The following is a 72089-nucleotide window of genomic DNA, read 5'->3' as shown; positions in this document are numbered from 1 at the left end:
AAAACATACTAAGAGTCAAACACGTGTCTTGGAGTACTCCACGTGTTTTGGAATAGTTCGTTCTTACTATGTTTACTATACTGGACTTTCTTCAAAAACATACTAAGAATCAAACTGTATTATGGTTTGCCTCAAAAGTGTAACAAAATATCACATTAAGTGTTGGAAAAAATGCGGTCATGGCTTATGACATGAAATTGTCTTCTTTCGCTTGTTTTTCTTACCTCGTCGGCAGCACCCCAGCACGTGTGTGCATAATTTGACTTAAAACATGTACGGAGTCAGATCATCCGTCTTAATCGTAACTATTATTCTATACAAAAAAAATCGAAGACACGTTGTCCAATTAAATTAGTGTTTTTAAAATTATCAAAAGTGGCAACCATACAAAATTAAGGCCGACTCAATATAATTGGCCTTATGAAAAAAATATAAAAATGGCCTTTTAATATCTAATACTACCTTAGTCTCTTTTTAATGGTCCATTCTTGATTTTATAACTTTTTAAGGGGATATGCAATTAATGCATTGTCCCTTTTTAAAATTATCAAATCGTCCTTTTTAATTTAAATATATATAATTATAAAGTTTGAAATTTTTTAAAAAGATAAAGAACAATGATGGAAATATAAAGAAAAGATGATTTGACTTTTTAAAGAGGACAACTAATTTGGGACATGTAAAAAGAGAAAAATGGACTACTAATAAGGAACGGAGAGAGTACATATATTCAATCTAATTAATATTTTTTGTCACATAATTAATTCTAGAGTCATACAATTAATACTAAATGAGGAAAAATATGTCAGAAATAAGAAAGAAAAAAAAAATAAAGAAGATAAAAAGTTAAAATAAGAATATGAAAAGTTTTACAAATTCTAGAGAAAAAAGAAACATGAATGAGGAGCTAAGAGAGAAAAAAAGATATAAGATAAAGATAAAAAAATTTTGGCCCCTATTAAATCTCTATTGGTTAGGGTTTAATAATCGATACAAATAAAATTTTTAAGGAAGTTATAATATAAGGAAATAAAAAAAAATTAGGGACCTTTTATTGGGCAAAGTTTAATAATAAGAAGGAAATAACATTTTTAGGAAGGTTATAATATAAACAAATAATTTTTTTGAAAGTTATAATATAAGGAAATACAAATTTTGAGACATTTATATTGGCCGAAGTGATAATAGAAAGAAAATAAAAATTTTAGGTAGAATATAATATAAAGAAATAAAAAAAAAATTGGGGCATTCTTATTGGTTGGGCTTAGGCAATCGCCTAGGTTGCCTAAGGCTATGTTTGGTACAGTAGGAAAGAAAAGAAAGGATAACATTAGTTATGAAGGAAAAGAAAAGAAAGAGAAGGGAATAATTATTTTAACCCTCTATCGTATTTGGTTGATTAATAAAGAAAAAGAAATGAAAAGATAATAATGAAGTCTGGAAAAAGAAAAGAGAAGAAAGGAAATGAAACTATTTTAATAAAATTATTATTATACCTTTTTATATTTTAAAAGATAAATTTATAGACTTAACTATGTAATTTATACGGCCACCAGAAAAATAATAATAATAATAATTTTTAGGGCAAATCATTTCACCCTTTCGAATCGCCGCCTCCATCTCTATTCTCGTTCTCACTGAACCAACCCCCCTCCCCCCTTCTCTCTACAACTGCAAACTACAAAATTTACAGGAATCAGAAGTTCAAAACCCATATATTTCAGTTTATCTATAAGTTCAAAACCTATTACTTATATTATATAATTTCGGATTGTTCAAAAAATCAAAATCCATATCTTTTAGTTTCCATCGCCCATTGTTCCAGTTCAGGTGCGCCGTTCGCAAGCTTCAGCCGCTGTCTCTCAACTCTCAAGCTTGCCCCCCTCTCCCTCTCTCTCTGTGCAACTGATAACTTGTATGTATGGGTTTTATTTTAAATTTTTTTCTAAATCAACTATTCAAGGTCTGTAATTCTTGTTTTGCAAACTAAAATAAAGTGTAATATTAATTTTGTGGAAGGGTAAATTTGACATCAGAAATAATACGTCAAGCCTCTCCTTTCCTTTTCTTCCATTTTCTTCCATTTTTGGGAGGATAAAGAAGCTACTTTTTAAGCCTATTGATAACCTTCCAAAACCATCATTTTCTTTTCCTTCCAATCATTTATGCCAAACACAAATTTTTAATCACCCTCCATCACCTTTCCTTTTCTTTCCATCCTTTTCCATTGCACCAAACTTACCATAAGGGTCTAGGCGCCCTGATAAAACCCAAAAGGCAAAGATGGGGATATTCCTAGAAAACTGTTAATTCCAAAATCATCACTTTCTTTTCCTTCTAACCATTTATGCCAAACACAAATTTTTAATCACCCTCCATCACCTTTCCTTTTTCTTTTCCTCATTTTCCATTGCACCAAACTGACCCTAAGGGTCCAGCCGCCCCGATAAAACCTAAAAGGAAAAGATGGGGATATTCTTAGAAAACTGTCAATTTCATGAATTGACTATTCCTAGTTAGTACATTAATTGGTCAAAGCTGTTAGTTTCAATAGCTTGAAAATTACTCACTTTTAAACCATGTAAAGTAGGAAGTCCAGTCATCTTGCAGCATAAAGATGTTTTGGATTGATTTTGAAGTGTTCATTTTTGACAGGAGAGTTTTTTTTTTTTTGGAAATGGTTCAACGATTAAAGACTCATCGCTAAGTCATAATGTAACTCATATTTTTTGTAAAATAACATCATTTAGGGCCTTAAAACGGGATTTTATGTCCTATAGAAAGCCTGCTGAATATTTCGAGATTTTTGTTCGTTATATAAACGAATTCGGATTGCACTCATATTTTATATTTAATATTTTATTTGATTAGGTTTCTTTCTCTATTTTTTCAAATTTTTTAAAGAAATTTTATTTTTAGACTTATTTTCGAGTATTAGTATCCTTTCGAGATTAGATTTCTTATATTATAAGGATATTCGTGTTTGCAGTTAGTTTCAGTATGAATTATGGTTTTCTTTTATTATAAAAATATGTAATGTAGAGATCAGAATCATTCATTCAATTAATATAGTTATCAGATTTATCTGAATTTATCTCTTATTTTGTGAATTCAAAATAAGTAGTTCTTTGTGAACAAATTTATGACTTCCGCTTACGTCACTACTTTGCTTCGTAGGAATGGAGCCCAGATGGATTCGAGGCTATGCATACTCTGTTTTTTAAAAATTAATCTTGAATAAATTTATGATAAAATTTTAGAAAAATCAAGTATAAACAAATACTTAACAATTTTAGTTAAGAATTATATTTTAAACTATCATGAAAAATAATTAACCATGCAAACTCATTTTTGAATAAAACATCAAGAAGAGAGTGTGCAAAGTAGATAATATCTACATGAATTGAGACAGATGGTGACAAATATAGATAATATCATAAATAAGAATATACAAAGTAGATGATCTTTATACGAGTTAAACGAATTATGTATATGTAAAGCGAAGAATATTAACATGAATTGAAATATGTGGTTATGCCAAACATGTATAAAGATGAGGCATGGAAGTCAAATAAATTATCAATGGCATTGAATATCAAAAAGTGTGTTCGGATGACTTAGATGGCATGGAAGACGACTATCGAATAAGAAAATTAATTCCCTGTAGATTGAGAAAAGAAGCATACTTGATTTCAAAGCAACTGAAATTCAAATTATAGCTCACTTCTGATGCATTGGTTAAAGTTGTCACTCTTTTCTTTATCTGATCGTCAGTACTTTGAACTTATAGTTGTAAGGTAAATTTTGAATATATGCAATTAATCACAAATTATACAAATTATTTAAACTTGGATATTTTTGTGCCGGGTGAGAGTCTAGCTCTGGACGTCAAAGCTTACGTCTATGCCATTATTGAACCCCTTAGCACTGAGCCACCCATGTAGGTTAAAACTGTTAATTTTAATAACTTGAAACTATTAGAGTTACACTGCACAATCAACCGGATTTGATACCAGTTGTTGTGGCGGAAACACAAAATAAACAACATTGTTCAAGAAATAAACAAGCAATCACGAAGAAAAAAAAAATTACACACAAGAACATAAGATATACATGGTTCACCCAAATCTTATGGCTACGTCCATAGAGCACACCGAATAAATTCACTATAAAGAAGATGAAGAATTACAATGGAAAATTTTCTCTTAATCTCTCTCAATTGCTCTTTCTTGTATTGGCACAAATTTATCTCTAACTTTTTACACTCTCTAAAATCTTATTAGAGTTGATATTTATAGAGTCCTAAACTTGTCTTACAAGAACTTGCCTTTTGTAAAATCCAAAACCAATAAGGAAGTTAAATCAGATTAGGAAATTGAATTTTCCATAAACCAATAAAGAAGTTAAATCAGATCAGGAAACTGAATTTTTCCTAAAATTCAGCAGTGTTGGAGTTTCCATATAATTAAACATTCCTAAAAAATAATCAGACTCCACAAACCACAACAATCTCCCACTTAGAGATTGGAACACTTGTAAACCCATTTCATCTTTTTCTCATGCATGTCCCATGCATGTCGGTGTGCTTCTTTTTGTCTTCAAGCTAGAAGACCGACTGAAGTTGCGCACAACTTCAGTTTCTCCATAGTCACTATCTTGGTCAACATGTCAGCCGGATTTCGTGGTGCCAAGTATTTTCTCAAGTGTTAATACCCTATCTTCTAACAAAGATCTGATGAAGTGACACCGAAGTCCTATATGCTTGGTCCTTGAATGAAATGCTGAATTCGTTGCCATATGTATCGCACTATGACTATCACTATGCAAAACATTCTTCACCTGTTTCGAATTCCAACTATGTCAACAAACCTTGTAACCAAATCATCTCTTTACTGGCCTCTATCATCGCCACATACTCTGCCTCTGTAGTAAATAACGCTATAATCCTCTGTATTTGCGGAACCCAACTAACTACAGTTGTACCCACCATGAACACATACCCGGTAGTACTTCTTTTGTGGTCCATCTCACCAGCAAAGTCTAAATCTACATAACCATGTAGCTTCACTTCACCCCTTTTGAAACATAGGCATTTGTCTGTGGTACCCCGTAGATATCTTAATATCCACTTCACTGCTTCCTAGTGTAGTTTGCCCGGATCCTTTATGAACCTATTTACTGCTCCCACTGCATATGCAATGTTTGGTCTTATGCATACCATGGCATACATCAAACTTCCAATGGCTGAGGCATATAGAATTTTAGTCATGAAGTTTTTCTCATCCTCTGTCTTCGGACACTGATCTTGAGATAATCGGAAGTGATTAGCTAAAGGAGTACTCACCGCCTTAGCATTATTCATGTTGAACCTTTTCAGAACCCGTTCAATGTACTCAGCCTGAGACAACTGCAAAGTACCTTTCTGTTTGTCTCTGCTAATCCTCATCCTAAGAATTTGCTTCGGTGCACTAAGATCCTTCATCTTGAATTCACTAGACAACTGCTTCTTCAATTTACTGATTTCTTCAAAATCAGAACGTGCCACTAACATGTCATCAACATAAAGTAGAATGATAATAAAACTTGACTTAAATCTCTTGAAGTAGTAGCAATGGTCAGCGTTGCACTTATTGTAGCCATGTCGCTTCATAAAACCATTAAACTTTTTATACCACTGCCTCGGGGCTTTCTTTAAACCGTATAAGCTTTTCTTCAACTTGTATACTAGTTTCTCTTTCCCTTTGACTGCGAACCCTTCGGTTGTTGCATGTAAATTTCCTCATCAAGGTTACTATGGAGGAAAACAGTTTTGACATCTAACTGCTCAAGGTGCAACCCCTTTATTGCAACAATGCTAAGAGCTGAGCGAATGGTACTCAGTTTCGCAAACGGGGAAAAAATGTCTGTGTAGTCAATGCCTTGCTTTTGCTAAAAGCCTTTGACCACCATTTTTGCCTTATATCTCTTGGAACTATCATGTTCCTCTTTCACCCTGTACACCCATTTGTTGTGAAGAACTTTCTTCCTCATGGGCAACTTGGCTAGTTCCCATGTTTTGTTAGAGATAATGGACTTCATCTCATCTTCCATTACAAGCTCCCACTTGCTAGCATCTTCAACCTGACATGCTTCATCATAGCATTCAGGCTCACCATCATCTGTGAGCAACATATAATCCAAATATATCTTATTCGGTACATGAGGTCGTGTAGACCTTTTGGGTGCAGGCATAGGAGTTAGAATCTACGGTGAACTATGCTCCTGTGAGTTCTCTCCAAGAACCCTCATTTGTCTGCTCTGCGTCAATGCTCTCTGGATCATCATCCAACTCAACAAACTCATGCTTATTCTATACAGGACTAGTTAAATGTGTTGCATCTCTATCCATGTATATTACCTTCTCATTGAAAATTACATATCTACTTCTGATAATTTTTTTGTTCTGATATCCCAGAGTCGATAACCAAACTCATCTCTGCCATACCCAATGAAGATGCATTTTAGTGACATGGGGTCTAACTTTCCCTTAGCATGGTCACTAATATGCGCATATGCAATACAACTAACAACTTCAACCATGAAAGATTTACCTCTTTGCCACTCTATACCTTTTCTGGTATTCGATGCTCCAAAGGCACCGATGGTCCATGATTAATTAGGTAGGATGCTGTATTGACTGCTTCTGCCCAAAACTGTTTGGGTAGACCCGAATGTATGCACATACTTCTGGCTCTCTCTGTCAATGTTCTGTTCATCCGTTTTGCCACCCCATTCTGCTGTGGGGTTCCTTGCACAGTCCTCTCTAATCTGATCCCATTATCAAAACAGAACTTTTTGAATCTGATGTCTTTATATTCACCACCATTGTCTGACCTTAACCTCTTGATCTTCAAACCTGTCTCATTCTCTACCATGCCTTCCACTTCTTGAACACATCAAATACTTCATATTTATGCTTCAAAAAATAAAACCATACCTTTCTTGTGTGATCATCAATGAAAGTCACGAAGTAGGATTTTCTGCCAATGGATGAGACAGTGGCTGGCCCCCAAATGTCTGTGTGAACTAGCTTAAGTTTCTCCTTTCTGAGATCTCTGCCACTCTTCTTGAAACTGACCCTCTTCTGCTTGCCCATCAGGCAACTCTCACAGAAGACAATTTCAATTGCCCGTATACCTAGTAGTTTTCCCTTTGAGTGCATAATCTTGAGCCCCCTTTCACTCATGTGACCTAATCTTTGGTGCCAAAGGTTACGATCTTCTCTGTTTTCTGCAACTGCTATAGACCCACAAGCATTGGTAGTTGTGTATAGAGTGCCAGATTTCTTACCACGTTCAATGGTCATAACGTATCTGGAAACTTGCCACGAGTCTCCAGTGAATGTTATAACAAAACCTTCATATGACAATTGTCTCACCGAAATCAGATTCTTCTTCAAGTCAGGGATGTGTCTCACATCTTTTAACTTCCAAGTTAATCCATTCAACTTGATTTGCATTTCACCTTTGCCAACGACGTTGCAAAGCTGATCATCACCAAGATACACCTTACCAAGGTTACTCGGTTCATAACTATTAAATAGTTCTTTGCTTGAGGTGCCATGAAATGTTACGCCGGAATCTAAAGCCCATGACTCCGCCTTGCTCTCCAAAGAGCATATCAATGCATCATCTGATTCTTCTGAGACAATGTTTGCTTCAGTTTTTCTTTCAGTTCCTTTCTTTAGAAGTCTGCAATCAACACGATAATGTCCTTTCTTTCCATAATTCCAACACTCAACGTCACTGAGATTTGTGGAATTCCTAAAATTTTGAGGCTGTGTCCTTCCATTCCTTAACTTGGATCAGTCTCTATTTCTATTACTGTTGCCCTTCTTCTTGTTTGAACCCCTGCCTCTGCTTTTAACATTTAACGCCAAACCACTGGTGGAAACCCCTGCTGTTTGCCTTCTAATTTCTTCAGTTAGAATCATACTCACAACTTCATCAAACTTCAAATTGGTCTTCCCTGCAGAGCTACTGATCGCTGTAACTGTGCCACTCCAACTCTCAGGTAACTGCCCTAGAATTAGCAGTGCTTGGACCTCGTCTTTGAAGTCGATATCAATAGACTCTAATTGCCTAACTATCTTGTTAAACGCATTTAGATATTCGTTGAACTTACCACCTTCGACCATTTTCATGTTGAACAACTTCTTGATTAAGTGTACCTTATTCACTGTAGAAGGCTGTTCATGTATACTAGAAAGGGCTACCATGAGAGACATCATCGTCTTCTCGTTCTTGATGTTGAAGGCGATTGACTTTGACAACGTCAATCTGACAGTGCCAAGAGCCTTCCTATCAAGTAATTCCCATTCAGCATCCTTTGTATCCTCTGGTTTCTCTCCCAAAGGTTGATACAGATTTTTCTAAAACAAGAGGTCTTCAATTTGCATATTCCAGAAACTAAAGTTTGTGCCATCGAACTTTTCGATCATGAATATGGATATCTTATCTTCTATGATACCCTCGGATCCGAGACACGGGTTGATCAGGCCCAGGCCCAAACCCGAGGGAATATCAAACAATTAAAGTATTTTATAACGAACACAGAATAATAAAGAATTAAGAATTAAATAATGAAACCGAAAGAATTTAAAAATTATCCTCCAAGAATACAACTCGGGAATCCATCTAGTGGACCCCTAAATAAAATCCCAACTAAACTTTTAAAATAACTGGCATAAAACCAAAACTAAAACATGGAATGAAATCCTACATTATCGGTAGAGTGAATAATAGTCTCTGCTCAGCACGATTAAACCAAAGACTGGTAATGTCCGATACCTGAAAAATGTAAGAGTGGGTCAGGCCCATGAACAAATTCTAATCTAACTGTAATCCATACAGTGACCAGATACGCAGATACACCGTAGATACCTCACAATATCCACCTAGTCTATACATATATATATATTTACACTAAGGGACATTCACTGGACTACAGTAGGGGTCTCAACCTGAATAGAAGGCAACATGCAAAAACGCACCCAAGGGTGGGCATGAGTACCTAGACCTAACAGGGTACACCTCAACCTATTATAGCCAGCTACGTATCCACTGCATATACGCACCCTAACCAACGAGTCTGAGACTTAAGCTCATCTCATGGTACCATAAACATATATTTAAAATCCGTCCAACAGAGTATATCATTTAATAGTTCATTGAGCTAACATACAATACACAAACTAGTTAGTCACTCAACTTATTCAGTTGATATGACTTAACTACAAACCAATTAATCTAGGAAGCCATTCAACTTAGTCGCAGTTGATCTGACTTAGTCACAATTAGGATTCAATATTTTTTAATCCATTGCTTTAATCCATTAGGTTAGGTTTAGGCGTTTTGAGCTAAACCATCCCTAGTATGTCACCGTCCCATACCGGTGTATACAATCCTCCATATCTATGTAAATTACAACATATATATAATCGTTTAGCAATTTACAGTCCAAAACCAATATCCAAATAATTGCAGAAAAATGTTTAAAGGTTCAGCAATTTAAATCAAAGAGTTAAACGATGTATTGTTTAACAGTTCAACAACTAGCATCCAGAGCATGAACAGATCAGTTTTAATAAATTAACAACTCTATCATGCTTATAAATAAGTTTTAAAATCATAATATAGTCCAATAAATTTGTTAAATTAATTTAAGCAATTTAGTTATTTCCATCTGGTAACAGTGTACTAAGTTCTATACTTGTATTCTGTTCTATCTTTTAGCACAGAGCCATACACTATGCCACAAGTCTAATTTGTTAATTAAAAGACTCCACCATGCACCTAAAACTTAATTTAGAATCATGTTATAGTATCTTAAATTGTCGAATTAAAACTAGACAATTAATTTCCTTCTAGTCGTTAACCGTATGCATAGTTGTTAAATAGCGCATTGTTAATTCTATTAACACAAAAGAGGTATTTTATGCAATACAAGACCTTAATTACATCCTAAATTAATTATTGAAAACCCCATTAAAGTTTTAAAACTGTTTAGAAACCCCAAGAGCCTAAACAGTAGCTGAAAACAAGCAGTACGCATCAAAATGGAAATAGCCTGCTCTAAAAAAAAATAGAGCAGGCTCAAATCAACATTGAACTGGCTCTAAAAACTTTTGTAGCAGGCTCAAAGTGCTTGGAGCCACCTCCAAAACACTTTGGAGCCGCCTCCAAAAAGGGGGAGCCCACTGCTCCGCTTCCTTCTCCGTTTCCGATAATCTGCTTCGACCCCGGCCACTTTCTACCCTTCAGTTGGTTTCTAAAACTGATCCTAAGGGTCTTATTAATACCAAATAGCATCCCAATGGTTTAATAACAACAATTGGAATTAAAAACAAAAATTAAATTTGCCACCAAACTAAACATGCTTTAGGAACAAACTGAAACTATTGTAGCAACAACAGTTCCATTCCAACCCCTCTGTTCCTCATAAATACTGAACCTAAAATCTTATATCATCCTATTAACATCCCCATGGTTCATTTATAGAAGATGGAAGCAAGTACAATAACAAAAATCACAGCAGAACTTAACATGCTTTAAAGAACAAAACCGGAAGTAGACATGCACAAATTGTAAGCAGATTTGATTTTAATACAAACATATCATCAATATAGCATATACTAAACACGTAAATCCCGATTACTGATTAATTAAAACCCTAGAGGTTATCTAGGTGCACAGAACATAAGCCAAAGGGAAGGAGAAAGAAAAGAACTTGCCTGCAGTTTTGATCTCAAAACTTTGTCGCCGTCTTCCTAATTTCTGGCAAACACTGACCACCTTCAAGCCTCCTATGGTTTTGGTTTAATCCACCACAACTCTCCCTTAGTCCTCTATGTTCTCCTCCTAAGCCTTGTTCTGTTTTCTCTCGCTCAATTCTCTTATAAGTCTATTTTATCTTTGTATCTTTGGTACGTGAATAGGGGTTGTGTATTCTCAAAACCCTAAGTGTACGTACTGTTCTATATATATAGAGACTTAACTAAACCCTATTCCCTGTATGTGTAGAGACAGAGCCCTAATCCTAATCCTTGTCGGCCCATAACAAAACCGACGTTTTAAAACAGTGACGGCTACACACGTGAATTTATTCTACAGTTAAAACTTTAACCTAATTTAATAAATAAAACATTTAACTCAATCCAACTAAAATAAACATACAAATAAAATAATCAACCAATTTAAATAAAATAATTAATCAATTAAAGCAAAACAAAATCCAATTAAAATAACCATTAAATAAACACACAAACAAATAACCAATTAAATAAAATAAAAATGCAATTAAATAATTAAATAAATACCAGGACTATCCTTTTAAAATTAGGGGTATTACATCTTCTGATACCATTACTCCCACTCGAATGGACAGATCTGATCAAAAGACTTTTCGTCAAATACCTTCTATGCCCTAGGTTCTCAACCAAAGGCTCTGATACCAGTTGTTGGAGTTGCATTTCATAATCAACTGAATTTGATACCAGTTGTTGTAGCGGAAATGCAAAATAAACAACACTATTCAAGGAATAAACAAGCAATTACGAAGAAAAAAAAATCACACACAAGAACACAAGATATACATGGTTTACCCAAATCTTAGGGCTACGTCCATGGAGCACACCGAACAAATTTAATATGAAGAAGATGAATAATTACAATGGAGAATTTTCTCTCAATCTTTCTTAATTGCTCTCTCTTGTATTGACACAAATTTATCTATAACTTTTTACACTCTCTAAAATCTTATTAGAGTTGATATCTATAGAGTCCCAAACTTGTCCTACAAGAACTTGCCTTTTGTAGAATCCAAAACCAATAAGGAAGTTAAATCAAATCAGGAAATTGAATTTTCCTTAAACCAATAAGGAAGTTAAATCAGATCAGGAAACTAAATTTTTCCTAAAATTCAGCCGTGTTGGAGTTTCCATATAATTAAACATTCATAAAAAATAATCAGATTCCACAAACCACAATAGAAACATTATCGTTGAACCTTATAATGTAGGTTTTTTCAGTTTCCATAAAATGCATACCTCAATATTTTTCTTTTGCTAGGTAATGGAACTCAAATCAAGTGCAAACTGTTGATGAAAAGTCGGGGTCTTTTGCATGCTTACAAGACATACTAGTGTTCATGAATAGGTAGGCTCATTTGCATCTTTACTTACCATACTTTTTTAAATATATACAAACTTGCTTCACTTGGTAAGTATGGAGTCCAAATGGATTCAGAAATGGAGGAATCAGAAGTTATAATTGTTGTTGTTGTTATTATTATTATTATTATTATTATGTATGTATGTAAAGGAGATTTCCTTTTTCATATTTGTAAAAGAAAATAGTAATTTTAAAACAAAAGTTTAATGGGTCATTTTTTAAAATCCAACCGTAAAACATCCTGTTTTATAAACAAAAGTCAATTTCTATGTTAAAAAATAATTAAGTTAGTAAAGTTCAGTTATATAAATAATAAGTTATGATGAAAATATAGTCCAGCGATTAGGGCATGTAGACAAAGAAGAAAGGTAGCTCAAGACATTCGGCAGATAAAAAATTGGCCAACAGATGGAGATGGTAGGTGGTGGTGAACACGAATTTGGAAATGTAAATTCGTAACACTTCAGTAGTAAGTTGTATACGTAGTATAATTTTATTACTTTCAAAACATTAATTATTGAACTTGTTAGAAAGTCGCGGTGACATTCTTGTCTTTATTCTATATGAATAGATCTCTTCTCTTAAATTTAGTATTTTTCGACGGTTCTTTATTATTTCATTCCGGTTATATAAGTTTTGGCGGCCCTTTTTTTTTTTAGTTAACCTGAGGTGTCTGGGATGTCACGAACCCTTAGGGCTTTTCAACAACCCGATTAATCCCGAGGATTCAGAAGGGAACCTCCCCACCCGGGCCAGTTAAGTCACTGCAGGGGCAGCGGAGGCTAACCACAAAGAACACCTAGCGGGACTTGAACCCCAGACCTTGGACTTGCAAAGTTCCAAAGTTCAGTGAGTAAACCGCTGGGCCATATCCGAAATGGATTTGGTCAGCCCTTTTGTCACTTCCTTTTTATGCAAACAACTATTTCTCATTTAATCGGTGCATTATCGGGTTTGCATTGAATACAATCATACAACTTAAATCTACTTTCTCTAATTTTATCATTTATAAGTGTTACACCTAAAATTCTCCTCATACATTCATTTTTAATCTTTTCTCTTAGTTCTCTGGTCATCCAAGTGGAGATACGATGTATCACGATATGAAGTAGATGTTTGGAAGATAAGCAGGATAAGGGACATAGTGATTTTTCTCCAAGTCTAATATTTATTAGATAGTAGAGATGGACCATCAGAGACCACCGGATCCTTGCAGCCATTTCTTATACTAAAGTAGAAATGAGAGAGCATTTTACACATTTAGTTGAGGGATTGCTGATTTTACACAAGGGTTAGGATTCTGGATGGGATATTAGTTGACTGCTAAATTAGGTTAGCTTAATTCTTATCTATTTTGAACTGGCAGGACTTCAGTTCATATGAATAGAATGGATTATGAGACGGTTTGGATGGATTACGGTGGTGATTCGCACTTTGCATTAAGTTCTGTCTGGTAGAAGCGAGGTGGAAATGGATGCTCTCAACAAACGATAGAATATTTAAATCTTTCGGTTAGTTGATGAGTTATCAGATAAATTTATAGCATGTGTAATAATAACACTCGATATTACTAAGGTAGTTGAGAAGGTCAACTTTAAATATTGGAGCTGACCCTAGAGCCAATGTTACCTTACTCAGATGAAGTTTAAGGTACTAGAGAATGATTTAGTAGTTTATGTAAATAGTGATATGATGGTCGGGCGACTAAAATGAAAAGTCTATAATTTTTCTCGGTTCACTCAGACGGTCAAAAGGTACATCATGACATCAAATATCAGTTTTGGTGAATAGGTACGGATATGGACATGTATATGATTGCCCTAAGTGTAACACCTACTCGAAAGGTGAAAAGTTGATCATCGGATATCATAGGAATCTTTAGCCACTTCCTATAACAAATATGGAAGTAGAACTAAATAGGAGTGGACGGTTGGTGGGAATTATCGACATTGATTTGGAATTTCAATTTTCCATTTGGAATAAAAGTGGTGGATTGAGAAAGTTCGCTTGAGGACATTAATTGGAGGCAATTTTAGAGCTTCATAGTAGTTCTATAATACAGCGATAGTGGTGTTATAGCATGTTGATGTCCATTATAATGGATGCAAAGTGCAATTTCGAAGGAGCTTTATAAAGATTTTGGAGCAACAGTGACGAGCACTGAAAAGTGCGTATTTAAACCCCTTAAGCTTAGGCATTCTAGTACCTTTATCTATCTTACTTTACCATTTTAGATTGATTTCGTATTATTTCTATTTTCAGGCACTTATCTCGAAAATAAGCTAACTCAGCCAAATAAGAGCTTAATTGAAACAATTCTGGGATTGAACAAAGAAAGGAGCAAAGTGGAGGAAGAAAGAAGCAAAATGAAGCAAAGCAGCAAGTTCGATCGATCGAACATTGATCGATCTTAGCACTTCAAGACAGATCCAAGCCTTGACCCAAAACACTTAAGTCCAAAAGTTCGATCGATCCAACATCATTCTTCGATCGATCGAATACCTTTGTCCTTATCCAAATGATTGATCCTATCCACGGCTGTACCGCCCACCAACCATTTTTGTCCTTTTCCCATAAATATCTCCCATAAATATCTCAGATTTGTATTTTTCCAAAAAGCTCAGCTAGTTGGATCGATCCAGCCTAAGTTCGATCAATCTCGCTTACTTTTGATCGATCTCACTTCCTTTCGATCGATCGAACTTCCTCCAGTGCGAAAAAGTTAAAATTCCAACTCATTGAAAGTTGTCCTTTATCCAATCATTGGGGAATATTGTGTACACGACCCTAGCTCATTTTAGGTGTCATTTTGACCTACCTATATAAGGATAAGGATTTTTTTTTTTCAATAGAGAGCCAACATTACTTTCATATCATCTCTTGGAGAGGAAGTTTAGAGGAGGAGGAGGCTAGAGACACCATTGGAGATCTTCATCAACAAGGAGCAAACCTCTTGCATGGAGTTAGCCCTTGAGGGTTGGAGCATCATCACCATGAGTGGCTAGGCATCCTCTTGGGGCTAGAGTTAGCCCCAAACATGCTTTCTATATCTTAATCTTGTGTATTATTGAGGGATTAGTGTTGTAATTGATGTTTTGACACTTTGATATATATAGATCTTGTTTATTCAATGATTTATGTGGTTTAATGCTTCCAATTGGTCAGTTCATTCTATCCATATGTCTATGTATGCTAGAATAGATGTTCATGTGTTTATCTCTAGATTTTGTGTTATTGATGCATGTCTATGTGTATTGATGATATAGATTTAGAGATTGTCAAAACATTGTGCTTAAAAGAATGCTTTTCTGATTCTCTTGATGGTTCATGCTTACCTCTTGATGGATTGTGCCTCTCCCCTAGTTTATTTTCATGCTAGTAGTGTAGAATAGTTGTTGTGTAGTGTTAAATGGGAGGATAATCTATGCTTGTTATTTGATGATCCAAGCTTGTGAATGCAATTAGCATATGTCTCTATCCTTATGTTGTATTTGGATTGTGAGCTTAATGAAAGGATTAATAACTTGTTTTGATTTATTGTGCCTTTCACATATTGTTTAGACAATATATGCTTCATAACTTAGATATATTGTGCCTTTCACATGATGTTTAGACAATACATACTTAACTAGTCATCCTTGCTTATTGAATCAACCAAATACATACACACCACTATTGCAACCCACTATTTGCCCTCATTAATCACTTGTCAATGATATAGAAATGCATTGCTTGGTGGTGATCTCTAAACCTCAAGATCTCTCTCTCCCTTACTTACTCTCTTTAGCATTGTATTCTTACTTAATTTAATTTAGTTGTTCTCTAGTTTAAACAACCAATCAATCACTTATTTGATTATTCAACCTACTAACCCTAGTTGCGATTCAACATTCAAGTACGAGTCCAATCCCTTGGGACGATCCCTACTCGCCCTAGCTATATTTTTAGTAAAGGTAGTAGTAGCTTTATAAATGTAAAACTTGGCCCTCGCCTAAATTGCACATTCTTAAGCTTATAGTAAATCGACGGCCATCAGTTTTTGGCGCCGTTGCTGGGGATTAGGCAACGTCGTATTTGTGGAATTGATTAGGATTAGTACTCTTTTTATCGTGTTTTTACTTTATTTTTATTTTTCTTTTTGGTTACTTATTGTGTTGTTCTTACTTAACTAGATGCATTATTGGAGAGGAAGCAAGTAAAGGAGCCATTGAGCATTCAATTCAAGCAAGCAAAGAAAGGAAAAATGCTAAAAACTTAAAAAAAAATTACTAAGCTAAGCTTTAAAATTTGGAGTTGAAGTGCTAAAGGACCTTTGTGAGACTTTCTTGACTTAATCTCCTTAGTTAAATCGTGAGCCCGCGTAGAGGCATTTTTCTTGTCATTGCATTATTATTGTTTCAAATATGGGTTAAGTGTTTGTGGAGGGAGTTTCATTACATTGTTGTGAAGGCATAGTGTTTGTCATTCTTTGTGTTTCTTGATTTGCATCTTGAATCTATCGTTAGAAATCCTAGGGGAAGAGGAAGTTCGAATAGAGCCAATCTTTTAATGGATGACCATAATGATGACCATATTGAGGACATTGGTTACATAGACCAACAAGGCATCCTTCATTCAAATGTGCACAATGAAAACATTCAAGTACCATTAGGCATGCCAAGGCCATTCATCCAATCACCACAATAACAAGGCCAAGTTCCGTATGGAATGCCAAGGCCAATGTATGCTCCACAACCTCCCGTCATTAATTAAGGAATTCATAACCAAGGTGTTCATGTTGCACCTCAAGTAGCTAATCCACCTCTTGCTTTAAGAGATCACTATGTGCCTAATGAATACAATGCACCCATATGCATTCAATTGCCACTATTTCGAGCACACCATTATGAAATTAAAGCACAAACCATTCAAATGCTTCTTAACTTTCATGGACTTCCTAGTGAAGAACCTTACAAGCATTTGGATGAGTTTCTTGAAGTTTGTTCTACCGTGAAATACATGGACATGCCGGAAGAAGTCTTAAGGCTTAAACTTTTTCCATTCACCCTTAAAGACAAGGCAAAATATTGGTTTAACAATCTTAGGCCTTTTTCAATCACTTCTTGGGTAGAAATGCAACAAGAGTTTTTGAAGAAGTACTATCCGGTTTCTAAGACCAATGCCATGAGGACCTCAATTCGAGAATTTTCACATGGGGATGGAGAAACATTTCATGAGGCATGGGAACGCTTCAATGAATTGCTAAGGAAGTGTCCACATCATGACATGCCCAAATGGAAATTAGTTCAACCAAGGAACTTTGGTGAGGAAGTGTCCACATCAAGTCGAACATTCAAATGAAATAGCCGCCGAAATGAAGTCTTTGTCTCAAAGGTTTGATCAATTTTTGATTAACCAAAACTCGGCGAACCAAGTAACTTCCTTCCCTAACCATTCTCATCGTGCATCAAATGAAACATGTATGACTTGTTCTAGTGTTCTTTATTCTACTTCTCATTGTCCTCATGGACAAGTGCAAAGTGAACCTAATGAGCAAGTCAATGTAACTTTTGTGAATCAAGGGAACAATCCTTATGGTACTCATTACAATCCAAGTTGGAGAAATCATACGAACTTCTCATAGAAAAACCAAGGGGAAGGCTCAAACCCTCCCCAAGGTAGTTTTTAAGGGAAGTATATTCCACCTCCAATGCAAAACCAAGGATCCCAAGGTTATAGGCCATACCAATTACAAGGGAATCAATTCTCTAATTCTCATTTTCCCAACCAATCATATTCCCAAGGTAATTCTCGAAGTCCCGCTTTTGAAGAGAAAGTTTTAAATGCTTTGGGCACTTTAGAGGCTAACATACAATTGCTTCATTCTCACTCTCAATCTATTGCAAAGCTAGAAACCCAAGTAGGGCAAATAGCTAGCACTCTTAATGTTAGAGAGAAGGGAAAGATGCCTATTAATGCCCCACCTAAGTAACAATGTGTTGTGGAAACCCATTCCTCATCGGAAGGGCATACCATTGAACATGTTAATGCGGTGACTACTTTGCGAAGTGGTAGAGCTATGGACAATCAAGTTGAAATGTCCAATAAAGAGAGTGAACCGGTGCAACCTCAAGTTGTCACCCGTCCCGTTTCACATCACATTCCTCCTTCATTGCATACACATGATCTTGCAAATGAGAAAATTTTGAAAAATGTGTTTGACAAAGAAGTCTTGAAAAATGATGTTGAGAAAGAAGTTTTGTTAAAAAATGATTTGAAGCAAAATGATTCGAAAACTTCTTATGTTGAAGAGAGTTCAAAAGAAAATTTTGAAAAAGTGTTTGAACCAAAGGTTCCATTTCCGGACGCCTTGAAAGGGTCCATTTCAAAAGAAAAGCAAAAAGTCAAGACCAATGAGATTTTGGAAATGTTTAGGCAAGTAAAAGTTAATCTCCCACTTTTGGATGCAATCAAGCAAATGCCGGCTTATGTCAAGTTTTTAAAAGATCTTTACACCCAAAAGCGAAAGAACAAAAGCCAAGCACTAAAAAAAGTGGTTTTGACTGAGCAAGTAAGCTCAATTTTGCAACATAACACTTTTCCAAAGCTTAAGGACCCCGGTTCACCCACTACATCATGCATCATTGGTGAACATATCATTAATCGGGCGCTTCTTGACTTAGGAGCAAGTGTTAACCTTCTTCCTTACTCGGTTTATGTCAAACTAGGCTTAGGTGAATTGAAACCGACGTCGATAGTTTTGTAACTTGCCGACCGATCCATTAAAAAGCCTAGAGGTGTCATTGAAGATGTTTTGATTAAGATTGATAAATTCTTCTTCCCCGTTGATTTCGTTGTCATAGATACGAAATCGGTTTCCAATCCTAAGAGCTAAATTCCCGTTATCCTTGGCCGTCCTTTCTTGGCAACCGCAAATGCCAACATCAATTGTAGGATGGGGATAATGAAGATTTCATTTGGCTACATGAAGGTGAAGTTGAATATCTTTAATCCCACACCCAATTCATTTGACAAATATGAAGGAGAGGTTAATGTTATAGAAAAGTGTCATGATCTCCAATGTCAAGGAAATGAACTTTCTTGTAAAACTAAAACTTCCAAAGGATCATCTTCAACCTTGCATTCTCAAAGTCTTGTTTCAAACTCTTGTTTTGAAAGGACGTGGAAGCCTAAAGGTTGTAATTGCATAGACAAAGGATCAAAAAATTCTTTTGAGTTTGATCCAATAAGTTCTTCCAAGAACAATTTATTGGGTGGGGCTCAAGATATTCATCACCCCAACAAGGAGGGGATGCATTATAAGATCTTTGATCCGGGCTAAAAGAGCCCAATGTCTTGCTAGAGACGTTAAAGACTAGCAAAAGCATTCGTAGGGTGTCAAAACCCTATTCCTCCCCCATTTCTATCTTTCATTTCATTTCTTGCGAAGTCTAGATACTTGTTTTTGGTTCATATGCATTTCAAGGAACTTTGGTGAGAATTGCATAAGCTTTCATGTCATTTTTGAGCATTCTGCATAAGTTCAATCGATCTCATACCTGAGTTCAATCGATTGAACTTCCATCTGAATCCAACACTTAGAAAATTTTCCAGCCTGCATCCAAATAGGCTCTCTGTCCCATCGATCCAAGAAAAATCTGCGATCTTAGTTCTCAGTTGGATCGATCATAGGACCTTCGATCGATCCAACTATCCTATTCGATCGATCTTGAGTGTTGACACTTAGAATATTTTTGAGCCTGCAGAACCTGCATCCAAATCACCTCTCTGTCCCATCATTCGAACTAATTCTCAGATCGATTAAGAGACATTCGATCGATCCAACTTCCGAGTTCAATTGATCTCATGCCTCAACACTTAGAAAAATTTTGAGCCTGCATCCACCTGTATATTTTTAGCTCGCTCTCTGATCGTTCGAAACATTCCAAGATCGATTTGAAAGTTCTTTGATCGATCCAACTTCCTAGTTCGATCGATCTCATGTTCCAACACTTAGCCAAATTTTTGAACCAAAAACCTGCATATTTTTGCTCTCTGTATGATCGATCAAACTCTTGTTTCGATCGATCACAAATCTTCATTTCATTGTTTTAACTTTAGTTTGACTTTTCAACTTTTCAAAAATTCAAAAATATTTTCATTTTTATTTTATTCTATTTTCACTCTCATTTTATTTTGTTTCAATTTTCAACAAGTTTTCAAAAATTCAAAAATATTTTAATTTATTTAGTTTTTAATTAATTATTTAATTTTAAAAAAAAAAAACTTTGAAAGGAGTTCATCAAAGTTCGATCGATCACAACTTATCTTCGATCGATCGAACTAGTCGGGAAATGTTTTTAAAAAAAGATCCAAGGGTCTTGAGATCGATCATTTGGATCGATCTCAACACATCAAACCCTAGCCTCTTATTCCCTTCTACTACAAATCATCTCCCCTAGCTCATATCTTCCATCTCCGGCAAGAACCAAGCTTCTCTCTCTCTCTCTCTCATCTCAGTTTCATCCCTCCCTCTTTGCATCCACATCTCCCTTTGATTTGGGTAAGATCTGAGACCTCACTAGTCGATTTCAAGCTTCAATCTTGTGCATACATGGTTTATATGTTTGATTCATGCTTTATATATGATTGAACCTCCATTGTTGATGCTTGAAATATGTATATATATATATATATGTATATCATTGTATATATTTTTGATATTTTTGTTTGATTTGGGAGTATGGGCCATGTTTGGGTGATGAGAGTTGTTGATTTGATGTGTTGTAGGGCTCACGAACACGTTCGTGTGGACCCCGTTATTCAAAAGTCACAGATCTGTGACTGTTAAGTTTCATCGTCGCACTGTTCGATCGATCGAACAAAGTTATGATCGATCTAATATTTGCGATCGATCCAACTCAACCTTCGATCGATCCAACTTTTGTGATAGATCTCATTTCTTTTTATGATCGATCGAATTTCACAGATCTCATATACACACTCCATTCATCTTATCTTATGTTTATGCTACCATATATATGCCCAATGCTTGTGATATTCCACATTAGATGTATTTCATACTCACATTGTTTGGCATGTTTCATATTCTGCCACTTGCATAGAATCATGCGATATCTTGTTTTGTCTATCTTATCTGATATACATGTTTTTATGTTGTGCCTTATATTCTATATATGCTGGCACTAACTCTTGAAATTCTATTTGCAGACTATGGCTCGCGTCAAGACTGTAGCACGTAGACACCGTCATGGCACCAGACGCCGACTTGACGAAGGGCCGGTCCATCTCATGTCTGGGATCCTAGCCTTGAGCACACACAGAGGAGAGTCCGATAGCGGACAGAGGAGACTGCGCAGCCCTCCCATACAGAGGAGCCATTACACCCTACTCCACCCCAGTTACCAACTTGTCCAGCATTCATTCCATCACCATCTCCACCACATACAAGCGCTGAGCATCCAGCTCAGCCGGCTCCACTTGTTCATCCAGCTCCTTTACAGCGCGACAAACTCGCGCCTCAATATGCACGCATTACTATCGACCACGAGTCAGTATTCGGCACCGCATTCTTCTCCAGATCGGTGCTGACTCGATCTGCCTACCAGGACATCATTCAGCGGGGCCTCTTAGCTATTCTTGCCTCAGTCACAAAGCTGATCTACCCGCGACTAGTACGGTTGTTCTACCAGAACCTCCGACCGTCGCCGCGTACTACAGCCGAGCTCGTCACCTTTATCAATAGCCATGAGATCACCATTACAGTGGATACTCTGGCTCGTTCGACTCGCTGTCCACATTGGTGCCTGCCCGAGCTACAGGAGACATGTCCCAGGCTCCACAGGCCTTCTTACGCCGACATGACGATTTTTCTTACAGGTCACCATGCCGGTGATGAGACTTTGGCCACCCGTACATATCTTCCAGAAGACCTTTGGTTCATCGATTCTGTGCTTTTCCGGAACATATACATGGCCGGACATAAGATTCAGAGGCGGGGTGACTATCTAGAAGCCCTGTACGCCTTCTATACCGGCCACTGGGTGTCTATTCCTGCGCTTATCTGGAGCGTGATGAGGAAGCTCTACGATGAGTACGTCAGCAAGGAGGCACCCGGAAGGTCCAAGTTTCTTCCATTCAGCCATCTCATCACCCAGATTCTCATAGACCAGCGCTATCCTATCCACCCGCAGGAGGACCCCGAGAGAGGTTCCTGTCACTTCCTCAAGAAGGACTGGGACAAGAGCTACAGAGCTATTATCACTCACCTGCAGACCCATACCGTACTGGCTACTGCAGAGCTGGAGTTAGAAGATGAGGCAGCAGCATAGGTAGCCCCGGCACCAGTAGAGCCAGCAGTAGTAGCTCCGGCAGCGGACGATGCACCAGTCGATCCAGCTGCCGAGCATGATGACATTGATATAGACATTGACTTGGAGCACTCAGTCACCTATCCACGAGCAGGAGCAGACCTAGGAGCTGTCTTCTGACTCTTCTATACCATACTTGACCCCCGGCTTCAGAGTGCGTCTGCAGACGCTCGAGGACACTGTTGTTGCCATCAGAGCTGACCTCATGGCCCACAGAGCGGAGTTCGCTACCTTTCGCACGGATGTCGCGACCATGTTCAGAGATTTATCTAGAGACATCCGCAGAGCCAGACCTTTTTCTATCTTATGATCCCTCTTTCCTTTTGATACTTTATTATTGTTACTGTATTATTTTTACAGCCGGTGTGTCGGCTTTGATATTTTTGTTGTACCTGCACTTTTTCTATTTTATATATCTATTTTTGCTATGGATGTCATCTGATTGTATTCTCATATCAGTATGTTTGACTCCATCAGGTGCATCACAGTGACTTCAGTGAGAGAGTGCTACCTAATTTTCAGGACCACCCTTATACCTCTCTCATTTCATTTTCTGTTTATCCCATTTACACTTGCATGTTCACTGTGCACTGATTATCCCATTTTGTTATCTGATAAGTTTATCCAAGTGCCAATTTTCAAACACAGTTCATCCCAAGTTTGGGGGGGCCATGCCACCCACTTCGGATACTTCAGTCCCGATCATTCTTGCTTAGTTGCACTGGTATACTCTTTCCTTTATTCTCTTTGCACATTAAGGACATTGTGCAATTTAAGTTTGGGGGGAATGATACTCTATAGTGATAGTTTAAAATTCAAACTTTTAGCATGACTCGTGTATTTGAGGGATATTTCTATGATTGGTCCATACCTAGCTATGATTTTGATCTTCTGAGGACTATATTGCTTAAAATTTAAAAATTACTAGACTTGAGAGTCCAATACTCCTTGTATGCCTTATGAATGCCATTTAGGAGTAAATTTTTCAAAAGATTGATATCTTGTTTGCACTTGTGGTCCACATCATATTGATTTTGTGATTGTTTTAAGATTCACTCTATTCTTCTACACTAGCACAGGCACACACTAGCATTCATTTGTGGGGTATATGCTTTGTTGATTATTGAATTGGTTATATCCCAATTGAGCTAGTAGTGCATTGAAAGCTTTCATTCTTGATAAAGGTGGATAACAACCCCTTTTTCACTAAGTAGCCGGGATTCTAGCCTCATCAAGTACTGAACTTCTCGCGCCGAAAGGTGGAGGGCCCAAACTCTAGGTTAATAATTGAACTTTATTAAAATAAAATAAAAAAGAAAAAAAAAAAGAAGCAAAAGTAATAAAAAGTGAGGACTTCTTCCAAAGAGGTGAGAAGTAGGAAATGATTAGATGGAGGTTGTCTTGATTTGTAGCCTAGTTGATTTGAGCTTGTAAGTTCGTATGGGTATTTGAATGCCTAATGCCCTAAAGCCGTCTGGTTTGGGAGTCATTGACCTAACGCTCGATCTCATGAATCGCTAGAAAGCTTAATAGATCAATACATTGCACTATGCTTCCATCTTTGATCCTATAAAAATAAATAAATAAAAAAAATAAGTGAAAAGAATAAGCGCACCTAGAACAATAAAGCTTTAATAAAAGGTCCACTTTTTGTCTTGATGATCGGGACTAGATTTGTGTGCTAGTTTGATGGTAAGGATGTAATTAATTCTTTAGTTGGCTAAGATGGTAACACATTGATGCCGGTCCACTCAAAAGAATTCTAGAGTTGTTTTGATTTGCATGATCATTTTCTTGATGTGTGGAGGACCATACTTGCTTGATATTGAAATTTTGAGAGATTGTTTGGAAAGGGTTGAAAAATTACATACTTGAGGTAGTTTTCTCCCAATGCTTGTTTGTAATATTGGTACCTCTTTTGACAAAAATGAGCTTAATGTTTATGGGTACCATTTCTGGAAACCCTCATGAGACTTCACTCGTCCACTAGGGGTAGCCTAGGGGTTTAAAAGGCTTGTCGCATATGCTAAATGCAATCGTGTTCCCTACGAAAGTGGCGTTATCCATTTATTGCTTTTTAGTTATAGTTGTATAGTTGTTCATTTCATTCCTTTACTTCTAGTTCTTTGCTAAGGACTAGCAATATTTAAGTTTGGGGGTGTGATGAGCACTGAAAAGTGCGTATTTAAACCCCTTAAGCTTAGGCATTCTAGTACCTTTATCTATCTTACTTTACCGTTTTAGATTGATTTCGTATTATTTCCATTTTCAGGCACTTATCCCGAAAATAAGCTAACTCAGCCAAATAAGAGCTTAATTGAAGCAATTCTGGGATTGAATAAAGAAATGAGCAAAGTGGAGAAAGAAAGAAGCAAAATGAAGCAAAGCACCAAGTTCGATCGATCCAAGTCCAAGGTTCGATCGATCGAACATTGATCGATCTCAGCACTTCAAGATAGATCCAAGCCTTGACCCAAAGCACTTAAGTCCAAAAGTTCGATCGATCCAACATCATTCTTCGATTGATCGAACACTTTTGTCCTTATCCAAATGTTGATCCTATCCACGGCTGTACCACCTACCAACCACTTTTGTCCTTTTCCCATAAATATCTCCCATAAATATCTCGGATTTGTCTTTTTCCAAAAAGCTCAGCCAGTTGGATCGATCCAGCCTAAGTTCGATCGATCTCACTTACTTTCAATCGATCTCACTTCCTTTCGATCGATCGAACTTCCTCCAGTGTGAAAAAGTTAAAATTCCAACTCATTGAAAGTAGACCTTTATCCAATCATTGGGGAATATTGTGTGCACGACCCTAGCCCATTTTGGGTGTCATTTTGACCTACCTATATAAGGATAAGGATTGCTTTTTCAATAGAGAGCCAACATTACTTTCATATCATCTCTTGGAGAGGAAGTTTAGAGGAGGAGGAGGCTAGAGACACCATTGGAGATCTTTATCAACAAGGAGCAAACCTCTTCCATGGAGTTAGCCCTTGAGGGTTAGAGCATCATCACCATGAGTGGCTAGACATCCTCTTGGGGCTAGAGTTAGCCCCAAACATGCTTTCTATATCTTAATCTTGTGTATTATTGAGGGATTAGTGTTGTAGTTGATGTTTTGACACTTTGATATATATAGATCTTGTTTATTCAATGATTTATGTGGTTTAATGCTACCAATTGGTCATTTCATTCTATCCATATGTCTATGCATGCTAGAATATATTTTCATGTGTTTATCTCTAGATTTTGTGTTATTGATGCATGTCTATGTGTATTGATGCTATAGATTTAGAGATTGTCAAAACATTATGCTTAAAAGAATGCTTTTCTGATTCTTTTGATGGTTCATGCTTACCTCTTAATGGATTGTGCCTCTCCCCTAGTTTATTTTCATGCTAGTAGTGTAGATGTAGTGTAGTTGTAGTGTAGTGTTAAATGGGAGGACAATCTATGCTTGTTGTTTGATGATCCAAGCTTGTAAATGCAATTAGCATATGTCTCTATCCTTGTGTTGTATTTGGATTGTGAGGTTAATTAAAGGATTAATAACTTGTTTTAATTTATTGTGCCTTTCACATGTTTTTTAGACAATATATGTTTCATAACTTAGATATATTGTGTTTTTCACATGATGTTTAGACAATACATGCTTAACTAGTCATCCTTGCTTATTGAATCAACCAAATACATACACACCACTATTGCAACCCACTATTTGCCCTCATTAATCACTTGTCAATGATATAGAAATGCATTACTTGGTGGTGATCTCTAAACCTCAAGATCTCTCTCTCCCTTACTTACTCTCTTTAGCATTGCATTCTTACTTAATTTAATTTAGTTGCTCTCTAGTTTAAACAACCAACCAATCACTTGTTTGATCATTCGACTTACTAACCCTAGTTGCGATTCCACATTCAAGTACCACTCCAATCCCTTAGGACGATCCCTACTCACTCTAGCTATATTTTTTGTAAAGGTAGTAGTGGCTTTATAAATGTAAAACTTGGCCCTCGCCTAAATTGCACATTCTTAAGCTTATGGTAAATCGACGGCCATCAAACAGTTTTGCTTCATATCTCTAGACAAAGGAATTGATAGGGAGATTAAATTAGACCATAAAGGATATGTTGAGGCGTATATCCAAGGTTTTCGTAGATAATTGGAAGTGTTTACTTGCTTTTCAGATTTTTGTCTGTCATATTGTTGGCATAAGGAGGTTAGTGTGACAACGTTTGAGATTTTGTATATTATATCATACAGACCTTTCACTTGTTGGTTTGAAATAGAAGCAAGGGTTATACAATCTGACCTTAACTTCATTTAAGGATATAATACTCTCTTTTGTAATAGTTTGTGCACGGTTTGGAGGCGACAACAAATTTACGTAAATAGTCAAACTCGTATACTAGAGTTTTCTATCAGGAAGAAGTTTGCTTGTGATATCTTCCATATAGGAAACAAGGCGATTTTTGGAGGGAGGTCAATTTTACTTATTACATTGACTTTTAGGGGATTGTGTTTATAAATTGAAACAGTCACCTATGATAACCCGATTTTTTTTAGATTTTAATTTATTATTATTATTATTATTTGTGTTAAGGGAGGTGTAATTATCATTTATATTATATATATATATATATATATATATATATATATATATATATATATCATTTGATGGAATGAAAGGTTGGCAGCAAGGCACATGAGTCAAAAATTGAAAAGAAAGAAAAGTTGGTGAGTTTTGATATTTGTCACATGTTTATATATATATGTATTATATATATATATATATATTTAGTGTAGCAAGGAGTGGTCTGCCATAAAGAAGAAATTATGGCCAAGGATACTTTTTGCTTGGGCATGCACGTGGCTGAGGTACGATAGAGTCTTGTTATTAAGTGATGTATAGGATGTAAAGTAAAGATAAGGAAAAGATAATAATGGCGGGGTCCACCTGTAATGGTATTTGAAAAATTGATGATTCGCAGGGCCCACTGAGTGACTTGTTAGACCAAATTTCTTTGTGTTTTGATTTCCTTCATGTGGGCTGGAATGGGCTGATGTTGTATTTGTTGGGTGATGTATATAGAATGATAAGAAAGGAAAGTAATGGTTCACGTGGGTAGGTTGGTGCATTTGCCTATAAATTGAGTGTGTTGTGTGCATTGCTAAGTAAGAAAGACGAGGCAGAGAAGAGAAATTAAAGAAGTTTGAGAGAAAAAAATAGAGTGAAGTCAGACAGAGAGTTTGAGGAAAGACAGAAGAGCCGAGAGTTGCAGAGGAGGTCGGAGCTTGAGGTTTTGATGATTCAGTGAAGAAAATCTCTTTTCAGTGTAGGGTTCTCTATATCTTGAATGGCTTGGAGTGGTTTTGTTTCAAATTGTTTTATTAAATGTTTTTAATTAAATGCATATTTTGTTTATATATTCACCTGACTATGTATATTTTGTGAAGTTGTTTTGTTAAACCTCCATGAAATTCTTGTTATGGTTTTCCCTACTGGGACTTTTTGTCTCACCACCCTCCAGTTTCAGGTATCAAAGATGAACGGGGATTGCTAGATACGGGCTTATGATGAAAAGTCGGCGTTGCAGGATTTATTTTATTCATTTGGAGAATTTTTGTATATATTTGAGGAAATTGATTTTTGTGTAAAAGAGGGCATTTTGTTTGATCCTGGGTGTATTTTGATGTATTTGGATTTGTATAAATTGAGGATTTTATTAGAAAATTTGGGGGCGTGACAAATCTTTAGCGCTGGGTACATAAGAGTTTTGTGTGTATATTCTATGGACCTTCGAGGAATATAGCTCATTACCTTGTCAAATTGGGAGGATTACATTGTTGTTCGATATAACATATGAATTGTATGATTATTGTGTTTCTTAAATATAGGAACCATGTATACTACTTGGTATATTGGAGTTAAGTGGAGCCATCATAGTGAAGTTGCGTCTACTTGGGAATAGGAGGACGTTATTCACTCACAGTTTCCAGAAATAATGGAAGAAAGTATGGGCGAATTCCGAGGATGGAATTCCTTTTGTTAGGGGGGAAGAATGTAATACCCCTAATTTTAAAAGGATAGTCTCGGTATTTATTTATTTGTTTTAATTACAATTTTAATTATTTAATTGATTATTTGACTAATTGCTTATGTGTTTGATTGAATTAAGTATTACTTGATTAATTGGTTATTTGTCTATGTATTATTTGTATTATTTGTTTAATTTGATTATGTGCTTAAATGATGTATTTGATTAAATGTTTTATTTTATTTTATTGTATTTTATTTTATGATTATGGTTAGTAGTAATGGGCCAACCCACCCAACGCTCAACATCTTATGGTATACTGGCCTAATAATTCTATAGAATTTTCTAATCAATTTATTTAGTATTCAATTATACTATTGATCCTAGGTAACAAAAACAACTATTTTGAATATTTAGCCCTAAATTGTAATATTTATAATTTGATTGCTTGTTACTCTATTAAATATACTTTCCATATATTATGTCTTAGTTTTACTTAATTTTTAAGTTTCTTGCCTCTAGTATGTTTCTCTTAAAGGCTTCCTCAAATCACATATCTTGTCACATTTCACATATCTTGTAATTATATATTTTTACTAAATCAATGAATACTAATATTAGATCTAAGAATGAAAAAAATAAATATTTATATCATGTATAACATGTTAGAAGAAAAAAAATACTTTAAAAAAAAATACAAGTGAAAGGAACCATTTTCGTGGTTTTAACATTCCAAACAAAATTTTTTATTTTTATTTTTATTTTTTTACCTTAAAAAAAAACAAAAAAAAAAAAGAAATTTATAAACAAATTAATATTATTAATGTGAATTATGCGCAATTGAATAGAGGGTGTACTAGGTTGGATTGGCAATGCAAGAGCTTGTTTTTGATGTTTTGCCTTTAAAGCATCTTTTCTGCTTGAGCCCAATGGACCAACTATAATTTAAAAGTAAAAGTAATAATTGAACAGCTCATAATGTGGGAATTAGGGGGCACCTATGCAATATATATATATATATATATATATAATATGAAAAATATAAAATATAAAAAAATGAAGAAAAAGAAGAAAATTATTCGAATATGCATGTAGAAGAATTTTAATAAGTAGAAGCAGAAGTAGAAATAGAAAAAGAAAAAGGAAAGAAAAATAAAAGAAAAAAGAATGAAAATTGAGAGAACTTTAAAAGGAAAAAAATTAAGAGTTTTAATTGAAGAAGGAAAATGTAACAACCCGAACCCGAGGGTCCGAACCGCTAACTGGGTCCTTAGCTGAACCCGAGGTCAACTAAGAACACTACCGTCCTTTCCTATGTCTATACATAATATACATGTCATCCCAGGGTTTATAAATATATAAAAATAATAATAATAATAATAAAATGGGATCATAGCTACAAAATATGTCAAAACAGTCCACTAACTCGTTAAAACCTGTGGAGGAGCGTCGGCCGCCACTTCCTTTCCGCATCATGAAAAAAATGTTAAAATGATGGGGTGAGCAAAACGCTCAGTGGGAAGTGTCTAAGACACACTTCTTATGACCCCGTGAATCTATTCAAAGAATTGGGGAAAATGTAAACAGGATTAAACTATACGGGATACACATCAATAACCACAACAAGTATATAATAATGTCATCAAAAGACAAATACACCAAATATGCTAATGAGGTGCAATGCCATGCCAATGTCGCTCCCTATTTTTCCAAAATAATTCATTTTTGTCGTTACAAACCGTTAATGCAATCTGGCCCATAACACCTCTATAGCGCCACGAGGGAAGGATTGACTAGCTTTCCCCGACGACATGGCACCTCCATGGCGTCGTTTGGGCCTAGGTAGCTCAACCCCACTAGAGTATCTTTCTAGCTCCCTATAGATCACATTAACACCACGGACCACTAGGCACCTCCTAGGCACCTCCTAGGCGTCCGGGTTTTCGCAAACCCTTTTCCAAAATCATTTCCCAAAAACAAGTTTCCATTTTCTTTCAAATCATTATACCCATTTCTTGCCCAATGCCATACATGAATGCTCCATGCCTTTCAATGCCAACACAATTTACAATTTCTATATATACAACATCAATTACATTTGCATGCTTTGAGGTAATTGATACAATATTCCCACATACAACAATTTATCATTTATGGCAATTTAGACAAACAAGGCATGCTTTGGAAGAAAGTTTACACATTTAAATTCCAATTAGTCAACCTCACATTCATGACACATAAACACTTTAAGCACAAAACAATTGAAATCTAACATGTTCTTTCACATAATTTAAATTAATATATAGATAAATTCAATCTTTATTTAATATACAATTATCACACTAAATACACAAAACCCTCATAACCATAAACAAATTTATTCAATTTAGGCATGCTATGACCAAATTTAGAGAAATTAATTCACTAAAATCAAAGAATATGTGTATTAGAAACCCCTACCTCAAAGGATGCAAAAAGCCCCAATTCCATGCCCCAAATTTGAAATCCTTAGGAAACCAAATCAGGAATTGCCTCCAATCAAAGCGAAGAGCTCAACGAGCTCTCCAACAATGCCTAAAACGATGCTAGCAAAATCCCAAAGGTGAGAGAAAGATCAAAGCTTAAAGCTTTGAAATGGAAAAGAAAAATAAAAACAGAAGAGAGGAAGAGAGGTCTGCCGAGAGAATAAGGGAAGCGAGAGAAACTGATGGCCAACTAATGGCCATAACGCCATTTGTAATGAAAAAGGTGGTGGTAGGTCCTGCGGCAAAAAATAATATTATTTTGTATAATTATATACAATTGTACATACACTAAACTCACAATAATACATGTACAAGCACATAACCACATATAATATATCAAATAATAATGTGTGAAATGCAATGGACCCAAAAATAAAATTCCCGTACACAACAGTCCCCGTAACGAGTCCTACCTGAAACCTTCCGGTCCGAAAACTGGAAATTGCCAAAATTGCAACCATTGCATTTTCAAGAGTTCTGAACTTAATGGAATACCCCAACCAACTCTTAGACACAACTAGCATACCCCATGGTATCCGACGCGTAAAACGAGAAAAAACGAAAATACCCTCAAAAAATCAGAAAATTTTAGAAAATGGAAAATGGTGAAAATCGGAAACATTACAGAAAATTTAACTTTTTCTTTTAAACTTCGTTTGGTTAGATAGAATCAACGAGAAAAAAAATGAAAGAGAAAATTTTGAAACTTTTTAGTAGTTTGGTTAGATAGAAAATGAAAATTAAGATTGTCGTAACCTTCTATTTTTCTCAATATGTTTCCTGCATAAAACACGGGGAAATTTTATTACCTTTTTATTTTGTATTCCTATTTTAACCAATAACTTCATTACATTATTTTACATAACAACTTTATCTTATTTTATTTATTTATTAAATTTCAAAGAATTGCAGTCCAACAATAACTTGATCATTGATAGGGTTTTAATTAACTTTACTTTCATTTTTAATTGCTTTCCATCATATACGAATTAAATAAATAGTAGTTTACAAGGTTTAAATTAATTAAAAACTCCATTATTTTTTTTTTATATACATATTACCAATTAATTTTTTGTTATTTTACCATTTTTATAAAATAAGGACAATTTAGGTATCTAAACTATAACATGATATTTTCCTTCAATTTTCTTGGATAATTTTTCATCTTAACCAAATACATACTAGAAAATTAATTTTTTAGTTATTCACTTCACTTTTCTTTTCATTTTCCATTTTCTTTCTTTTCTTACTATTTGCGGTGAGCAGAACTGGGTAGACAAAGTAAACCATATCATACACGTTAATACGTGTCGGTTGATAAATAGTTTGCTCATTTGCAGTTATACCTATTACTTTCTCCAACCGAACTCGCAACTCTCTCGTTATGGTCGGACTATCTTGCCTACCTAAGACGGGATGCTTGAATACCTCCAGGCACGTTGCAGTAAGGCCACCTTGTCTACTTGGGGCGGACAAACCTAAACACCTCATAGGCTGGATGCTTGGCGCGTGACGTCGAATCAATGATAGAGTTAAGCTATTAAGTAGTGCGAACTACCAACCCATATATACCCAATTACTTTTCCATTCGGATTGGACAACAAGACCCCTCTAATAGTACTTTAAATGATCCACCAAGCAGTAACAGCTATCCTAGCAGGAATTGCTGACTTTAAACATGCATGCATCCTCTATATATACTCAGTGAAATTAAGGTAATGCATAACAATACAATTACACTGCAAAAAGCTAGTTCTTGTTAGTATTGCAAGTTATGGCTGAAACTATTGCAAGTGAAGCAACCTCTCTCTTCTTTCCTATAGTACTCCTCTTACCCATCATCTTTCTCATCCTAAAGCATTTCAAATCTTATTTCCTATCAAAAACTACTCTACCACTTCCACCAGGACCAAGTCCATGGCCAATATTAGGCAATATTCTCGAAATGGGAAAAAAGCTTCACATGTTGATAAGCGCCGAATATTGCATATTCAAGCGCCCTTAGTTGCTAGTTAAGTCCATTATTTGATTATTTTATGTAGATTAACTTCATTTGTATTTTTTTATATATTTTCAGGTTCATTGGCCAAAAAGGAGCAAAAATGACATTTTGTTGATTCTTTGAATATCAATGTGCTCAAGATTGAAGTTCTGGCAACAGTGGAGTTTGACCTTGCTCGCCATTTTTGACCTACCAAACTTGAGAACTAGACTTCCATTAAAACATGGCATACTTAGAGCTTTGAATTAGCTTTCCAAATCTTCAAACGGTTCGTCATTTGGAGTTCGGAGCAGAAAGTTATGGCCATTGTACCAAAGTAGTGCAAAGCAGGTCAAAAGAAAGGAGCATTCTGATGGAACTTCGAGCGCTCAAAGGGCTTACTTCGAGCGCTCGAACTTTGGGTAGAATGCTCTTCGAAATTCCATCACTTCAGCCTACTTGCTCCTTGATTCCCTCATTTCTGATTTCCATATTTATGGGTTGGTTGGAGATGTCTTTTGGTGGGAGTTGAGCCTTGTTTGGTAGGGTTTGGTGGAAAGGATGTCTAGAAGGTGAGGGGAACCACACATAATATATCATATCTCAATCTTGCAAGATTTCTAGAGAGAGAAGGAGGAGGAAAAGATTGAGTTCTTGAAGCTACAACAAAGGAGCTAGAAAATGGAGGGATCTTCCAAGCTTCTTCCTTCTTCTAAGGCTCCCATGGGTAACTAAACCTCCATCTAGGGAGGTGATGAGGCCCCTCCCTTGTAAGCATTTTCTAATTTAGGCTATATTTTGGGGATTGCAATGTATATTCTATGGTCTTTTCATAAACAAGAGCGCTTCATTTGTTGTAATGAATGTTGATATTTGTATAGATGATTTCTGTAAGCTGATTATCTTGTCTTAGATGATGTCTTATATTAATCATATTGCTTTAGTTTTCATGGTGAGAATGGAGACAAGGTTATGAAATGGTTTAATGGCATGTTGATAAGTTCTTTGATAGATCATTGCTTAGGTGAAGCCTTTGATGGTTTATGCTTATTTCTTACCTTCATGTGCTTCATCATTTTATCTAGGGCTTGATAATCTCTCATTCAAGTAAATGTGGTTAAGCTACACCTTAGTTAAGTAGTCTAAACATGTTCACCTTTGATGGATCATGCTTGCTTAAGATTTAATGAACTTCTTGAGGATATTATAGCAACCAAGTGTTGCTATGTTTCTTAACCATCATATATTGTTTTCCCCCAATTTAGCTCTAATCTAGCATGTGTATAGGGATGGAGGCGGATTCACTTCCCTAGTCTTCTTTACTTGTATTTCATCTCCTTTAAATCCTTGCAAGCTTTTATTTTATGCATCTTAATTTTATAGCTTAAGTGACAACCAACAAATCCTCTATGAACACCTCGTATCATTCTAAAAAGACTCTAGATACTTAGGTTGCCATAGATTAGCGCAGTCCCAGTAGTTCGACTTACCCGACCAATAGCCCTATTTTACAATGATTCGTGCTATTGCGAAGGTTGATTTATTATAGATCGAATTCTCAACCGATCACATGTCTCTAGCAAACCTTGCTTAGTCATATGGTTCAATCATGTCACTGAGACCAGGAACTGAAACCATGATCATCGGATCATCGATAACTGTTGTAGAGGAAATTCTCAAGACCCATGATCGTACATATCTTGTCTGCACGACATGTTCCTCATTCAGTACCGGCTAAGTTCCCAAAATTCAATGATGCATCTGTTGGGTGGGCACTGGAGTGCAATGATAGATGGAAGAATCTAAGAACAATATGCCAAACTGAGCTCTTATCGGCCAAGGCAATGGAATCTCAAGCATGTTCGAGAGAAAAAAAGGTGTTGGACATGGTGCAGTTTTTTAGCGCAAAATAGGGAAATGAAGTGAAAGTTGGCGAAGTGTGATAAGCGCTGAATACTGTATATTTAAGCGCCCTAAATTGCATTAGTTAAGTCCGTTGTTTGTTTAATTAAGTAGATTATCTTCATTTGTGTGTATGTATATATTTTCAGGTCCATTTGCCAAAAAAGGAGCAAAATCAAGGCTTTGTGGAGTTTTGGCCATCAAAAGGCACAAGGCTGAATTTCTGGCAGCAGTGGATCCTAAACTTTGCTCGCCATTTTGACCCTCCTAACTCAAGAACTGGACTTCCCTCATAACATAAAAGATTTAGAGCTCTGAATCAGCTTTCCAAATCTTCAAACGGTTTGTCATTCGGAGCTCGGAGCAGAGAGTTATGGCCTTGTTACCAGAGGCGCGCAGAACTGCCTGGCAGCAATGAAATTCTGCCTTGATCTTCATTTTCGACCAACTATCCTTGAGAATTGGATCTCCACCAAAACATAAAATATTTAGAGCTCTGAATTAGCTTTCTAAATCTTCAAACGGTTCATCATTCGGAGTTCGGAGTGCAAAGTTATGGCTGTTTAACCAAAGTAGGTCTGGGCGGAGCAAGTGAAGCATGGGCATTTTTACACTAAATTCGAGCGCTCGAGGCCTTGCTTAGAGTGCTCGAATTTTGGGCAGAATGCCCTTCGGAAATGGCTCATTTCAGCCCACTTGCACCTTGGTTTCTTCACTTTGCTTTCCTCTTTAATGAAGTGGTTGGAGATGTTGGTTGGTGACCTTTTTGGTGGTAGATAAGGCAAGGAAGGCCACACATATCATTATCTCATATTCTACAAGATTAGAAGAGAGAGAAGAGAGCAAGGAGAGAGAGTTCTTCAAGCTTGAAGAAGGGAGCACGAAAATGGAGGAGGTCTTCAAGCTTCTTCCTTCTTCCATTGCTCCTATGGGTAACTAAATCTTCTCTAGGGAGGTGATGAAGCCCCTCCCTTGTAAGCATGTTCTAGTGTAGATTTTACTTTTGGGATTTCAATGTATTATTGTTGGTGATTTTATGATCTAGAGCATCATATGTGTTGTAATGAATTCTAATGTCTATACATGATTATTTTGAGCTATTCATCTTGTCTTAGATGGTTTCTCTTCCTAATCATATTGCTTGCATTTCCATAGTGACAATGAAAGTTAAATCATAGAATGGTTTTAATGGCATGGAGTTTGAGAACTTTGATAAATCATTGCTTAGGATGCCCTTTGATGGTTTATACTTGATTCTTAACTTTGTGTGCTCTCATCATTTAATTAAGGGCTTGATAATCTTTGGCTTAGGGAGCATGTTGAAGACTACACCCTAGTTTAGGTAGTTCAAGCATGTGAATCTTTGATGGATTATTCTTGTTTTTGATTTAATGAACCTCTTGAGGATAGTATAGCAACCAAGGGTTGTTATGTGTCATGACCATCATTTACGTTGATTTTCCCAATTTAATCTCAATCTAGAATTTGTATAGGGTTGGAGCGGATTCATTTCCCTAGTTTTTCTCTACTTGTATTTCATTTCTTTTTAATTCTTGCAAGTTTCTAATTTATGCAATTTCAATATTCTTAGCTTAAGTGACAAACAACAAAACCTCTATAAACCCTTCATCATTCTAAGAATGATTCTAGACATTTAGGTTGTATTAGACTAGCGCAGTCCCTGTGGTTCGACTTACCCGACCAATAGCCTTATTTTACAATGATTCGTGCTATTGCGAAGGTTGATGTTAATTGACCAACCGATCAATTTTTGGCGCCGTTGCCGGGGACTGCAAACGGTTTAGCGACCAAGGTTCTAGGGTTAAATTTAGTTTGATTGTGAATACTGTGTTTTGTGAATATTTCTTGTGTGGTTTAACCTTTTTTGTGTTGTAAGTGAGATTCTAGGAACTCGAAGCTCGCCGTGGGAATGCTAGCAAATTGTAAGTCTAGAGGACCCCAGGTAAGTCTCGTGACTTCTAGTTTCGAATTGTGAATATCGTGCATGTGTTAAGCTTAGAAGTAATTAAATTGCAAGCCCTTGTCGAGGCTATTTCAATTGTTTTAAATTTCGTATTCAAGCATTGGTCCTTGTCGTGGCCATTTACATTTTTTGTCTTGATAATTGAGGAGAATGGGAACATTGTATGTGGAGGTTATGGTGATGAAGTGTTGCGTTGATTGCTTTGTGTGTTATTGAATTACTCCTAGATGGAGAATAGTTATCTTCCAACTCAATTCTACACACCAAATGAGTTTTGTGCATTTTGCTCTAGTCATACACATCATACAAGAGAATGTCTTCCAACGAGACAATTCTCGGACTTCTATCTAGAGCAACCAAATGAAAATTTCTTTGAACCGGGTAGTGATCCATACTTCAATGGTTATAACTCGGGTTGGGGAGACCAACAAAACTTCTTGTGGCATGACATAGGAAATTCAACCCCACAATCTCATATGCAACCTTTTCAACCCAATGATCATCCTTTCCCGCCCTCTTCTCCTTTTCCACCGTCTCCATTGGATGAGCTAATTGTTGCTAACAAACAAATGATGGAGTCTATGCACACGCAAATGATGGACTCCAACAATCAACTATTGGCTTCCCTTGCTAGCATGCAATCCACAGTAGAGTCTATCAATCAAGTGGTACCATATCACCAGTCCCAAGTTAGTGCAATGATAGATGACCAAATATCTCAAATTCAACAAAGGATTAATGCTAAAAATCATGAAGAGGAGGAGACATTTTCATTTGAATTTATGGCCAATCCAAAAGAAAATTCTATGAATGATGAGATTACTCCTAGTAACTTTCATCATGAGAATGATCAAGTGGTTGTTACATGTGAAAATGATGAAATGGTGGTTAAAGATCAAAGTGTTGCCACACATCAAAATGAAGCAATTGTGGTTCAAAATGGGAAAAATAATGATGTAGAAATTGTCTACCCTACTCCAAAACAGCCCCTACATAATCCTTTGCTTGATGCACCTCCTTTAATGGAGGATCCTCTAAAAGCTTGTTTGGCTCATTTCAATTGTGAGGATTTTAATGTTGACAATTCCATTTCAGAGGTGAATTCTTTGCTTAATATTCATCCACATATTCATTCTTTTCCTTTGTCAACATCAAATGTATCTCTTTCTTGGGAGCTTGCATCTCATCCCATTCCCTCACTTGAGTTATCTCAAACTGTTGAGCCCGAACCACCGGATAAGTGTGGGGAGGATGTTGAAAGTTTGAAGGACAATTCTCCGGGCATTCCCATGCTAAATATGATTTTTCAAAACCCTTTGCTAGGTGTGCCCTCACTTGATCCATCTTCCCATAATCCAAATCAGCCCCATAGTCCAAAGTTCTTCATTGAGAAAGAAGAGTGGGTTGAGGTCTTTCCGTTACCTCTTTTCCACTTTTGTCTTCAAAGTCTTCCTCCTCCACTTTTAAAAGAATTATCCTATTTGGGGACCTATGACTCTCTAGAGAGACATGGTATAGGGTAAGGAGGACTAACCTGATCTTGGTGCGTCTAGCTATCGACGTTAAATTTAGCACCCTTGGGGAGCAATTCTTTCGACTTCAATGCCTCCCTAATGATCAATTGCCTGAGCCATGAAATTTTATAGGAAATGGTTAAGAAATGCCAAAATTTAACTTTCTCTGGAACTATCTTAAGTTGTGTTCCACATTTTTAGACTGACTTCTTAGACCTTCTCCACTCTTGTTTTCATTCCCGGAAGTTTCTGGCTCTATCAGGCAATTTTCTCGGACTTTCTACATGGCACTCACATGCATAGCCTCTCATCTTCAATGCATTGTTGGATCATGGTTTCTCAAAATCATCCATGCGTTGGAAAGGTGCTACATTTTGAAAAACTTTCCAAATTGTCCATGCATTAGAAAGAAGTTGAAAAGTTTTCAAAATTTTCCATCCATGCATTACATTGGAATGAAAGTGCAAAGTTTAAATTTTTCCATGCATTGAATTAAAATGGAGTTGCAAAGTTTAAACAACAAAATTTTCCATGCATTGGAGATGAAATGCAAAGTTTGAAAATTTTTCATCTAGGCATTAGAAATGTTGAGCAATTCAACAATTTTTCCAAAAATTTTCCATCCATGCAGTGGAATGGACTGAATTCTCTTGCAAGGCTTCAAAAATTTTCCCTACATTAAAATTCATTGCATGCATTCTTTCATTGCATGCATTCATTGCATGCATTCTTTCATCTCCAAGCCACTGAATTTCCATGCATGGACTCCATTTTGAACAACTTCCATTTCCATGTTGCTCACATTCCATATTCCATTGCAACAAATTCAACTTCTATGGTGCTCACTGTCTTGCATGTTTTCCCTTTCACTCATTGCTTCAGTCCTCACAGCCGAGCTCACCCCCTAGCCTACTGAGCCAATTTCGTGCCCTCCAAATCCCATTCAGATTGCTCCAAATTACCACACCAATTTTGCATGGTCACTGCCCAAGTTTGGAGTGCTCTAGCTTCCATTTGGATTGCTCCAAACTTCTCCACCATCATTCCGAGGCTGCTGCTTGTATTTAGAGCACTCTAATTCCATTTTAGAGTGCTCTAAATGTGAACCAATCTCATCCCAAGCTATTGCCTTTATTTAGAGCACTCTAGCTCCCATTTGGAGTGCTCTAAATGTGAACCACCATCCCTCTCGGCCTCACACCATTCAACCACCATCAACCTCACTTCACCACCCTCATCTCATCCCACCATGCATGCAACCCATAACTCACCACCATCAACCCCCCAACCTTCCTCATCTCTCTCGGCAAACCTCAACCCATCAAACCTACCCTCTCGGCATCTCCATCCACCACCCCAACTCTCTAACAACCCACACTCCATGCAAACCATCTCTCTCTCGGCACTTTCATGCAACTTGCATGCACCTCGAACAATAACTCCAACCACCATGCAACCCAACCTCCATCAACCATGTTCCCACGTCCTCCATGCACCAACCAACCTCACAACCCACTCCATGCCAACCCCAAGCCACCCCACAACCTACAATTTCATGCACAAAGCTCCCCTCACCTCTCTGCCATATTTTCGAGCACTCGAAGCCAAGCTTCGAGTGCTCGCAATTGCTTGAGTTCTCATACAACAAACACCCGAGCCCACTGCCCCATTTTAGAGCACTCGAAGACACACTTCGAGTGCTCGAACCAAGCCCCCTCTCTTTTAAACACAACCTCAACCAACCAACTCCCTCTCACTCGGCTCAACCTCTCCACAACTCATCAACCTCACCTCACAACCCTCTCCCAAATCCACTACACCTCTCTCGGCAACCATGCACACCATCCTCCAAACTCAACCTCTCGGCACCCTTAAGCTCCAACCCAACTATCCAAACCCACCACCTCATGCATGCCTCCATAACCACACCACCACACAAGGACATGCATTCATGCATGCACCACCACTTCCACCCCACATTTCCCACCATGCATGCATGCATGCACCTCTCCATCCATGCTTCTCCATTTCCTTCCACCCCCCATGCATGCTTACCCACCCATCTATCAATCTTTCATCCATATCTTCCATTAACCACAAAATAATGGGCCTTGTGTTCTCCATTGTTGGGTAAGTGTCTACCCTCTTTTTCTTTCAATTTTTAATCAATGGAGGATGGGATTGCTTGTGTGAAGGATTTGTGATTGTTTGGGAGTTGTGTATTGCATTTGCAGGGCCAAATTTTTGGATTTTCTCATCTCTAATCAACCTTTGGCCCTCTTCCTTTTTGTCTTGCACACCACGTGTTTGACGAATTGCCTAAGCCAACTTTATCTCTCTAAATGCACGGCTTTTGGCATTGTTTTGTTTTCCATTTTACACTTATGACTCATGTGTGCCAATTTGTATTTTGTATGGATTTTTACCTTGCAATCACATTCGTCTTAGTGTTTTCATTTCTGTTTTGATTTTTTTCTTAAGAGACCTATGCTTTCACCTGTGTACATTAGTTCTGTCTTGATAGGTCTTCATGTCCAAGTTTGGGGGACGCCGTTGCGCACTCACATGGCTGAACATCTACGTCGTCGTCACTCCACTTGGTATTATTGTTCTTTTACCCTCTTTGCGCTTATTTTGATTTACTTGTCTTCTCACATTGAGGACAATGTGACATTCAAGTTTGGGGGTGCATATATGTATTTTTGGTTTTACATTTTTGCTAAGCAATGATAATGGAATTTGAAACCTGTTGGAGACGAAAGCATATGTTTAAAACTTTGTGTATAGAAGCAGCTGATATTTTTGAAAATAAAGAAAATTTGAGTTAAAATGATCATGTAGATTCAAATTAGTCTGTATAAATGTCTCAATTAAATTCTCGCTGGATTTGACACTCTTTTAAGCTTCACAATGCACAGATGCACATTGGAAACTTAACTGTGAGGCATGTAACTTGATTGACCTTGACCTTGCCCTAGTTAATCTGATTTGATGAACCTAATGGATGAATACTTTTGGCATGAATCTAAAAAAAAAAAAAAAAAAAAAAAAACTTAGAAAGAAAGAAAATAATGATCAGTTGACGTTCGTAGCCTTTCCAACTCGAGTTATTAAGCCCTAGGAGTGTCTCTACACTTAGCACCCTAAAACCATCTGGTTTGGGAGTTGTTGGCCTAACGCTTGCTACAGGGGTTGGTTAGAAAGCTTAAGGGACTTAAACATTGCACGGTCATTCAAAAAAATAAACTGGTAATAAACATGGTTCGTTGGAGTTCGTAGCCTTTCCAACTTGAGCTATTAAGCCCTATGGAGTGTCTCTACACTTAACACCCTAAAGCCATCTGGTTTGGGAGTTGTTGGCCTAACGCTTGCTACATAGGTTGGTTAGAAAGCTTAAGGGACTTCAGCATTGCACAACCATTCTATGTTTCGCTTATGAGTTACAATAAATTGTCAACAAGCAATAAAAGTTGTCTTGTAAATAAAATCATGCCTTAGGGACCTCATTTAAAAGGGAATTCAATGATTTGAAAACTTGTGCTTTGGAATTGGAAAAGAAAGTAAAAGCCGCATGTTGAGAATCCAATTCACTTTCACTGAAGCTAGAGTTGATTTCCATTCAAGAGATGATAATTGAGTTATTTATATAGACTTTGATGTTGATGCATGTATGTGGAAATGTATTTAGCCAATTTTTGTATCAATGCTTCATATATGCAAGGTAGTTTTCCCAATGACCCCATCTCCAGTTTTTGTCTGTTTCAAGTTGTATTTGAGCTATGTATATATCTTATTTTACCATGGATGATATTTTTGCAGTAGCAAGCCCATGGTTGTCTTTTCATTAAGTTTTTCATTGTAGTTTTGCTAAGGGACTAGCAAAATGTAAGTTTGGGGGTGTGATAAGCGCTGAATACTGTATATTTAGGCGCCCTAAATTGCATTAGTTAAGTCCGTTGTTTGTTTAATTAAGTAGATTATCTTCATTTGTGTGTATGTATATATTTTCAGGTCCATTTGTCAAAAAAGGAGCAAAATCAAGGCTTTGTGGAGTTTTGGCCATCAAAAGGCACAAGGCTGAATTTCTGGCAGCAGTGGATCCTAAACTTTGCTCGCCATTTTGACCCTCCTAACTCAAGAACTGGACTTCCCTCATAACATAAAAGATTTAGAGCTCTGAATCAGCTTTCCAAATCTTCAAACGGTTTGTCATTCGGAGCTCGGAGCAGAGAGTTATGGCCTTGTTACCAGAGGCGCGCAGAACTGCCTGGCAGCAATGAAATTCTGCCTTGATCTTCATTTTCGACCAACTATCCTTGAGAATTGGATCTCCACCAAAACATAAAATATTTAGAGCTCTGAATTAGCTTTCTAAATCTTCAAACGGTTCATCATTCGGAGTTCGGAGTGAAAAGTTATGGCTGTTTAACCAAAGTAGGTCTGGGCGGAGCAAGTGAAGCATGGGCATTTTTACACTAAATTCGAGTGCTCGAGGCCTTGCTTAGAGTGCTCGAATTTTGGGCAGAATGCCCTTCGGAAATGGCTCATTTCAGCTCACTTGCACCTTGGTTTCTTCACTTTGCTTTCCTCTTTAATGAAGTGGTTGGAGATGTTGGTTGGTGACCTTTTTGGTGGTAGATAAGGCAAGGAAGGCCACACATATCATTATCTCATATTCTACAAGATTAGAAGAGAGAGAAGAGAGCAAGGAGAGAGAGTTCTTCAAGCTTGAAGAAGGGAGCACGAAAATGGAGGAGGTCTTCAAGCTTCTTCCTTCTTCCATTGCTCCTATGGGTAACTAAATCTTCTCTAGGGAGGTGATGAAGCCCCTCCCTTGTAAGCATGTTCTAGTGTAGATTTTACTTTTGGGATTTCAATGTATTATTGTTGGTGATTTTATGATCTAGAGCATCATATGTGTTGTAATGAATTCTAATGTCTATACATGATTATTTTGAGCTATTCATCTTGTCTTAGATGGTTTCTCTTCCTAATCATATTGCTTGCATTTCCATAGTGACAATGGAAGTTAGATCATAGAATGGTTTTAATGGCATGGAGTTTGAGAACTTTGATAAATCATTGCTTAGGATGCCCTTTGATGGTTTATACTTGATTCTTAACTTTGTGTGCTCTCATCATTTAATTAAGGGCTTGATAATCTTTGGCTTAGGGAGCATGTTGAAGACTACACCCTAGTTTAGGTAGTTCAAGCATGTGAATCTTTGATGGATTATTCTTGTTTTTGATTTAATGAACCTCTTGAGGATAGTATAGCAACCAAGGGTTGTTATGTGTCATGACCATCATTTACGTTGATTTTCCCAATTTAATCTCAATCTAGAATTTGTATAGGGTTGGAGCGGATTCATTTCCCTAGTTTTTCTCTACTTGTATTTCATTTCTTTTTAATTCTTGCAAGTTTCTAATTTATGCAATTTCAATATTCTTAGCTTAAGTGACAAACAACAAAACCTCTATAAACCCTTCATCATTCTAAGAATGATTCTAGACATTTAGGTTGTATTAGACTAGCGCAGTCCCTGTGGTTCGACTTACCCGACCAATAGCCTTATTTTACAATGATTCGTGCTATTGCGAAGGTTGATGTTAATTGACCAACCGATCAAAGTGGCTTTTGCCACTGTGTATAACATATTGAGTAATCTTCTATTATCGAGTGATTTTATGAGCTTTGAGAAGGAGATTGTGGATGGAGGGATGAAGGCTCTTTTGGACAAATATGTTGAGGTGATTGGAGCTCTAAATGTATCCGACTTGTATCCAATTTTAGGTGCATTAGATCTTCAGGGTATAAACAAGAAGACAATGGAAGTGTTTATGAGCATCTGTGCCATGTGGGAGCCCATTATCAAAGACAGAAGACAAGGAAGCAGAGGCAATGCTTCAAGCCAAACGGACTTCTTGGGCGCCCTCATTGACATTTCTTGCACCGATGAACAAATCAATTATCTGCTCCTGGTTTGCTATCTTTTCTCCTCTCTCTCTCTCTCTCTCTGTATATTTATGCATTTATTTATACACAATCGATCATTCACACGTATGATGCGTCATTGTCATAGGAGATATTCGCTTCTAGTGCCAATGCGATTGAGTGGGCGATGGCAGAACTGATAGAAAGTCCAGAATCCATGAAGAAAGTCCGCGAACAAATGACGAGAGAAATCAAACAAGATGTGCTAAAAGAATCCCATCTACCTCAGCTACATTACCTCAAGCTGTTTTCAAAGAAACTCTGAGGCTGCACCCTCCAGCACCACTTCTGGTTCCTTGCCATGCACCTGACTCGTACAAAGTGATGAATTACTCCAATCCTAAGAATTCTCAAGTAGTAGTAAATGTTTGGGCGATTGGGCGAGACCCCATGAATTGGGAAGATCCATTGAAATTTAAGCCAAAGAGGTTCCTCAACTCGACTTTGGATTTCAAAGGGCATAATTTTGAGTTCTTACATTTTGGTGCAGGAAGAAGAATCTGCCCTGCCCTACACTTGGCAGCAAAGTTTGTTCCTTTCGTACTTGCTCCATTGATTCATAATTTTGATTGGTCACTTCCACATGGAAATGATCCCGATGAGCTAGACATGAACGAGAAGGCTTCTATAACATTGATGAAGGAAATACCCTTGGTCCTCATTCCCACACTTAAGAAGAAATAAGCAACGGATTATTGCTAACTTATCTTCCTAGCTACCATATATACTACTATTACAATAATCACACTTGTTTGTGTTTATCTAAGATATGGCTCATTATATCGGTTTTCAACTATGAAAGCATACGTTTATATTTCAACTCATACTCGTATCAATAAAAGATGTGTCAATGCATATATATTTTGCGCAAATATGTTAGTTCAAATTTCAAGTGGTGAGTTTAAAAAAATCATGTCATAGAAGGTCAATTTGAATGCACTTGGTTGATCTAATTCCCTCCTCAGTCCTCAAATGATGTAAAGTGACCAATCCATTGGATGTTTACGTCTTTAATTACTTGGAATATTAGTGTGATTTACGACATTATTTTTACGGCTATAACTATATGGGCTCAACTCTACTCAAACTTGGATAGTCAAAAGCGCAGTTGGTCTCTTTACTCAAGATTGGACTCAAAAAGTAAAAAATAAATAAACAAATAATCATAATTCTTACATGCGCGATTAAATTTATTCTTTATTCTTTATTCTTTATTCCAAGTGTGCTACAATTTAAATTCAATACCATTAATGTTGAGGAATCTATATGACGATCTCAAAGTGCTTCAAATCTTCGTACCGACAAATAGGTGCTTGCGTGAGTTTATTGTCAAAAAAAAAAAAAAAAAAAAAAAAAAAAAAAAAAAAAAGTGGGGCCGTTGGGGCAATTTGTAAATTGGGCAAGTCAACATTGCAATCAAGATTGCCGGCTTAACAAACATATACATAGAGAGAGATGATAGGGTACGTAACCTAGATTTTCTTTACATGGTTATCTCTCGAGAGAAATACATCAGTTGACAACAAATACATTCACACTGCAAAAAGCCAGATCTTGATACTGCAAGTCATGACTGAGACTATTGCAAGAGAAGCAACCTATCTCTTCTTTCCTATGCTCCTCTTACCTATCATCTTCTTCATCCTGAAGCATTTCAAATCTTATTTCTTATCAAAAACTAGTCTACCACTTCCACCAGGACCAAGTCCATGGCCAATATTGGGCAATATTCCTCATATGGGAAAAAAGCCTCACATCACTCTAACAAACTTTGCTCGGTCGTATGGCCCTCTCATGTCGCTGAGACTAGGAACTCAAATCATGATCATCGGATCATCCACAACTGCTGCAGAGGAAATTCTCAAGACCCATGATCGGAGCTTATCTGCGCGGTATGTTCCTAGTGCAGTACCAGCTAAAAGCTCAAAATTCAATCACTTGTCACTTGGATGGGCACTGGAGTGCAATGATGGATGGAAGAATTTAAGAACAATATGCAGAAGTGAGCTGTTCTCGGGCAAGGCAATGGAGTGTCAAGCATGTTTGAGAGAGACAAAGGCAACGGACATGGTGAAGTTTGTGTGTGCAAAGGAAGGAAAGGAAGTGAAAGTTGCAGAATTGGTTTTTGCAACTGTGTTTAACAAGTTGAGTAATGCTTCGATATCAAGAGATTTAATTAGCTTGGAGAAAGAGGGTGTGGATGGAGGGATGAAGAGTCTTATAAGAAAATATATCGAGTTGATTTCAGCTTCAAATCTGTCTGATTTTTATCCAATTTTAGGTGCATTAGATCTTCAGGGCTTGAAAAAGAAGGCAAAGGAAGCGTTTATGAGGATCTGTGCTACGTGGGAGCCCATTATCGAAGACAGAAGAGAAGGAAGAAGAGGCAATACTTCGAGCCAAGAGGACTTCTTGGACGCCCTCCTGGACAATTCTTGTAGCAATGATCAAATCAACTATCTGCTCCTCGTTTGCTTCTCTCTCCTCTCTATGCATATATATATATATATATACAAATTAATACAAGCCTATTGACGTAAGCGGAATCAATAAATTTGTTCACGAGGTATAAGTTACTTTGAATCCACAAGGTGGGTGTTTTGAATCCACAAAACAGAAAAAGAATTAAGAGAAATCTGATATATTATTTGATAATTGAATGATTGATCTGCTATGTAATACATGTATTTATAAATAAAACCCTAACAGCATAAAGGAAATCCTAAAACGTAAGGAAACTAGCTCAAAAACAAACTTGCTCTGAATGTTCTTAAAAAATAAGGAAAGAAACTTAATTACTAAAAACTACTAAATACCAAAAAAGAAAGCAAATCGAATCCGTTTAGTCTTTTAACAAAAATTCCGAAATATTCAAAAATGAGAAAACGTCGTTCCCGAGTCCTAAACGATTGAATTTGACCGAAAGACGCCCTACCACAGCAGCGAAGCTGCAGATATATGCGAGTTGGGCCGTTTCTGATAAAACTGGGCTCTTTTTCGGGTTCACTTCTGTATCAGTCCAGAAAATCTGTCAGTATACCCGTTTGGCTCCTTGGCGGTCCAAACGGATCATAAAGGTTTCAGCAATCAGTTCTACATCACCTATATACTCTATTGGCAAAACTAGCAAATCCTTTTTGTACACTTAAAAAACCACCACAGAAGGCTCCTAGTTTGGGGGTAGATACTAGCTAGAGTACATAAGGAAAGCTTGGTCAGTACATTTGATCGATCTTTTTATCAGGGCTTATTCTGTGAAATTTGAGGTCAATTTTTTTTTGTTCTTGATCAGCTGATGCAGTTGAGATAACATAACCCTCTAAGAAAATCACCATAAGGGAAATGTTCAAGCTTTGAACTCTAATGTAGAAGTAATAAAAAAGTAGAGGTTAGTTTGGCATTTTTGAAGTAATTTTCTTTCAACTGAAATCATATGGAAACCATCTTTGCTGTCAAAAGCAAGAAGGTAATACTAAATTGTAAACTGACTGGTGCCAGATAAGAGAACTATGTAATGAGAGTCAAATTTTAAGTCTTTGACATGAATAGAATACAGATCAATTAATTAGAATAAGGCACAACTAGCCTTGTCAAGCTTGAACAGGACTAGTTTGGCTTGATTCAGACTCAAGTTTTTCCATACTATTCTTAGCTGTGGTATGGTCAGTGATTCCACAAATTACACTGGTACGGAGAAAATTAGCATTGCATTAGTTTTTCGTTTTCTGTTGAGGGTTCAGTTTCAATTGCTTGGCATATAATCTAAAAATCAATCATTCACATGATGCATTGTCAGGAAAAAAAAATATATTTTGAATAAGTTTTTTAACAAATCTAAGTATAAACAAATACTTGACGAATTTTATTTTAAATTAGCATAATTAAAATGAAAAAAAACTAATCGAGACTAATTAGGATTTTTACTCACTTTTCAAACTCACTCCTAATGCACTTAGCGTGACATACCAAATTGTAAAAATTGAAAATTGCACTCACAAATTAATAAGACTAGAGTGATTCAGGGTTGACTGTGGTGTATATATTGACAAGCACATAAAAAGAACTATCACTACATTTCTAGTCGTAAGTAAACCACGTGTTCATGACATATTTCGCAACATTATTGTTGGAATTATTTGGAGTCCTAAACGTCACTGATATTCTTAGTGGATAAGTTCATGATGTGGGCTCAGTTTTATAATTAGTTCATTAATTATGTGCTAAGAAAGTTGCACTTTATATTATATTAAGGTTAGTTATTTGATAAATGTGTTGCATGATCATTGTAAACAATTAATTTGTATGCTACATATGTTAACAAGAGGGTTTCAGTTAATTATTTACCCAAAAATAGAGAGGGTTTTAACCAAATTCTATTTGAATATGATATAATGTTTAGTTCAAGAAAAGTTCAGTCAACAGATTGATCTAGTGAGATAATCATAATATTTATTACGGTAGATTTCCAATTTTCTCATACAAATTATACAAAACATATTTTAAGAGGTCTGGCACCATATTTATTAAAAAAAATAAAAGTACAAGTGTAATGTTTTTCTTGTGACACCAGTAGTGACTAGTGACACTATGTTCGATAATTTTATATGGTATATTATTCTTACGTTGTTATTGTTAATTGTTATGTTCTCAATAATATTAGAATATTACTTTTCTAGGTAAATTAAGATATTATTTTTTAAAGAATTTTGATGTCTTGATAATATTCATAACTATGATATACAGTGACGGACTTAGAAACTTGTATGGGGCAATTTTGAACAACAACAATGTATGGTGGAGTATTATTAGATATTGAGTGGGGACATATTCAAATTTTTTATCAAAAAGTAGAAACATTTTAAAGTTTTTTTTACAAAATTTATTGATAATTTTGTAAATAATTTTTTTTTCAGTGGGGGCGGTTACCCCCACTGGGCCCTTCATGGATCCGTCATGCCTAATGACATAACACATATAATGTAGGCGGCTGCTCAATTAATTAAAATGTACCATACCATTTTAACTGGTTGAGATCAAGGTGCATCTTGATTGGTTAGGCATACTAATGACTTGATACAAACTTAGAAATTGAGACCAATTAATATAATTTTTAGTGAGAGTGCCAAATTGAGTTGTTTTTACAATTTCATTACTACAACAATTATTTATAATATTATTTTTTGTTTTACTTAGAATACGAGACTTACACTCTTGACCATATAATTTAGAAGACGAAAAAATATTATTCGATCATTATTTTAATACACACTGTTAATGTACATATATAATTCATACGATACACATGTTTATTTATTGTATTGCATTCACTTACCACCTTTCTTATATTTCTCTGACCTAACATCTACCTTGTATTGCACTTGTAACGACCCTAGATTTTTCAACCCAGTGTGTCCTGTGATGGTTCGAACTGGATCCAAGATGCGGAAGCAAAAGATCAAACAATGGTCTTTAGAAATACAACACACCTCTAAGACACGCACAGAACCCAAAGGGATAAAGGGTGGAAACAAGAGATCAAAAAAGTAACAATTAAGCCCCAGGGGCAAAATATCCATTTCATAGAGAAATGGATGCTACCAAGCATACCATTGGAAAGACAATGAAAAATTAATAAATTTAAACTCAAGAATAACCTAATTCGGAGTCTAGATGGCAAAGATATCAAGTCTCGAAGTCGAAGAAAGGGAAACTCTATCCCGGTTCGAACCAAATTCTGACACTACTTCACTAAAACATGAATAACTTGAGCTACAAATGAAATCTAAAGCTCTAATTGGTACCATTGGAAAGCTCATTTCGACACGGTCAGTTTTGACTTAAGAACGAATCAATTCAGAGTTAAAACGAGTGAGATATGGCCCGTTGAAGAAGAGTATCCAGTGCAGGAACAATATCTGCGGGGGCCTGCCCAAAATCGGCGGGGGCCAGCCAATTGCAGTAGAAAGTCACGGGCGCCCACCAAATGGCTGAAGGGGCCCACCAAATGGGGCAGTGGCATGGTCTGGAACCTCAAAAAATGCAGGAACAATGTTTTTAGCAGAAAATTGGACTTAGAGCGCGGTTTAAGAGGTCAAGATGACATTTTTCGGAAAAACACAAAGAAGAAACTCCCCCTAAAATCACATTTCCTATGTGATAGAGTCAAGAACGGAATTTATTTCTGAAAGGAAATCCCCAAAATGCCCTTAGATCAGTTTAGGCTCAAAACGGCGAAAATGCAACTTTGCACCAAGCATACATTTGACCCCAAATGCACTTTTAAGTTGAAACGAATATGCACGCACACGTAATAAGTGATTTTGAGCGTGCGGGAATGGTCCATGGCTCCCGGAAATGACCGAGTCAAAATCCGACCCCCTAACGGCCAAAAAGGCGATAATGAACCTAAAATGGAAACTTTGAAAACTAAAATCAACAAATGACTTCAAATGACCATTTAGCCCTTGACTACACTTCATACATGGCTAATGAGATCTTATGAAAGAATCAAAATGGAATTTCCACAACCAATGCAAACATGGTGAAACAAAAACTCAATAATCTTCAATATTTTCATAATATTCCATGAAGTCAAAAATTACACAGTATATGAAATATATGTTATTGGCCTCTGGCCTCATCTCACACATGTCCAATATATTGTAAAGAGTATACTCATGTACACATTACATATATGGAATCAAATATATACATTTTGACATAAAAGACTATAATTGGCATTTCAAGCCAATCTTTACAAGAGTTAAAAACCTTCAAGTCTAGAATCATCCAAGCATAATGAGAATCTCGAACCTTGATTCCTGTACCTGAAAAATGTCCCTACTACGTGAGTGAGTAACATAAAGCTACTCGTAGGAAATGAACATTCATCGACCTAGCATTTTACAATTATATCGCCTTTAGGTGAAACATGTTAAAGGGGCTCATGCCACCTAACGTCTATGTCAAGGTGAGACTCAGGGATCATCCTAAGCTACTCATGCAATTGAAATGAATAACGGCATACAAGTATACATGCTCAAGTATACTAAGCAAAGTTAAAACATGTTATACAACATATAAGCATACAATTACAAGTACACTAGGTCATGCTAAACAAGGTAAGCAATATCAAGCATACATCTCCAAGTATACTAAATCCTATTAAAACAACTTCTGCAATGTCTAAACATACCTACACAAGTATACAATTAATACGGAAAACTCATGAATCAAGTATGCAAACACAAGCATACTAAACAAGATAAGTTGTACATAAAACAAGTATACATAGCACAAGTATACTACATGAGATCAAAATACATGAAGCAAGTATACAGTCTCAAGTATACTAAATGAGATCCAAATACATAAGGCAAGCACCAATCCACAAGTTACAAGTAATCCATGATTAATAACTTGGAATGGAATGCGAAATCAAAAGTGGAAAGACTAGGACATGCGGTCACTAGACCAAGCAAGTGTTTTCGGGTAATTACGACCCACAACCTAGTGCGCACATGTATAAGTTATTCCGGGTAATTACGACCCACAAGGTACTACCTAGTGCACACTTATAACTTAGAAGACTCTTGTCTCCGTACTAGAGCCAAACCCTAGCCATCACATGAAATATGTCCTTACAAGCTTTCCAAAATCAATAAGTTCAAAACTTATACCAAAATCAATAAGTTAGGCCAAACTTATATCAAATCCAATAATACATAATACACAAGTAAGGTTGAATCCACACAAACCATGTCCTAGAATTCAAGTCTAAATAGCATATGACAAGTCATGTCCTCAATATGCAATTTATATACAAAGCAAGAATATTTTACAACAATTGACCCACATTACCATCCTAAGCCACAAGTACTAAATAAGCTTCAATTTAGTATCAAGCTTTCAAGGAAATCAATTATAATATTCTAACAAGTTATATACCTACACAAGATATATATAAACAAGTTATACAAGTCAATGATATTCTACATCATGCTAAGTCCAATTACCATTTCAAGAGGCCACAAGTACTAATTCTACATCTAATTAGTAATATGCTCACAAGTTAATTAATTTCACTACATTTCAAGGGATTTTCAACCTAACATGAAAAGTCTATAGATTTGAATCCAATCACTAATAACCTCACATTAATATATATCAAGTACCAAATCATGGTTATATCATATCTCAAGTCTAAAATGGAATACAAGTAAAATAAAATTTACTAGAATTTAAATCAAATTAAATCCATTTAATCTCTAGATTTGAAAACTCATCTAGATCATACCAAATTAATATATATCAAAGATCAACTCACGGTCATGCTATTTACCAAGTCTAAAATGATTTATATGTAAGATATGATAAATCACTAATTTCTCAAATTAGCAAAAGACATGCATACAACTTATATAAGCATCAATAGCATGCAAGAAACAAAAATATAACCCTATAACATCCCCTACCTCACTAGAGAAGTGTCTCTCTAGAATCTAAGGCAAATCAACACAAAATGGCAAACCCTTCAAGGTTTATGCAGAGGAGGATGAGGGGAACAAAAAGTGTTCCAAGCCTCATGGTCTAAGGTGAGTGGAAGGCCCTCAAAAATCAGGTCAAGACTTAAGCATCAAGCTCCATCCATGGAGGCTAGGGTTTGTGATAAGAAAGAAAATGACATAAGGTGAAAAATAGGTGAGTGGAGGAAATAGAAATCCTCTACTCACTATGTGTTCCTACACCATGGTCAACACACACAACTATGGTCAATTGCACAAAAACCCTTCTTTAAAACTATAATCCCAAAGTGGCCCAAAAATAATTGCAAGACAAAATTTGGTGCATACACTTGTCACAAATCCTAGGCTCCATCCTAGGCTTAATCTCAAACCTACACTTGTCAATCATCCAAGCTAACAAGTGCACCAATCCTAGGCCAACAAGTGGTTAAATCTCCACCCTCCACATGTCCTCATCCAAGGCCTCAAAGTGTTTCCACACACATGTCAACAAGTGGACCAATGAGAGTGTGACACTTGTCACACTTTTCGGAAATTGTAAAAAGGTCCTTTTTGAAAATATCTTCCAAATTAAATTACAAAATGGTCCCTAAGACGAAAAATAATTACTTTACAGTAATTACACAAAAACCCCAAAAGTTTAAAAAATTACAAAAAAGTTATGCACCTATATTCTTTACAAGAAAAGTAAACACTTAGCATATTTTTCTACAAAAGTGAAAATACAAATAGCATAAAATTTAAATATCGCGGATGTATACAAAACAGGAATCAAATCCAAACACGAAAAGTGGGGTTATGCCAACAAAGTGACAATCGAGAAAAAGACGAAAGGTGAATAGTGTCACAAAAGTGAAAATGACTCGGTCCTCAAAGGAAATCGTCAATCCATGGAAAAGAGTCACGGAAACCATTCCCGAGCACTCAAGATGACACTAAGCGATAAAAAACCGAACTCAGAAAAGGAAAAACATTGGAAAAAAATATCTGTAAAATTTGAGAAAAGGAAAGGATGGGAAATGACCGGGTCGTTACAACACTCATTCTTTAGGGCCAGTTCTATAGAATGGAAATGAAAGAAAGAGAAAAGAATATTAATGGAAGGAAATAAAAAAATGTGTTTGGTAGGAAATGTTAGATGGAAAGGAAAGGAAAATGAAAGATTTGGAGAGAGAGAATAAGACATAAACAGTAACTTTTGTGATCCTCCCAAAGATGAGAGGAAAGGAAAGGAAAGGAAAGGAAAGGAAAGACTAATATTTTTAATAAAACTTTGTTAATACTAAATTTACCATTTTTTATTATAAAAGAAAAACTATGAAAAAGGGTGTATAACTATAAAAATGGGTGTAGTTGCAAATTTATTACAATAGTTTCCTTTTATTTTTTTCCCAAAACATGGTCATTATCATTTTTTTTTCTTTTCCTTTATTAATCAATCAAATACGACAACCAATTAACACCATCATCTCCTCTCTTTTCTTTTCTTTTCTTTTCCCTCCTAAATAATGTTTTTTTTAAAATTTTTTTTTTTTTTTTTCACTTAATAGACCTTTTGTACAACTTATTATAATATATTAAAGGGTAAAGTACAGCCACACCTAAGGTTTGGCAAAATGACACTTAGATGAAACTTACCAGTTTTTTGGACAAAGACGCCCCCTAAAGGTTCAAAAATGGACAAAGACACCCGTTTACATGAAAAATTGACCAAATTACCCTTTGACCGTTTAAGAGACTTTTTTAACTTTACAATTTAATAAATTGGACCAATCTACCCTCATGAACAATTTATGCATAAAAAAAAGTAACAAAAAAAAAAAAATTTGTTTTTTACTTTATAAATGTCCCAACTTCTTAAAATTGTAGACGATTTTTTTATCTAATACATATATTTCAAATAAATTATATTTTGTTATTATTTCTTTTCTTTTTCTTTTTTATTTTTAAATTAAGATGCTTAATTTTTTCATCTAAAAAAATTAAACCAATCTTTTTTCCTTAAAAATAAAGAATATGGTACCAGTATAATTTTAAGCATCTTCAATTATATATCAAATATTATGCATTTCCCAACATAAAAGCGAAAAAATAATAATAATAAAACAAAGGGAAAAAAAATAATAAAACAAAGGGAAAAAAAAAAAAAAAAACAAAGGCATGCATAATGTTATACTAGTACCTATTTTCTTTTATGTTGGGAAATGCATAATATTTGATATATAATTTAAGATGCATAAAGTTATACTGGTACCATATTTTTTTATTTTTTAGGAAAAGATATTGGTTTAATTTTTTTAGATGAAAGAATTAAGCATCTTAATTTAAAAATTAAAAAAGAAAAAGAAAAGAAGTAATAACAAAATATAATATATTTGAAATATAAGTATTAAATCAAAAAATTATTTTAGACGTCTACATTTTTAAGAAGTTGGGACGTTTATAAAATAAATAACAAAAAAAAAAAAAAAAAAGTGAACAATATAAAGTTTTTTGGGTAAAGTACAATGACACCCCTTCAGGTTTGCCATAAAAACACTCATATACAAGTTAGTCTATTTTTGGACAATGACACCCCCTCAAATTTGTTTTCTTTGACAAAGACACCCCTTAATACTCTGACATGTGATAAAATGACCTAAATACCCTTTAACTTGTCAAGTGACCCTTTAAATAGTAAAATTACCAATTTACCCATTCTAAAATGTCCAAAATAACCTCTTCATCTCAATCATATACCCACAAAGCCACCACCGCCTCTTAGCACCGCCGCCACCTCTTCTTTCATTTCTTCATTCTCTTATATAAATATATACATACACATAAATACTACACATATATACACATACAATTACATATGCAATTACAATCCAATCTACTCTTACACTAGCCCTAACCTTCCCCAAATTAATTATAAAAATTCTCCCCAGCCAGTTTCAATGCTCAACTGCAGTAGTTTCAACAACCACAACCGCAATCGCAATACTTAGTCGCCGCTCAACCAGCCAGCGTAGAGCACCGTTGGTCATTTCTTCGCCTTTGCTGTTGACTTCATAGGCCAAGCTATCGATGGATAGGAGCTCCGTCAAGAAGAAGTTGTCGAAGAAGCTAGTTATCGACAAAGTCCTCTCTCGACCTCGATCTCAACCTCGTTCATTCTGAAACTCGCACGTGATATAATCACCGCCGGTGATCGCCCAAGCAAGGCATTGGAATATGCACTACGAGCTTCGAATTTGTTACAGACCAACCTAAACACCTACTCCTCTGCCACAAAGCTATTCTCGAGCTCGAAACCGAGAGCGACAAAATCCTTTCCAACGATCCTTACCTCACATCACCACCCATGAGATATCCCACGTCGCCGGCTCTATCAAGTCGGAGATTCAAGACTGGATTGACCGCCAGAGCATTTGATTTCGATAGGTAAGTTTGAGGATGGGTGGGGTTTTGATTGAGATGGGCAATTTCTAAGACTCACCCAAACTATGGGTTTTAGATTTGCTGCAAAGGTGTGTGATGGTGGACGAGAACAACAGATGAAGACAAGAATGAGAGGAGGGAGGATAAAATGAGGGGAAGGAGGGAAGATAGATGAAGTCATGGGTATTGGATTAAAAATTTGTCTGCAACGAGACATGAGAGAGAGAGAGGGGGGGGGGGGGGCGGCAATTTTGTCATTTAAGTCTTCAGGTTTTTTATATTAAAAAATTATTTAAATGTTGAAGGGCAACTTCGTCTTTTACCAACTTTTTAGGAGTTGTTTGGCTGAATTTTTTTATAGGGGGTGTCATTGTCCAAAAAGAAGCGAACTTGTATCTGGTTGTCCTTATAGCAAGCCTCAGGGGGTGTCATTGTACTTTACCCAAGTTTTTTTTATGCATAAATTATTCATGAGGGCATATTGGTCCAATTTATTAAATTGTAAAGTTAAAAAAGTCTCCTAAACGGTTAAAGGGTAATTTGGTTAATTTTTCATGTAGAAGGGTGTCTTTGTCCATTTTTGAACCTTCAGGGGGTGTCTTTGTCCAAAAAATAGGTAAGTTTCCTCTAAGTGTCCTTTTGCCAAACCTCAGGGGGTGTGACTGTACTTTACCCATTATTAAAATACAAAAAAAAATTCTGATTCCTATCTCTCTCTTGTTCAACTTTATCACATACATTAAAATTGATGAATGTGTAGAAAAAAAAAAAAAAACAAATGCTTAACACAAAGTCGATTGACAAAGCCCAAGGAAGGGTCCATATTACTTGTTGCCTTGTAGAGTAGGTGAAGTGAATAAGGAATTCCCTATTCCTTTTGTGTCATTCATGTTTGAGAAGCTCATAGATTACTGTCAAATTTGTAATTATGAGTCCACAATCCACAGTAAATACAAGAAGTTTGCTTTTGGAAACTCCTAGGAATTTGTGGGCCTCAGAGATTACTACCATCAAATTTGTAATTATGGAGTCCACAATGAAGTACAAGTTGCTTTCGGAACCTAGGAATTTGTTTGTTTACCAGGAAAACTATTCTCTGGGGGCACAAATCCTCTGCTGTGAGATTCCTATGCAGTTCCTGCTGTGAGTTTTAAGTGGCCTACATTTTGCCACATCATTCTTCATTTAATAGCTCTTAAGGCAGCATTTGAGTGGAATTAAGGTAGCGTTTGGATCCTTCTTCACCACCATTTATAAGTATCTTCACACACAAAATAAGTTATGCACATAATACAGACTAAGTAATGTCACATACAAACTTAACTCAATTCAACATACTATGTTTGGCAATTACACCACCATTTATAAGTAACATTTTACCACCATTTATAAGTATCACCCTTAAATTAAGGTATGTACATAAATGGTGATGTTACTTTTAGACTCCTGTGATGTTACTTTTTAGATTCTGTGATATTACTTATAAATGGTGGTGTAATTACCAAACACGGTCTCAATTATCAAATGGTGGTGAATGACGTGGCCAAAGGTATGCATATAAATGATGATGTTACTTTTAGACTCCTATGATGTTACTTTTTAGATCTTGTGATGTTACTTATAAATGGTGGTGAAATGTTACTTATAAATGGTGGTGTGATTGCCAAACACAGTCTCAATTCTCAAATGGTGGTGAATGACGTGGCCAAACAAAAACCACATAAGAACTTACAGTAGGGGACAGCTTGGGAATCTACAGCAGAGGATTTGCGCCCATTCTCTGGTCATGTATTAAGACCCACATTCTCATTGATAATTGGAGTCTTGCATAATCCCATGCTATGAGCTACTACTAAGATAAGTATTTTTGTCAAATTAATGATTCTTAATTTCTTAGTTTGGTGAAGATTTGACAACACCATTACATGTGAAAAATATGGGAATTTTCACATGGTTTGTAATTCAGAAAATAATTTTTTATTTTTAAAGAACTAAAAGCAAAAAATTATATAGAAATTTTTCTTGATTCAATTTTATGAAAACAATTTTTTGAAAATTTAGTTATAAAAATGCATGTTTTTAGATAACGGTCTTTTATAGTTGATGGGGATAAAATAATTTGAAATTGATTAACCAAGATAATCGCGGAGTCCGTTTTTCAAATTTTAGAATGCACGAGGTAAATATGACAACGACTCTGTCATTCAATTGGTGAATGAAGATCACGATTCATCTCATTCAAATATTCCTATTCAACATTTGTGTAACCTGTAAGATTATTTATTAATTATGTGGCCCACATGTTTTGGACATGTGATATATTTCATTAATTAGTGGTTAAGTAAATAGGTATCGGATTAATATTATATTATTTGGTCAACTTATAAATTACCTTTATGGTAATTAATTATTGGAGAAGTGTTTTCCTATTTATTCCTTACTTTGATGGAAAGTGGAATTAAGGTCACTAAAAAGGAAAACTGGTCCTCTCTCTGTCTTTATAAAAATGTATATATCCCATCAATTATGTACGCTAATAAAAACAATACGTATAATATTTATGTGCGCAAAAGGCCAAGAGAGAGAAATCGGTTTCCAGGTTTTGACTATTGCAATTTAGCACGTTGTTCGTTCTGCATAAAGGATTTCGACGTTGGACTTGATCTCTACGATATTTGCAATCACAGATTGAGGTATTTATATCTAACTATACTCATTTATGAATTATAGATATGTGAGAATAATGAAGTTCTAAGATTATGGGATTCATGTTTATTTGTGATGAATGGCTTAACACGAATTAATTATAGTTTACATGTGGTATCAGAGCTTATAGTTTATGAACTCATTATTTTTCTTTAACGTTGCATAAATAATATTTAATATATAATGATGATTGCATAATTGAATAATGTGTTGTTTTAAATCGGCACTGTGGATATATTTTGATCAGTATTTTTCGTGAGTTTGTTTGGATCAAGTTTTGTGCGCTGATTTTGGTTTCCATATATAGATTTTTGAATTTTATGTAATAGCATGAAACTTAATTACTTAATGATGCATGTATGCACATGTATAATAAGATGAAGAAGTTTCCTTTTCGTACATGATTTAGAAAAGGAATATGTGTATTATTATATAATAATTCTAATATAATTATGGATGACTTTTATAGACACCAAAATAACTTGGGTATCTTGATTTCCGAGCCTGATTTAATTGCTGAAAGTTTTAATGGAAGCTTGTTGCTATTTGAAAAAAAAAAACTCACTGTTTTACCAATTATTGTTCGATGATATGAACGATTTTATTTTTAATTATTTTTAAAATAATAAATAATAAATAATTAAATATATAAAATATATATTTTTATTTATTTTATTAAAATTTAGAATTTCTAGAATAATGTGTGAGTCTAGAAATTTAACTTTATTGGACATACAAATAAATTATTGTTTAGTACCCAAACATACATACATGATAGAGAATCAATTTTAAATTGATTCAATTATTATCTTCAAGTTCAGAAATAAAAAATAATGTTTTATTATATATATAAAATAAAAGCATATTTTTGTTATATTTTCGGACTATTAAGTTTTTGGGATCGAACTTACCTAAATTTGGATTGATCAACATGAGTATGTATGTATAATGTTAAATAGGTAAATTAATAATTAATTAGTTACTATCTAATTTAATATTCATATTATGTGAGGGTTAGTAGCTATCAAAGTGGCCTAATCATAATAGTCAATGAATATTAATTTTAGAAGTAAATATAACTTAATGATGAATTAATCACTCTCTAATTTAATATTCATATTATGTGAAGATTGGTAGCTACCAAAGTGGCCCAATCATAATGATTGATGAATATTAATTTTTGTAGTAAACATAATTAATCATAAATTAGTTACTATCTAATTTAATATTCATATTATGTAAAGGTTGGTAGTTACCAAAGTGGCCTAATCATAATGGTTGATGAATATTAATTTTAGTGGTAAACATAATTGCAATATATTTACCAACAGGCTTGTGGCCTAGCGGTATCAAGTTCCTACTTCTCAAAGAGAGGTCAGTGGTTCGAGCTTCCGTGGAGGCATGTGTGTGTGAGTACCAATTAGGAAAAAAAAAATAATTGCAATATTTCATGAATTACGATGCTTATAATTTTTTGTGATATTCATAAATATTGGGTTTATTTGACCATGAGAAATAATTCTCCAAAGGGAATTGATTCTCAAGTGATTAAATAAAAATTAAGGGGTTGTATGTATTTTTTAATTAGGTAGATATAGGATATTCAAAGGTAACTTATTTGTTTAATTAAATAATGCATCACCAATGAAGGAATATATATATAAATACACGTAAGCATCATTATTAGTATTTTATAGTTGTCACCCAAAGGGTTATTATAGTTATACATTGTATTTATATTTTTAAGTTATATATACGTGTTGTTAACTCAAAGCATTATTGTTGTGAGTATTTTATCTTATTATGTTTGTTTTATTACATCCCTTAATATGCATGCTACATCTGTTCTGGTTCTCAATAGGACTAACTTTTCATAATGAAATGAGTAAGTTAAGTTCAAAATTTAAGTGTGCTAAATCGATTTAGCATTTTAAATTGAGAAATCTAGTGTTATTACTGATAAAAACAGTGAGGAAGAAAAGATTCTCCATAAAGGTTGGGAGAGATCGAATAGATTAAACATTATGGTTATGTGAATAATTGTTCCCTATAGTGATAATGCTAAGGAATATTTGATTATAAAAATGTTTTCGTATTGTAGATAAATATCTAAAATGAAAATTATTAATTGATATAACTACTATGCATTTTTTGTTAGTATTTGTACCATGTATGAACGTATTTTTAGATGACTAATGTTGTTGCAAAATTGAGAACCTTATGGATGATTGTGAATGAGAATTTTCTTATTCAATTTATTCTCAATTTCTTATCTATTCAGTATGGGTCATTTCGAATTAACACTATTAAGACAAGTGGAAAGTGATTTAACTGACCATTATGTTAATTTAGGAGGAGATAAGACTTAAGTAGTATGGTAATCATTATGTTCATCTGATGATTCAAGAAGTTATAAATAAATTTTGGGAATAAGCCTGAAAAATGTATTAAGTGAGCAACATCCAAAATTAAAAGATTTAGGTCAATCTACTAAAAGAAAGGAATGTAATAATGAAAAAGTGTCATTAATGTATTGAATACTTTTAGAAAAATTACATAAAATATAAAGAATGATTCGGAAAAGAATGGTAAGCTTTTAGCTTTTGTATATTTCGAATTACTTATTTGAAATTCTTTCTAATACATGATAGGTTGACTTAAGTACTAATGTTTATGTTTCTAATAAATGTAAGAATTTCTTATGGCCTAAACCACAAATTCAAATAAGAATTTCTTATTTATGATAATTGGGAAAAAGTTTTGTTGAAACCATTGTGATATCATGTTTAATGTTAGACAGTGAATTTTATTTAAATTATTTAAAACTTTTTATGTTTATTCAATTTCCTATGATTTGATTTTATTTCAAAACTTTATGTTAATGGGTTTTCATTTAAATTTGATAATGATGTTTATTTAAGAAATTCTAATTTCTGAATTATGGTATTATTGTTAATGATTTCTGTAAATTCAAACTTGATTGTTTATTTATTAAAAACCTTTTGATCTTGCATCATAATGTTAGAATTAAGCGTAGCTCAATTAATAAAAAAATTATCTTTCTTGTGGCATAAAAGACTAGGTCAATATCTAGTGAAAGGTTATGAAAATTAGTAAAGGATGTGATTCTTCTGAATCTAAACTTTACTGATTTTGGTGTGTGTGTAGATTGTATTAAGGGTAAATAAATCAAACACACAAAGAAATGAGCTACAATAAGTACATAGCTTCTTGAAATTATTCATACAGACATTTGTAGACCTTTTGAAGTTCCATCTTTTGGAGGAGAAAAGTATTTTATTGCCTTTATAGTTGATTTTTCACATTATGGATATATCTATTTGTTGTATGAAAAATCTCAACCAGTGGGTACTCTTGAAGTATACATAAATGAGGTTGAAAAACAACTAGATAGAAAGTGAAAATCATAAGGTCATATAGAGGTGGTTAATATTATGGAAAGTATGATGAAATGAGTTAATACTCTAACCGTTTGCTAAACTCCTTCAAATATATGGCATTTATGCTCAATACACTTTGTTATACATGCCACAACAGAAGCATATAGCTGTAAAGCGTAATCATATTCTTATGGAATTGGTTGGGAGTATGTTAAGTAATTCCTCGTTACCCATAATGTTATGGATGTTAAGTAATCTAAAGGGTATAAATTTTACTATCCTAAACATAGTACAATAATTATTGAAACCGGTAATGTCAGATTCATTGATAATGGTGAAGTCAGTAGGAGTGATAAAAAAATAAGAATGTGATAATTCAAGAAGTTAGGGTATAAATTCATTTACCCATAACTTATAAGGAAATAATTGTTCCTTCAGTTGTTGAACCGTATAACAACGAAGAACAATTGAATGATCAACAACTCCATGATGAGATTATCATCAATGAATAGATTGTAAAAGAACCACAAGGAATAACATTAAGACGATCTCAAAAAAAAAAAAAAAAAAAAGATTTGCTATTCCGGATGACTATGTGATATATCTGCAAGAATCTGATTTTGATAGTGAGATATATAAGGATCCGGTTACATATTCACAAACCTTTAACAGTAATGATTTTACTAAATAGATTAGTGCCATGAATGAACAGATTATATGTGACGACCCTGGATTTTTTTACAACCCAGTGTGTCCTATGATGACCAGAAACGGATCCAGAAATACGGAAGCTAAAGAAGCAAAATGGCCTCAAGAGATATACATCATCCCTAAGGCACTAAGATGACTCCCCATGAAGCCATGGAACTTAAATGTGCCAAACAATGAAGCAAGAATGCCTAACGCAAAAAGAAATGAACCAAAGGCAAAATGGTCATTTCATACTGCAATGGGTGCCATCGTGCACACCATTGGAAAGACAACAAAAAATGAATGAAGTTAGACTCAAGAATCGCCTGATTCCGAGTCCGGGCGGAAAATATATGAAATTAAAACCAAGTGGCCTTCTCCGTTTAGGAGTTACCACGAACCTATCAAACTAAAACTGAAATAACTCTCACTACTGATAGAGTTTTGATGAATGGTTGGTACCACTGAGAAGTTAACTTCAAGCTCTTGAACTTGGACTCAAGAATGACCCAATTTGGATCTAAAACTAATAAGCTATGATCTCCCAAAGTTGGAACAACAAAACTATCCAAGGAAAACTGAAAAGGGAAAGTTCTAGGGAGGATTGGTCGACCGAAACTACATCACCAGCCGGCCGAAACCCCATTGTTAGCCGGCCGAACCCCCATAGTCAGCCGACTAAAACGCCAAAAATCCCAAAAAGGCTACTGGAATGGTCTCGAGGGCTTTGTCAGCCGGCTGATGGAGCTTCACTAGCCGACCGACACATCTACTCCAGCTATGAAAAGCTGCTGCAATGTGTGGAAATGGTGCTTGGTCCATTTCCAAGGTTCTACATGCTTTCTACATGATCCAAACATGTTCCAAAACATTTCCTAGCCTCATTCAAGCATCTAAAACATGTCTAGATGAATTCAAATGACACCCTAATGTATGAATTTCCCATGAAAATGCGTTAAATCGCCCAAAAATAGTTCCAAAGTTTAAACTTAACAGTTTTGTGAAATGAGGACATGCACGCAAACGTAAAAAGACATTTCGAATGCGTCCCAATGGTCCGCGGCCTCAAAATAACCCCAATGCAAAATATGACCTCTCAACGGCCAAAAATACCTTAAAATGCCATAAATGGAACAATAATGCAAAACCTAGAACGAAATGGCATTTGGTCCTTGGCTACACCTCATACATGATCACAAAAACCCCATGAAAGAAACGGAATGAAATTCCCACACCCGATGCAAAATTTATGAAGCAATGACTTCACATTTCTCAATATTTCCATATTACTTTATGAGGTTAAAAGTTGCATAGGATACAAATACATGTCATTGGCTTCTGGCCTTATCTTATACATGTCAAATACATCAAAACGAGTGTATGTACACTTATATATTTGAATCAAAGAATACGAATTTAGACAAATAAGGCTACAAATGGCATTTCATGCCAACTTTTACAAGAATTGAAACCTTCAAGGCTATAAATCATCCAAGCAATATGAGAATCTCGAATCTTGATTCCTGTACCTGAAAAATGTCCCCACTACGTGGGTGAGTAACATAAAGGTACTCGTAGGAGATGAGTATGCATCGACCTAGCATTTTACAAATTCATCACCTTAAGGTGAAACATGTTAAAGGGGCTCATGCCACCTAACGTCTATGTCAAAGTGAGACTCAGGGAGTATCCTAAGCTATTCATGCAATTTAAAGTGAACAACGGCATACAAGTATACATGCTCAAATATACTAAACAATGTTAAAATATGTTATACAACATATAAGCATACATTTTTAAGTATACTAAACCATATCAAGACAAGTCACACAATGTCTAAGCATATTACCCAAGTATACATTTTATATGGAAATCTCGTAAATTAAGTATACTAAGCTAAAAGAGATATGCCTAAAACAAGTATACATGGCACAAGCATACTAAATAAAATTTAAACTCACGGAGCAAGTATACAAGTTCAAGTATACTAAATAGGAATCAAATATCCAAGGCAAGCATTAATTCTCAAGTTACAAGTAATCCATGATTAACAACTTGAAAGTAAATGCGAAATCAAATAGTGGAAAGACTAAGACATGTGGTCGCTAGACCAATCAAGTATTTTCGGGTAATTACGACCCACAAGGTACCACCTAGTGCGCACTTATGACTTAGAGGACACTTGTCCAAGTACTAGAGCCAAACCCTAGCCATCACATAAATTATGTCCTCACAAACTTTCCAAAAATCAATAAGTTCAAAACTTATACAAAATCAAATGCAAGTTATCACATTCCATACACAAATAAGGTTGAATCCACACAAACCATGTCCTAGAATTCAAGTCTAAATAGCATATAACATGTCATGTCCTCAATATGCAATTTATATATAAATAAGAATATTTTACAACAATTGAACCACATTACCATTCTAAGCCACAAGTACTAATAAGCTTCAATTTAGCAACAAACTTTCAAGGTAAACAATTATAAGATTCTAACAAGCTATATACCTACACAAAATATATTTAAACAAGCTATTCAAGACAATGATATCACATATCATGCTAAGTCCAATTACCATTTTAAGACACCCCAAGTACTAATTCTACATCTAATTAGTAATATGCTCACAAGGTAATTTATAGCACTACATTTCATGAGATTACTACCCTAACATGAAAAGTCTCTAGTTTTCCAAATAAATTCTAATTAGACTCATATTAATATATGTAAAGAAACATAACATGGTCTTCACATATATTCTACCCAAAATCAATTTAAGTGACTACAACACTTAAAATAAAATTAATTAAGCTAATTAATTATTTTTTTTTTCTAGATTTTCAAGTAACTCCAAATAACCTCAATTTAACATATGTTAAAGAACTTACTAAGGCCTACTTTAATATTATAATATAAGTTGATTTCATACTTGTTTCAACTATGTAATTTAATCTTTCACAAAAGATAAATATTAAATAAGTTTTGCAATTCTCATTTAAATGCTCTAAATTTAATAAATATTACACAACTCACAAATGCCTAATTAACTAGCATGCCACAATTTAATTCTAAACTATATACCATCATTAGAATTAAATCCTAAACAAAGAAAATAAATAAATTAAATTCTAAAAACTTAAATAAGGCATGCTCACAAGTTGTATGTGTTTATAAAACAATCAATATGACAATAATATAAACCTAAGACATCACCTACCTCAATTTGAGATGAAAATCTCAAAGCCACCAAAATGAAACCGCTCCGAATTCAACGAGACTTCGAGGTTTTGTCGGGGACAACACGATCTACATGAACCCCCCAAAAGCCCCATCAAAATCACAACTTGACTTCAAATTCAAACTCAAGAAATGGCCAAAATGAGATTCCAATCGGTGGAATAGAAGGCCTCGCCAAGGCGAACATAAAACACTAAGGCACGACAACATTTCACTCAAGGGAAGTGGCCGGAAAAAGAAGAAGGGTGGCAGCCCCTTGGCAGCCATGGCTACCGGCCAAGAGAGATGAAAGAGAGAAGAAAATTTAATATTTTCTCTTTAAGTCCCCTATTTATAGAAAATCTCAAAAAGTGCCCCGAAAGGGTTCCGTTGGGTCCGAAAAAGTGGATTTTGAGCAAACGAGCTCAAACAACAAAACTTTATAAATAAATAAAAAAAAGATTTTAAATGAGAAAATATGAACAACGGAAGAAACGGCGTCAAAAACTGAGTCCCGAGCAGAGAGATATGCCCTAAACAAGTTCGGCGGCAACTAGGGCCAGAAACCCTGAAACTGGAGAAAAATGACCAGAAGGAAATCCTATGGGTATGTGACTCAACGAAATGTGAAAATGAATCCCATACAAGGATCTAGGCTCAAAACAAGGCATTTTGCAATAACTTTCGTTAATTACATAATGGCCCCCTACAAAAAAGGTCACCTGCAAAACTACCCCAAAATGAAAATATCTTCCAAAAGATATTTTCTTAGATACCCCCGAAATAAAATATCTTCAAAAGATATTTACGAAAAACACCCCAAGAAAAGAAAAAGATTCTGAAAAACTATGCATCCATGCCCCTATGGACACCGGGAACAACTAAGGTACTTTTCTGCAAAAGTAAAGATACGTATTTCGTGAAAAATATTAGAATGATGATACGTGAAGTCAAAAACCAATTCCGAATACAAAGAGTGAGATTATGCCAACAAAGTGACAAACGGGGAAAAGACAAAATAGGGAAAATGACAAAAGAAGGAAAAAGACGAAACGTGAATAGTGTCAAAAAACGAAAAATGTGAAAATGACTCGGTCCTCAAAGGAAGTTGTTAATCTAAAGGAAAGAGTCTTATAAACCATTTTCGAGCACTTAAGATGACACTAAGCGACGAGAAACTGAACTCAGAAAAGAAATTTCAACGAAAAAAATTCATCCGTAAAAATTCTGAGGAAAAAAAAAAAGGAAAAGAAGAAAATGACTGGGTTATTACATTATAAAGAAACCTTCTCTCCAGTATCTAAGAAGGAATCTTTTAAAATATCATGGTATTAGCAACTTATTATGATTTAGAGTTACATCAAATGGATGTGAATACAATTTTTATGAATGAGAGTTTATAAGAGGAAGTCCATATGGAACAACCTGAAGGCTTCACATTAAAGGGTAAATAATTCATGGTTGATGAGCACTGAAAAGTGCGCATTTAAACCCGTTAAGCTTAAGCATTCTAGTACCTTTATCTATCTTACTTTGCCGCTTTAGACTTATTACGTGTTATTTATATTTTCAGGCACTAATCCCAAAATTGAGCTAACTCAGCCAAATAAGAGCTTAATTGAAGCAATCCTGAGATAAACCAAAGGAGGGAGCAAAGTGGAGAAACAAAGGAGCAAAAAGGAATCAAAGTTGTGCAGCTGAAAAGTTCGATCGATCCAACTTAGAGTTCGATCGATCGAACATCTATGATCGATCACAGTACTTCTCGATAGATCCAACCTTGGCCTTTGCTGAAATTCAAAGTTCGATCGATCCAACATCACCTTCGATCGATCGAACCCTATTTTGTCCTATTCAAATGATTGATCTTATCCACAGCTATACGCCTACCAACCACTGTTGTCCTTTTCCCCATAAATATCTTCGAAATATCTCAGCTTTGTCCTTGTCTGGAGGAGTCAGACCACTTCGATCGATCCAAGATGCAGTTCGATCGATCGAACCCATCTTCGATCGATCCAAGTTAATGTTCGATCGATCGAACTTCCTCCAGCGAGAAAAAGTTAAAGTCCAGCTCATTTATTCCGTCCTTCACCCAATCATTGGAGAATATGCCTTGCATGGCCACAGCTCATCATAGGGTGTATTTGACCTACCTATATAAGGAATATGATACACTTTTTGGAGGGGGCTCTAGAGTTTCTTGTCACACATTGAAAATCATCTTGGAGGCTATTCTTGGAGAGGAAGAAGGGAGGAAGCTAGAGCAACCATTGGAGGAGATCTTCACCAACAAGGAGCAGCCATGGAGTTAGCCCTTGAGGGTTGGATCATCACTACCATGAGTGGCTAGACATTTTCTTGAGGCTAGAGTTAGCCCCAAGTATGCTTTCTATACTCTAATTTTGTGTATTATTGAGGGATTAGTGTTGTATGATACATCTTGATATTCATGTATATATAAATCTTGATTATTTCATGGTTTGTATGGTTTAATGCTTCCAATTGACTATTCTATTCTATCCATATGTCTATGTATGCTAGAGTAGGATATTCATGTGTTTATCTCTAGATTTAGTATTTTTGATGTATGTCTATGTGTATTGATGCTATAGATCTAGAGATTATCAAGATGATACGCTTAATGAATGCTATTTAGGTTCATTTGATGGTTTGTGCCTCTCCCTTAGTCTAGATAGCTTTATTTTCATGCTAGTAGTGTAGATTTAGTGTAGTGGTAGTATAATGTTAGATGGGAGGACAATCTACTCTTGATGTTTGATGTTCCATGCTTGTGAGTCTAAATGGCATATTCCTCTAATATTGTGTTGCATGTGGATTGTGAGCTTAATGAAGGATTAATGACTTGTTTTGATCTATTGTGCTATCCCCATGTTGTCTAGACAATATATGCTCTATTGTTTAGATATATTGTGCTCTTCACATGATGTTTAGACAATACTTGCTTGATTTGTCATCCTTGCCAATTGAATCAACCTAATGCACACACACCCTTATCATATTGCAACACATCCATTACCCTCAATTGATCACTTGTTAGTAGTATAGAAAAGTATTGCTTGGTGGTGATCTCTACACCTCAAGACCTCTCTCTCTCTTGTTTACCTCATATTATTTTATTTAGTTGAATTCAATTTAGCTTAATCAACCAACCAACCAATTGTGTGATCACTCGACCTACTAACCCTAATTACCATAGTTTCATAATTCGATACACCATCAAATCCCTTGGGACGATCCCTACTCGCCCTATCTATATTTTATATAGAGAAAGGTAGTAGTGGCTTTCTATAAATATAAAACTTGGCCACCTCCTAAATTCACACACAACTCTTCAAGCTTTGTTGGTTGTGGTGACTCCATCAAGGAAACCAACAATGGTCTGTAAACTTAAGATGTCAATATATAGATTTAAACAAGCTTCCTAACAATGGTATATTAAGTTTAATGATACCATTATTTCTTTTGGTTTTAAGGAAAACATTATTGATTAGTGTATATATTAGAAGGTTAGTGGGAGTAAGTTTATATTTTTGATGCTATATATTGATGATATTTTATTTGCTAGTAGTGATCTTAGTTTATTATATAAAACTAAAAGTTATCTCTAAGAACTTTGAAATGAAAGGTATGGATGAGGCATCCTACGTGATAGGAATAAAAATATTTCATGATAGATCACGTAGATTTTTAGGATTGTCTCAGAAAGCATATATTGAAAGAGTTTTAGAAAGATTTGGTATGAAACATTATTCAACCGGTATTGTTCTATACATAAAAGGGGATAAATTTAGCTTAATGCAATTCCAAAGAATGAGTTAGTTAGAAGGTAAATAAATGAAAAAAATTCCTTATGTATATATTATGGGGTTTGATGTATATACAAATTGGTATGGGATAAAAGATTATATGCTCACACTTAAGAAAACATTTTTTAATTGGTTATTTGTTTCTTTTGGCTAGATGAATAATATTATAAAAAAAAATGTAAAGTAATTTATTATTACTTTGTCTATTGTGAATTTTTAATTTGTAGCATGCTTTAAGGCTACAATTTATGGTTGCAGAATTTATTTCAGGACTTGGAGTTATGGGTACCTTTTTTAGATTGCTGAAAATTTATGCTGCAATAGTTGATCTTCTTGTATGAAAAATGATAGGGTATTCTAAAGTTGAAATAATTTATCATTAAAGAAGATATTTAGAAATAACGAATGTCTCATGTTGAAAGAATGGGTCTTAAATGTAGTCAATGATGATTATTTTTGAATTGTGGATTGCTTAACAGTGCTTATATATATTTGACATTTTGCGCACATTAAATGTGTTTATGATATTTCATATTAATTAATATACATGTACGTATTGCTTTAATAAGTGGTAATAGGAATAGTCTTGGAAAAGAAATTATTGTTAGATCATTATTGATACTTCTCATTTATAGACTATGCTGAATAGGTTACTAGTATTGTGGTACATGGAAAGGACTGTGTCATTTAGTAATATATAACCGCCATGACTCGCATTGGTAATTTATTTACCATGGTATTTATAATTACCAACTTAAGGACTCAATCTGATTTATGGTGCACACTAATGACTATTTTACTAAACCACTACTGAAGTTATCATATGGGCCAAGTGGGAGAATGTAAGATTATTTATTAATTATGTGGCCCACATGTTTTGGACATGTGATATATTTCATTAATTAGTGATTAAGTAAATAGGTATCGGATTAATATTATATTATTTGGTCAACTTATAAATTATCTTTATGGTTATTAATTATTGGAGAAGTGTTTTCCTATTTATTCCTTACTTTGATGGAAAGTGAAATTAAGGTTATTAAAAAGGAAAAATGGTCCCCTAATTGCCTTTATAAAAATACATATATCACATCAATTATGTATGCTAATGAAAACAATACGTATAATATTTATATGTACAAAAGGTCAAGAGAGAGAAATCGGTTTCCACGTTTTGACTATTACAGTTTAGCATGTTGTTCCTTCTGCATAAATGATTTCGACATTGGACTTGATCTCTACGATATTTGCAATCACAGATCGAGGTATTTATATCTAACTATACTTATTTATGCGTTATAAATATGTGAGAATAATGAAGTTCTAAGATTGTGGGATTCATGTTTATTTGTGATGAATGGCTTAACACGAATTAATTATAGTTTACATAACTAACTTGATCCCGAGGACGACAATAAATACATCATGTGGCAATCAACGAGGTATGAGAAAAAACTCATGAACATTTAAGAGAGAATGACTTTTTTGTTATACGATTCCGAGCACTAACTTGATAGTCGGAAGGTCTTTGGTCGGCATCTCACCGTTGTAATCCGATGTGACATAATCTTCATTGTTTTGAAGGTAAAAGCTTCATTCCGGGTCGCAAGGATTTTTGCATCAACAATAGTTATATAAAAATAGTTTTCTATTATTTTAATTATTGAAAACTGTTTTCAGAGTTACAAACCAAACATGTCTTATATTTTTATTTCTATACCTTTTTTTTTTTTAACCTTTTAATACACATATTTAACTTTTAC

At 35.2% G+C, this 72089-nt stretch overlaps 2 protein-coding genes and 1 pseudogene across 2 annotated transcripts; 2 read left to right on the top strand and 1 right to left on the bottom strand.

Annotated features, from left to right (window-relative positions):
- Positions 1 to 17377: 17377 nt before the first annotated feature.
- Positions 17378 to 17476, bottom strand: LOC132287481 (small nucleolar RNA R71; annotated as a pseudogene).
- A 26663-nt stretch (positions 17477 to 44139) lies between these two features.
- On the top strand, positions 44140 to 44792 carry LOC132281709 (corytuberine synthase-like). The gene is made up of 2 exons (XM_059783384.1): positions 44140 to 44514; positions 44616 to 44792. Exons 1-2 carry the CDS (start codon positions 44140 to 44142, stop codon positions 44790 to 44792), a joined length of 552 nt encoding a protein of 183 aa, XP_059639367.1.
- A 1304-nt stretch (positions 44793 to 46096) lies between these two features.
- On the top strand, positions 46097 to 47837 carry LOC132281708 ((S)-N-methylcoclaurine 3'-hydroxylase isozyme 1-like). Its single transcript, XM_059783382.1, has 2 exons — positions 46097 to 46996; positions 47820 to 47837. Exons 1-2 carry the CDS (start codon positions 46097 to 46099, stop codon positions 47835 to 47837), a joined length of 918 nt encoding a protein of 305 aa, XP_059639365.1.
- The last annotated feature ends 24252 nt before the right edge of the window (positions 47838 to 72089 follow it).

The sequence above is a fragment of the Cornus florida genome, unplaced genomic scaffold (genome assembly GCF_030987335.1).
Source record: "Cornus florida cultivar Cherokee Brave unplaced genomic scaffold, ASM3098733v1 CherokeeBrave_3.0.0_Hap2_Chr11, whole genome shotgun sequence".
In the NCBI taxonomy this organism is placed as follows: domain Eukaryota; kingdom Viridiplantae; phylum Streptophyta; class Magnoliopsida; order Cornales; family Cornaceae; genus Cornus; species Cornus florida.
This window is presented reverse-complemented; position numbering and strand designations above follow the sequence as displayed.

Coding starts and splice junctions, on each gene's coding strand:
- LOC132281709 (XM_059783384.1), top strand. CDS start 44,140: ATGTTAATTGACCAACCGATCAAAGTGGCTTTTGCCACTGTGTATAAC. Junction 44,515..44,615: donor AAATCAATTATCTGCTCCTG/GTTTGCTATCTT, acceptor TCATTGTCATAG/GAGATATTCGCTTCTAGTGC.
- LOC132281708 (XM_059783382.1), top strand. CDS start 46,097: ATGACTGAGACTATTGCAAGAGAAGCAACCTATCTCTTCTTTCCTATG.